This window comes from Lotus japonicus, chromosome 6 (genome assembly GCF_012489685.1).
Source record: "Lotus japonicus ecotype B-129 chromosome 6, LjGifu_v1.2".
Classification (NCBI taxonomy): domain Eukaryota; kingdom Viridiplantae; phylum Streptophyta; class Magnoliopsida; order Fabales; family Fabaceae; genus Lotus; species Lotus japonicus.
In genome coordinates, this window is record NC_080046.1 from 10,603,582 (window position 1) to 10,674,255 (window position 70,674).

At 37.8% G+C, this 70,674-nt stretch overlaps 6 protein-coding genes, 2 long non-coding RNA genes and 1 pseudogene across 22 annotated transcripts in view; 6 read left to right on the forward strand and 3 right to left on the reverse strand.

The window, feature by feature from the left end:
• The window catches only part of LOC130726528 (uncharacterized), a 4,545-nt gene extending 4,514 nt beyond the window's left edge, over positions 1–31 (forward strand). Inside the window, exon 3 of the long non-coding RNA XR_009014881.1 lies at positions 1–31. This exon is cut by the window's left edge and continues 409 nt beyond it. This is a non-coding gene — a long non-coding RNA (uncharacterized LOC130726528).
• LOC130726527 (DNA-directed RNA polymerase II subunit RPB7-like) overlaps positions 1–3,126 on the reverse strand; it is a 4,864-nt pseudogene extending 1,738 nt beyond the window's left edge.
• A 17,893-nt stretch (positions 3,127–21,019) lies between these two features.
• LOC130724495 (putative F-box/LRR-repeat protein 9) lies at positions 21,020–23,648 on the forward strand. 4 transcript variants are annotated; one of them, XM_057575730.1, is made up of 6 exons: positions 21,020–21,388; positions 21,540–21,568; positions 21,749–22,054; positions 22,153–22,238; positions 22,461–22,804; positions 22,965–23,648. In XM_057575730.1, the coding sequence occupies exons 5-6, from the start codon at positions 22,464–22,466 to the stop codon at positions 23,470–23,472; spliced, it is 849 nt and encodes a 282-aa protein (XP_057431713.1). In that variant the 5' UTR covers positions 21,020–21,388; positions 21,540–21,568; positions 21,749–22,054; positions 22,153–22,238; positions 22,461–22,463; the 3' UTR covers positions 23,473–23,648. The 4 variants fall into 4 exon arrangements, with proteins under 4 accessions (XP_057431713.1, XP_057431714.1, XP_057431716.1 ...); XM_057575731.1 differs by lacking the exons at positions 21,020–21,388; positions 21,540–21,568; positions 21,749–22,054 and having other exon boundaries at positions 22,140–22,238; XM_057575733.1 differs by lacking the exons at positions 21,020–21,388; positions 21,540–21,568; positions 21,749–22,054 and having other exon boundaries at positions 22,147–22,238; positions 22,387–22,804.
• Positions 23,649–27,048: 3,400 nt separating this feature from the next.
• On the forward strand, positions 27,049–28,038 carry LOC130724884 (putative F-box/LRR-repeat protein 23). The gene is made up of 2 exons (XM_057576154.1): positions 27,049–27,386; positions 27,492–28,038. The coding sequence occupies exons 1-2, from the start codon at positions 27,049–27,051 to the stop codon at positions 27,994–27,996; spliced, it is 843 nt and encodes a 280-aa protein (XP_057432137.1). The 3' UTR covers positions 27,997–28,038.
• A 1,046-nt stretch (positions 28,039–29,084) lies between these two features.
• On the forward strand, positions 29,085–29,584 carry LOC130724885 (F-box protein SKIP19). Its single transcript, XM_057576155.1, has 2 exons — positions 29,085–29,419; positions 29,569–29,584. Exons 1-2 carry the CDS (start codon positions 29,085–29,087, stop codon positions 29,582–29,584), a joined length of 351 nt encoding a protein of 116 aa, XP_057432138.1.
• Positions 29,443–30,880, forward strand: LOC130723883 (F-box protein SKIP19-like). Its single transcript, XM_057575029.1, has 2 exons — positions 29,443–30,062; positions 30,199–30,880. The coding sequence occupies exons 1-2, from the start codon at positions 30,034–30,036 to the stop codon at positions 30,641–30,643; spliced, it is 474 nt and encodes a 157-aa protein (XP_057431012.1). The 5' UTR covers positions 29,443–30,033; the 3' UTR covers positions 30,644–30,880.
• Positions 30,881–31,707: 827 nt separating this feature from the next.
• Positions 31,708–36,159, reverse strand: LOC130723881 (glutathione S-transferase DHAR3, chloroplastic). 5 transcript variants are annotated; one of them, XM_057575028.1, is made up of 7 exons: positions 35,879–36,159; positions 34,912–35,002; positions 34,618–34,761; positions 34,254–34,371; positions 32,830–32,970; positions 31,945–32,080; positions 31,708–31,774 (listed from the first exon to the last, which is right to left on the reverse strand). In XM_057575028.1, the coding sequence occupies exons 1-6, from the start codon at positions 36,081–36,083 to the stop codon at positions 31,994–31,996; spliced, it is 786 nt and encodes a 261-aa protein (XP_057431011.1). In that variant the 5' UTR covers positions 36,084–36,159; the 3' UTR covers positions 31,708–31,774; positions 31,945–31,993. The 5 variants fall into 5 exon arrangements, with proteins under 5 accessions (XP_057431011.1, XP_057431010.1, XP_057431009.1 ...); XM_057575027.1 differs by having other exon boundaries at positions 31,708–31,782; XM_057575026.1 differs by having other exon boundaries at positions 31,708–31,800.
• A 29,567-nt stretch (positions 36,160–65,726) lies between these two features.
• Positions 65,727–68,158, forward strand: LOC130726797 (uncharacterized). 8 transcript variants are annotated; one of them, XR_009015007.1, is made up of 9 exons: positions 65,727–66,016; positions 66,070–66,173; positions 66,571–66,629; positions 66,707–66,774; positions 66,866–66,975; positions 67,065–67,156; positions 67,302–67,400; positions 67,509–67,569; positions 67,685–68,158. It is a non-coding gene; the product is annotated as an uncharacterized LOC130726797 (long non-coding RNA). The 8 variants fall into 8 exon arrangements; XR_009015009.1 differs by having other exon boundaries at positions 66,571–66,774; positions 67,065–67,121; XR_009015002.1 differs by having other exon boundaries at positions 66,571–66,774; positions 67,685–68,157.
• A 1,812-nt stretch (positions 68,159–69,970) lies between these two features.
• LOC130724886 (protein MAINTENANCE OF MERISTEMS-like) overlaps positions 69,971–70,674 on the reverse strand; it is a 2,420-nt gene continuing 1,716 nt past the window's right edge. Inside the window, exons 3-4 of the mRNA XM_057576156.1 lie at positions 70,289–70,674; positions 69,971–70,201 (exon numbers count right to left, since the gene is read on the reverse strand). The exon at positions 70,289–70,674 is cut by the window's right edge and continues 361 nt beyond it. Of these exons, the coding sequence (XP_057432139.1) occupies positions 69,971–70,201; positions 70,289–70,674 (617 nt within the window). The remainder of the gene's footprint in view (positions 70,202–70,288) is intronic.

Below are 70,674 nucleotides of genomic sequence, written 5' to 3' on the forward strand. Positions count from 1 at the left end.
ATCAGTGTGAAAAATCCAAGATTGCTGTTTATTTACTTTTTCCAGTTTGACGGTTGCACTTAATGATCTGTTTAATTTCCACTTGATCTGTAGAGACAAAATACTACTAATGGGTCATTAAGTGCAGCCGTCAAACTGGAAAAAGTAAATAAACAGCAATCTTGGACTTTTCACACTGATCTGACGGAGAAAAATCACATTTCATTGATGTGTGAAGGAAGAAGATGGGATGGGACATACAAACACTAAAGGAAAAAAAAAGGGGGCCCTTAAAACATGCTCATGGGTGATTCCTAAGACAGCAGCGGCCAACTTTTGACGATGGGGTACGAGATCTCCCCTTTGCCGTCAATCGTGATCCTCATGAGTAATTGGCCGCCGTTGATCAGCTCGAAATGCATTCGAACAGGACGGTTAATTTGGTAGCGGCGAATCACCTTCATTGCGAAGTCCACCCAGAAATATGCCCCATCAACCGTTCGTTTGATTACGCACTCGAAGCAGTTTCCGGCAGGGTCTGATATAACAACTTCAGGACGAATCTCGTCACCCCATTGATTCCAAAAGTTGTTCGGGATGAAGAAAATGGTTTGCTGAAAATGCAGAAAACATCACCGTTCGTCAGAATAGCGAAAAATAATGAAGAGAAGCACACAAAAGAAATCAAAGTCATGGGTTTATACCTCTTCTCTTTTCCACACGATAGCGAATTGCCTGTCGTTGTATGCCCAGACTGAGCCACTTTGCATGGTGTTTCAAGTGGTGTATTTTACACAGTAATGAGAAAGATAAGGTTTAGGGTTTGTTGTGAATGTGGTTACCTTTTTTGGCTGAAAGAGGTCTTTTTATAGTCAAAATGAAGACAACTATGATTGATGACCCTTGGACTGAAAGTGTGTTTCCGTTTTCAACACACATGGGCGTGATTTTTCATGCCAAGCCTTTTCAAATTGAAAATAATGTATTAATTCGATATATTAATTCGAATCACTTAATGAATAATTTTGGAAATCGTTCTGTTTTAATGATTTTTGGTAAATATCTATCTATTTTTTATTTGTTTTTAATTGCATCTATCTTCTATAAATAAATCTATCTATCTGCCATCTACAGAAGTATCTTCTATACATGTAAAACACACATGCTAAACTCAAGTGTCAACTTTTGACTTACATATTAAAAATATTTTATCAATTTTTTGAGTTTGTAATAAACATTAATTGTATTGTCAAAAAATATTTTTTTAATAATTTTTCATTTATCGAAATACATAATTTTATAATTTATATATATATATATATATTCATTTGCTATTAACAGCTTTCATATCCTATTAATTTGAAGTTTCAAAGCAGTATTTAGCATAAACCTAATTGGGCTTAACAGCATTCATGAAGACAAAGTAAAAGATGTAATATATAGATTCATAAAAACAAAGTAAAAGGTGTAAAGTATATGGGCATACAATTTCAGTAGCATCTACTCGAGTCCCAATTATCTTAAGTCTCACTTCACTATCTTTCTGAATCTTAACCTGCAAAAGACCAATTGATTAATACAAATACCAACAATACGAAAGAAGAAAAAAACAAGATAATGAATCCACACAAGAAAAAATTAATCTTGCTCTCTTCTTTCAAAAGAGAATTATAAATGATTCGTACTGATGCATCTGAAGTAGTGTAATTTTGGCAGGTCTCCAGACTGGAACTCCATATCATCTGGAATCAACTGAGAGAAGAAAAAGGTCTTAACAGACAGAAATATTTAATTTAAAGGTACGAGTTCAAACATATATCATCTTGCAAAGTAATGACATAAACTACTAAAGAAAGTAGAATATAAAACTTGGCAATTCTGAAATTCATTGGATGCATCATATCTTAAACTTTGAAAGGTCTAAAATTTATGCAAAAATAAAGATCCCATTGTGATTTAGAATTAAACTGTGTACGTGCATCAGTCACCACTATATAAATTAACCTAGTTTGTACTAGCATTAGCTAATAGTAAGATATGAAGGCAGGTCAGAAATTGCAACCTTTTAGATACCAGTGTATAACATTAAGGTTATAGAGACCATTTCTCAAAGGTTAAAAAAGAAAAAAACTTTACATGGTTTGAAACGAAGATTTGAACAGGTCCAGCTTCAGCAAAAAATCCCATCTGTACAGACAGAGCTCAATAATTAAAACCCAGTATATCCACATGTTATTGTTAGATAGCTAAATTACTCTACAGACAGAGGAACTGTATAAACCTTGTTCACCATGGTAACCACAGCTTCTAAGATCTCTCCCTTAAATGGTCTGAAGACAACACATCGGTATTTAACCGGAAATGTTACAGACCCAGTACCATCAAGAATTAACCCTTTTCCAATGTCTTCTATCCCTGTAACTGCCACCACAAATCCATGTCGACCGCTACATAATAGTTGAAAATCAAAATGTTACATACATCCAATGTCCCAGAAATAAATACTTTACGCTGAATCAAATTATATATCAGTCACGGAAGGAGTTACCATTATAAACATATGTAACTGGGGAGGGCATGTTGATAATTGTTTCATTATCCCCCAACCCCCAAAAAATATCCCCCAACTCCCAAACATATGCAAATGTTTCTATCTTCAGGTTACATTCAAAATGTGCTTCTGATTTAGTTTTCATCTTTGATAGATAACAAAATTGACAAAGACAATTGAGCATTTATTCAATTATTCTTCAAGTTGTAGTCTGTTAACTTACTCATCTTTAAGAAGTAAGAACCCAGAAAAGCTTATCATTGGTACTAAATATAAAGAAAAAGGACTAAAGGGCGTGTCAAAGAGAAACAACAAGTTTACATTCCAAAATTATAGTTTCTTAATGAATGAAAACCTTCAATCTAATGTTCCCTGATTATGGAATAGATAAAAATCCTAAATGTCCTGTTCTTTTCCAGTTTTCACCTCTCATTTACTAGGAAGAAGAAAAATACTGAGATAATCACCTGCAAGTGCCTTCCACATCTTTCATTAGCTTGGCAACAAGATTATCACGAAGATTACGACCAAAGTAGCGTGGGTGCAGCTGCATATTTCGTTCCAGCACTATGTGGAAAAACATTTTCTTGAGTCTCCTTTTTGCCCAAACCTGAACAATTATTCCTGGCCTGAAAACAAAAAATAAGAATATTGTACTGTACCAATAGCAATACACTAGAAACAATATACAATACAATTAAAATTCAGTATAACAAATTGTACTCATAGTAGTCAATCCCGGATCGCGGCGCGTAGCGGCCGACCCCAAAAGTGGGATAGCGGGATAGCGGATAGCGGGATGACCGCTATTTTGATTTTTCACATATAATATTATATAACTAATATATACATATAATTACTAAAAGAAAGGAAAAAAAAAATAGAGGAAAAGAAGAAAAAAACAGAGCAACTCAGAACAGAATAAAGGCCCAAGGGTAAACAGGGGTGGTGGTTGCCGGAGCCTGGACGGTGCTTGTCAGATTGCGCCGCGGCCATGGGTTCTGGACTTCTGGTCGAAGGTGGCTGAGGGGAAGCAAGTCGCGCCGGAGAAACGCGTTGAAGAAGGTTGCAAGTTGCAGAGGAAACGCGTAAAGAAAGAAGAAACGCGTGAAGAAGACGAGTGAAACGGTGCGTTTCACTTATTAAGAGCGAAATTCCAAAAGTACCCTCAAATTTTAACCTAATTTTACAATTTTGAGGGCAATTTGGGGATTTTCCTTGAACCCGACCCATCTTCAACCTGGAGCACCGCGATTGAACGCGATCGAACGCGATTTGGACGCGATTTGGCCGCGATTCGCGGCGCGACAGCCGCGACGGCGTTCCGCGACGCGATCGATTCAAAATCGCGGGGAAGGGCCGCGACGCGACGCGACGGCGCTATCGCGCCGCTATTTGCCGCGATCGATAACTATGATTGTACTGTACTCTAACAATCAGTAAATGAACAATCTAAAATGCCTAATATGCATATTTAGTGTGCAAAGTAAGCAGATTAAGCTTGATTGGCTAAAAGATAACAGAGTATTGAGAGAATTGTGAAGCAACTTTTGACAAAGTGATTATCGACACGGTACTTTTATTTTCAAACTGGTTGGGACTGCTACAATAATATTGTTAGGAACCCCAAAAGTTAGAGTTGAGAGAATCTATTATTATTGAAAGAAAAGAATAGGAGAATAATGTCCCCCAAGCGTTTCCCCTTACAACTGAGCCAACGCTTAGTTTTCCCAAATCTAAAAAACTGAATAGATGCCCCCTCCAATCTCACATCCCCCTATTTATATATTTAACTAATCCCCTCCTAGTAACTACTAACTAACTACTACAACAACCCTATGTCAGACAAACTAGCAGGCCCGTTCGCCCATTAACATTTAACTGTCAGATTACATCCAAACAGATATAAACAGATCAGGAACTCTAATGATTTTACAGCCAGTATATAAGTGCATCTTATACTCCCCGTCCCTGATAGGCTAAAAATAACCAGTCTGTCTCATTCTCTCTGTCTCTACTTATTGGTGCTGGGATTGCTACAGTATATATAAACCACACGAGGACTTCATATTCTCTAACTACTTATTTATTTTGAAATGGTGTGTTATGTTATAATGTTAATATTGGTCTCACATTTTATCTCTTCTTGATTGATTGATGATGGTTTCAAAATATATGAATTTCATCATAACTGTAAAATTCTTTTTGCTTGACATAAAATGCCACTTTTGTCTTCTTAGTGAAATTTAATGATAAAAACAAATTCAAAAGCTTAATACTTAATACTTATGCAGGCATTTCGCAACTTGGTAACAGGCAACACCAAGCAAAATGTGTAACAGAAGAACCAAGAATGAAAAAATTGAATAAGAGGAAAATCATTTTTATTATTCAAGAAAGGAAATCTCCCTTCCAAGGAAAATTCCCTTTTGCAAATTCTCGGAATGAGTTCCAGAGAACAACCAAACTGTAATATGAAAACCTCATCCTAACATAAAGAGTAGTTTACTATATAGCGGTAAACTAAGAAGGCACCAAATCCTAAAGCCATGGTGATTAGAAAGGATATTTCTCATGAACCCAGATCACCAAGTCATCAATCACAAGGTGTTAGAGAAAGAATCAAGGAATTATATTGGAAACCTCGATTATGAAAATCCAGTTAATTGCATAAAAACAATAAGAGCCAAGAAGGGTTATTAGAATTTGGGAGGCATAACTCAACCCAAAAGCTAGCTGAAGAGTTGAGGGTTGCTCGACCCTTTATCTATGTCATATCTCTAGCCAATGTGAGACTTCTAACAAGGGTTAATAAATAATGCATTGTAGAGGTAGGTAAACTAAACGAAAGCATAAAACAAAAAAGACTAGCATCAAAATAAAATTGGCAAAGAAATCAAATGGCAAGCAACATCGGACTAACAGAAGCAATTGAAAGGCACTATATGAGAACATACTAAGCTCAATGCAACATACTAAGCTATATATTCTCTGAATTTGATTTCACTCTCCCTTATTGTGTTTACAATGAATTGGAATGAAATTAAACAGTGAACAGACGAGATTTGTCAAATTAAACTTACTACTTAGGTTGGAAATGTGCACGCCCTTGTTTGGAGAACGCGTTCAGAGAGATCGTGTGGGTGAGTACGGAGAAGAGGGCTATCAAAAAGTATTGAAGACCAAAATGGAGAGAAAGATCATTCACGGAACCAAAAACCCTAATCAATGTTCAAAACGCCGTCGTCACTTTCCAACCTTTGCTGTGTTTCGAACGAACCGCGGGAGATATGATTTTTTCCAGAATATAATCAATCATATATTTAAATAATTTTAGGGGGAGTGGATAGTGTTTGGTCGGGTTTTGGTCGGTATGAGATTGTCGTGTTCCACTAGAACAACCCCCCTTAAGATCAAATATATACTTCTATAAAAATAAGCTTTTATGTTGGATTTCATTCATGAATCAACTAAAGCAATATCATCCGACGAGAGCAAACCCGTTAGGCTAGGGCCTAGGAGGAAAATCTTCAATTCAAAATTTCAAACAATCAAAAGTTTGATTGAGAAAATTTGGAGAGAAAGTATGCCACTATATTGCTCGAACAACTATCATGAACTGAACGACAACAAGGAAAACATTGTGAAAGGTACACACAGTCAGAAATGACAATTGCTAAATAAGAAAAATCACAACGATACGTCGTTTCAAGCATTGGACACAATCAAGTTGTCCGTCTCCACAATCACATCCTGAAAAACAAGATCAAATTAAGTTAGAAAAATTTTCATTCTTAAATTTCAACCATTCCCAAGTCGTAAAAATTAAAAAATGACAGAAAAAAACTCCCCTGGAGATGAAAATGTGAAAGGATAAGGGATGCCTCTTTTTTCTTTGGTACAATGGGATGCCGCTTAAAATAAAAAATTAGGGTTTCTCTAATGCGATGACTAAAAAACTGACATTAAGGTGAGTAATTAGTTTGTTTAACCTATTTTTAGCCATTGGATATGTTCCTTTAATTTCAATGGTTTGGATTCGTTACATGTAACCTAAAGAGCTTATGTGTTCCAAGTTTCAAGTGAGCTCATGTATAGGTGATTTGTTTTTCTTCTTTCATCTATGTCATGTTCTTCACTTAGAGATCTCCATCACCCAGTCTCTCATCACTGAATCACTCTCCATCACCTAGCCTTTCGAGACCTGGATCTATTCATGGTGCGAGGACGATCACAAAAATCAAGAGTGCTTCCGATGGATGGGGAATCTTAGAGCCCATAATAAGAGAATGAAGAAAACCCACAATTCTAGGGTCTAAAAGATTCAAACTTTTAAGAGAAATTGAAGGGAGAAGGAGGTAAAACCCACAACTTCCTTCATCGGTTTCAGACTCAAATTTGTGAAAGGAAATTGAAGGGAGAAGAGGTAAAACCCATTGCTTCAGCTTCTTCGTCCTTTTAAACAACCCATTTTTAGACATTAGGGACAAAAACTACATAATATAAGTGGGGACTAAAAATACAATTAAGCCAAATTTGTACATATATTTTAATTATCAAAACTACTCAACTCAATCTACTACTAAAAAGTAAGGAAAAGTTGAAATTGAATAACTAACAAACCCAACATAAATTCGGCGTTATTGCAATGAAAATTATCCTAACATATCTAAAACAATTATAAGACACAAGCAATAATAATCATAAGCAATAACAATCATAAGCAAAAACTAATAGAAATATAAATAATAATATTAAATTTTGTAATTATTTATTTTATTATAATTATTACTTTGGTCCACTACATGATCCAACAATTTTTCATCCTTATATGCATCTCTAACTTTCTTAATCCTAAAAATCATTTTTTCAAGCTTCAATATTTATTACTTAAGAGCAGAGGTAGTTTCTTATGCTTGTCTCCCACGATCTTCCCAAGCTACGGTTTCTGCCCCAGTAAAACATTTGTCTAACACAAAACAATATAGTAATATATAAATAATAAATTTATTGGTAGTACTTACTAAGGCGGTGGTGGGCGGTAGAGAAATGAGGCATAAGTAGTAGTGGGGAACACGACATTCGCACTGTTTGGTTCAAAGGAGGGGAGTGGAGGGGAGGGATTTTAATGGAGGGGAGGGGAAGGAAGGGGAGGGGAGGGGAGTGATTTTAATTAGTTATCTTGTTTGGTTCAAGGGAGGGGAGGGGAGGGGAGAGACATTAATTATTTACTTATTAAAAGAGGAGGAGTTTTATAATTAAATTACTTTTACACCCTTTGTGTATTTACTAATTATTTAAAAAATAAAAATAAATTATAAAATCTGTGTGAGAAAAAATTATATTAAAAACACAATAAATATAAAATAATGTATCAACGTTGATTATTAAAAAAATAAAGAACAGTTTTTTATCAACGTTGCCAACCCTTTAAAAAGAGGTTGCTAACGATAAAATAATAATATTGTTATCAACGTCAAGAAGATTTGAAAAAAAACGTAAAGAAAAATCACGTAAGTTACAGAAACATAAAAGAAACAAGATAAAAAGTGGAAGAAGTTAAAGAACAGAGTCCGAAGTGAGAATAACATAAATTAGAAGATAGAGAATCTGATAGGATACCAACATAATTTAAATAATTGATAAGGGTATTTTAGTCATGTAAAATATTTCCCCTCCCAATCCCCCCACTTTTGGAGGGGACACAAAATTGAGTTAGGAGGATTTTGGTCCCCTCCATTCCTCTCCCCTCCCCTCCTAAAATTTGAACCAAACAAATTCAGTTTTAAAAAACCCCTCCCCTCCCCTCCCCTTCCCTCCATTCCCCTCCAACCAAACAATAGCTTAAGTGTCATTGAAGGAATGTGGAAGTGTTGAAAAATTTCATATCTAGGTAATTTAAAATCCTATTTTATGTTAGTGATATTTTATTTTTAAAAGCTATCTATCTGATATGATTTTATTTCAAAACCCTTATCCTACTTTTAGGGATTCTGTTTTACAATTCAGTTTTTATAGTTGATAAAAACTTTCTCCACTCCCATTACACGTTCTTTATTTTTTTTTCTCACGTTGCCTATTTCTCTGGCTGCACGTTGACACAAAAGCTTTACAAAAAGGAGTCCTGATACAGCTTTCTAGACCCAGAAAAACAGGACATACTATTGCCTTCTTCTTCCCCTAATTTTCACTGGTTTTCCATTAATCAATATTCAAAGAGCACTGTTTGTTCATCTAGTTCAGGGATCTATCGCTGCACACGACAGATTCAACGGGTTGACGTATCTTGGGAGAGGAGCGCATCAAGTTCTTAATCTACCCAGTACAGTTGGGGCGTTTTCTCTCTAAGGACAGCGCCTAGCGTGCTTCAACCCAGGCTACTCTGAACTCATTCTCTTGTTATTTTAATTATAGGCTTATTTGTCTGTTATGTTGCATTGCTTGTTTCCTGCCTTGTCTGTTGTCTGCTGGTTTTCACGTGTTTAGTTTCTGTTTGTGTTTTCCACTGATCAATTATTCTAACATTCTTAGAGAGAAAATTTTTAATTCTGTCTACATCTTTTGTGTTTTGTTCTGTTCAAAATGTCTGCTATGGAAATGCTTAAGGCTATGTCTAGCAAACCTGAAAAATTTAGTGGTGAAAATTTCTATTGTTGGCAACAACAAATGAAATTTTGGCTTACTGAGTTGAGTCTGTTCTCTGTGATTTCTGGTTCTAAAACTGGAAAACAAACAACATCATCATCTAAAGAGGTTGTTGAAATTGATGGTACTAAAACCCTGCTAGTACTAAAGAGGATGCTAATGATGATGCAACAGATAAAGATATCTTGTGTCATGGTCATATTTTGAGTGCATTGTCTGATAATATTTATAAAATATTTTGTCATACCAAAACTGCAGTTGAGTTATGGGAAGCCCTTGAAAAGAAATATGGTTCAGCTGAGAAAGGGTTAAGTCGTTATTCTTGTGAAAAAATGATTGAGTTTCATATGGTTGATAAGAAGTCTGTGTCAGATCAAATCCATGAGTTTGAAAATATTGTTTATGACATGAAACTGAAAGGAATTGTTTTGCCTGATGTCATGCTTGTGACCTTCATGATTTCAAAATTGCCTCCTTCTTGGTCAGATTTTGCTAGAAGTTTGAAACATAAGCCTGAAGGTTTTACTTTTGATGAGTTGCTTATCTGTCTGCGTATTGAGGAAAAACATCGTCTTTCTCAAAAGAATTTGCAAGCTCTAATTTTCAAGCTAAAGTCCACATGGTTGAAGGCTCTAGTAAATCCTCTTCAAAGTCCTTTAATAGGCATGGGACAAACAGATATAAGTCTTTCAAAAAACCAGCTTTCTCTAAAAATAAAGACAATGCTCCTAATAACAACAATAGGCATGTGGCTAAAATTCAAGGGAGTGAGACCTTTTGCTTTATATGTGGACGAGCGAATCATGTTGCTAATAACTGTTTTCAACGTCGTCGTCAACCAATGTCTACCCATAAGCCTGAAGCCAATGTTGTCTCTGTGGGTGCTGCCTCCAATTCCCTATCTGACAGGTACCATGTCACTGGCCCAGAGTTAAACTTTGTTTTTAACTCAAATGATTGGTTTTTAGACTCTGGAGCTAATGTTCATGTGTGTACTGATAAAAAATTCTTTTCTTTATACCAGGAATCAAGTACACGAACTGTGAGCATGGGGAATGAGAGTGTAGCACATGTTGTTGGAGAAGGCCAAATTAGTTTAGAGTTCTCTTCTGGAAAGAGTCTTGTTTTAAATGGAGTTTATCATGTTTCTGATTTTAGGAGAAATTTAATAAGTTGTTCCTTGTTAGTCAAACAAGGTTACAAATTTGTACTTGAGTCAAATAGAGCTGTTATTTCTAGATTTGGTGTTTTTATTGGTAAAGGATACACTTGTGATGGTCTGTTTAAGTTGAATGTTATGCCCTTTTCATCTAATAAAAATTCTGGAAATTCTTCTTTGATTGTCTCCAATGTAGAGTGCACTAATTATTGGCATGGTAGGCTTGGACATGTTAATTTGAATTCTGTAAGAAGAATGATGCTACTTGATCTTATTCCTAAGATGTCTGTTGATGTAAAACAAAAATGTGAAATATGTGTTCAAGCGAAACAACCTAGAAAACCTTTTAATAAATGTGTTGAAAAGGAAACTAGCTTGCTTGAATTAATTCATAGTGATATATGTGATAGCAATGATGTTTTAACTCGTGGTGGCAAAAGATATTTCATCACTTTTATAGATAACTTTTCTAAATATTGCTATGTGTTCTTAATTAATCATAAAAGTGAGTTGTTTGACAGATTTAAAACATATAAAGCAGAGGTTGAAAATCAGTTAGAAAGGAAAATTAAGGTTCTTAGATCTGATAGAGGTGGAGAATATGCTTCTACTGAAATGAGTGAATATTTTGAAATGCATGGTATTGTTCATGAATTTACTCCTCCTTATGCTCCTCAATCTAATGGTGTAGCTGAAAGAAAAAATCGAACTTTACTTGACATGGTAAATTCTATGCTTATAAGTTCAGGTTTACCTAAAAATTTGTGGGGTGAAGCTTTACATTCTGCTTGTCATATACTTAATAGAATTCCTTATAAAAATTCTGATAAGACACCTTATGAGTTTTGGAAAAATAGAAAACCAAATCTGAAATATCTCAAAGTGTGGGGGTGTCTTGCAAAGGTCAATGTTCCTATTATCAAGAAAAGGAAAATAGGACCCAAAACTATTGATTGTGTCTTTGTTGGATATTCTTTGCATAGTACTACTTATAGATTTTTGGTTATAAATTCTGAGATTTCTGAAATTTCTAACAACACAATTATGGAATCACGTGATGCTGTGTTTTTTGAAAATATTTTTCCAATGAAAAGTAGCTTATCTAGACCAGTTGATGAGTGCTCTAGTTCTGGTTTGTCCTGCAGTAATGATGCTAATATAGATGTTGAACATGAACCTAGGAGAAGTAAAAGGACTAGAAAAGTTACAGATTTTGGTTCTGATTTTTGCACACTTTTACTTGAGGATGATCCTAAAAATTATAGTGAAGTTGTTAGATCCCCGGAAGCTCCTTTTTGGAAGGAAGCTATAAATGATGAAATGTACTCCCTAAGAGCTAACAAAACTTGGTTCTTAACTGATCTTCCCCCTGGTTGTAAGAGTATTCGTTGCAAGTGGATCTTTCGTAAAAAACTAAGGACAGATGGTTCCATTGAGAAATATAAAGCTAGGCTAGTTGTTCTTGGGTGTAGCCAAGTAGAGGGTGTTGATTTCTTTGATACTTATTCTCCTGTTTCTTCTAAGATCACTACCATTAGAGTTTTAATTGCTCTTGCTTGTGTTTTTAATTTGAAGATTCATCAAATGGATGTTAAAACTGCCTTTTTGAATGGTGATTTAGAAGAAGAGATTTATATGAATCAACTGAAGGTTTTGAAGAACCTGGAAAAGAGAATAAAGTTTGCAAACTTGTTAAATCTTTATATGGCTTGAAACAAGCTCCAAAACAGTGGCATGAAAAATTTGATCAAGTTATTCTTTCATATGGTTTTCAAATTAACAATAGTGATAAATGTGTGTATGTGAAAACACTTGATGATGGTGAATGTGTTATTTTGTGCTTGTATGTGGATGACATATTGATCTTTGGGAGCAACTTGCATGTTATTGAAGATGTAAAATCTTTCTTGTCTAGAAATTTTGATATGAAGGACCTTGGTCCTGTAGATGTTATTTTGGGCATTAAATTGATAAAGAAAGATGATGGCATTGTTTTAACACAATCACATTATGTTGAAAAACTGTTAAAGAAGTTTGATTATTTTAATGTCAAACCTGTTTCTACACCTTATGATCCTGCTGTAAAATTAAAGAAAAATACAAAAGAAGGTGTTTCACAACTTAAATATGCTCAAATTATTGGTTCCTTGTTGCATTTGACAAATTTCTCTAGACCTGATATTGCATATGCTGTTGGTAGATTAGGGAGATATACTCATAATCCTGATGAATCTCATTGGACTGCATTAGAAAGAGTTTTTAAATACCTCAAGGGAACCATTGATTATGGCATTCATTACACTAGTTTTCCCGGTGTTTTTTTTTTTTTGAAAGATGAAGGAATATCTATTAATGACCACAAAAAACCCCTAAGGACAACACCCTCAGGGAGAGAAGATAACCCAAAAAAACGAGTTATCTCAACGATCAAAAGAGAACCCAACTAGGCCGAAAAAAGGAACAAAACCGGGTTAAAAACCAAACCGTACAGCAATGGAAAAACCAACAACACACCCAAAGAAAACCCAAAATATAGCCCGGAAAACTACACAAATCAAGCATTGGAGTGATCCTCGTACACCTTTTCCAACCCCCGGATAGCCTCTAGGTCGGTTCCCTCAAAATCAAGCCCCAAGACTTTGCCGAGAAGCCACGACTTTTTCGACCGCGTAAAGTACGGGCCACCGCACGCCGGAAGAGATGCCGACGCTGCCAAGGGAGAAAAGCCCTCAACATCATCCTGCACCTCCACGCAAGCCAGAGGCTGAGCAGCACTCACGCAGGAAGGGGGAAACTTTTTGGGACGGCCACGCCGACGAGGCTGGAGAGCAGGCTCCACAGCAGACAAGACCTCGACAGACACAGAGCCAGCGCCTTCCACCCCCCTAGCAAAGGGCACCGCCGAGGAAGGAAGAGGCCCTGGCAGAGCCAGCATGTTCTCCAGAAGTGAAGAGGTCCCAACTGCGACTGAACCAGCATCTGAGGAGGCGGAAACGACAGGCTTGGAGCAAACCCAACATCCACCACTCCAACGAGCCGGAGGTAGATGCAAGAGAGGGAGAGACCTCACAGCCGCCAAACTCCAAGAAGCCAAGGACACCGACAGAAGAGAGGGAGCAGGAGGAACTCTAAAGCGAAGACCAGAAGAGAGGATTCGATTCCATCTCCCAACCGAGAGGCCAAGGAGAAGAAAAGACAAGCCATTCTCCCAGAAACCACGCACGTCTGAAAGATTTGCACCACCCCACTGTGCTACATCCTCATCAAGCGCCTCATCAACATCTAAACCGTCCCTGTGCCACCACTCCTCCCGAGCCACATCCAACGCCAACCTACCAACAACGGCATCAGACAACCCTTCACCTACCTTCGCATCACCACCCAAATCGGAGCTCAGGCAAGAAATCTCTGGGAAGAGTAATTTATCCGGAAGCCTCGACAACCCTTCAGTCTTCCAACCAACGCCACCAAGCATCCTAACCTCGTCCTCTGGAAAAGGAAGCAGACCACTAAGCTTCCTCTGCCCCAAGACCGCATCTCGCCAAGAGAGAGCAGAAGCAGGGGACCTCTGTTCCTGACCAGGAGCAACCTGATTCCCCAGCCCACGAACGAGTTTTCCCGGTGTTATAGAAGGATTTAGTGATGCAAATTGGATTTCTGATTCTGATGAAACTAAATCAACAAGTGGTTATGTTTTTACTTTGGCTGGAGGTGCAGTATCTTGGAAATCTGCAAAGCAAACTATTATTTCACGTTCTACTATGGAAGCTGAAATTATTAGTTTAGATACTGCTACTAATGAGGCTGAGTTTCTAAAAAATCTGTTATGTGATTTGCCTTTGTTAAATAAGCCTATAGCTCCAATTTCAATGCATTGTGATAGCCAATCTGCTATAGCTAAGGTTAATAGCAAAAATTTCAATGAAAAGAGAAGACATCTTAGAGTGAGACATAAATCTATTAGAAATTTGATATCTCATGGTGTTATTTCTCTTGATTTTGTCAGGTCAGAAAACAATCTTGCGGATCCGCTTACAAAAGGCCTGACACGTCAACAAGTACTTGAAATGTCGAGGGGAATGGGACTAAAGCCCATAAATTAGTCGCAACAACGGACACCCGTCTCCAAATTAATGGCGATCCCATGAAAGGAGTTCAACGGGTAAGAACGAAGTTGTTTGCTGATTATGGTACACCAAAATATTTATATGACGGAGCTGTTCCGTGTCCCATTCCTATGGCATGGTGTACTTTGAATTTTAAACTGTGGCAATTTCAAGGTTGAGGTTGGAATTACCTCTTAATGGACCCAATGACAATGGTTTGTAGGGGTGATGGTCACGGATCACCCTTTGAGGGTTCACCTAGTGAGTGTGGAGGTGGGGCCGCCTTTGTGAGATTTTGGGCTTATCTCTAAGTGACACTCACGAAACAAGATACATGCGCAAGGCCGTAACGCGCAACCACTGATGAGAACTTTGAATGAACAACTATATTGTATGTGCTGTGTTCTTAAGTTTGGTTTTAGTGGATATGGCTCAAGACAATCAAGTCTCCATATCTACTCAAGCGGAGGTACATATGCACTAGGTGTGGGGCTCAAACCCGGAAGGTTCCTCATGCTGAATATACAATGTCATGTGCTCTTTGAATGTTGAAAAATATTTCTGGATTTTAAATTATGTGGGGGATTGTTGGAAAATTTCATATCTAGGTAATTTAAAATCCTATTTTATGTTAGTGATATTTTATTTTTAAAAGCTATCTATCTGATATGATTTTATTTCAAAACCCTTATCCTACTTTTAGGGATTCTGTTTTACAATTCAGTTTTTATAGCTGATAAAAACTTTCTCCACTCCCATTACACGTTCTTTATTTTTTTTCCTCACGTTGCCTATTTCTCTGGCTGCACGTTGGCACAAAAGCTTTACAAAAAGGAGTCCTGATACAGCTTTCTAGACCCAGAAAAACAGGACATACTATTGCCTTCTTCTTCCCCTAATTTTCACTGGTTTTCCATTAATCAATATTCAAAGAGCACTGTTTGTTCATCTAGTTCAGGGATCTATCGCTGCACACGACAGATTCAACGGGTTGACGTATCTTGGGAGAGGAGCGCATCAAGTTCTTAATCTACCCAGTGCAGTTGGGGCATTTTCTCTCTAAGGACAGCGCCTAGCGTGCTTCAACCCAGGCTACTCTGAACTCATTCTCTTGTTATTTTAATTATATGCTTATTTGTCTGTTATGTTGCATTGCTTTGCCTTGTCTGTTGTCTGCTGGTTTTCACGTGTTTAGTTTCTGTTTGTGTTTTCCACTGATCAATTATTCTAACAGGAAGGGCCTGAGAGGGATGAGGAGGGAGGGACCGAGGGAGAGGTAGACGATGATGGAGAAGGACAAGGGATAGGGTAAGGGAGAAGAAGACAGTGATGGTGGCAGAGGATGAGGAGGGATGGGCCAAGGGAGAAGAAGAGAGTGACAGAAGCAGAGAAGTAATATGTTGACGGTGAGGATGGCGGGGGAGATGGAAGAAGTTGACGGTGAGGGTGATAAAGGAAAAGGGAGTGGACCGATGGTGAGAGTGGCAGAGGAGAATGGAGGGGGCAGACAATGAGGGTGGCGCAGTGGAGAAGGGATGAGGATGAAGGAGACAATGTGGAAGTTAGAATCTAGAGAGTGAAGGATAGAGAGACATATATAGAAAGCAAGACGGAGTAATCAATTTCGCATAGACTTGGTCGACGCTACACTTCTTATCCTGTAAAATGACCCACACTGGCAACTTAGAGTCTTGCACCTTCAACCAACGCTAAACATGTGAGTGCATTCGCTACTTTTGTCGATGATTTTAGCATCTGCTGAAGGAGACTCTAATTTGTAAAAAGTCAATGCAAACTTGCATCAGCTTACCATATGCTATGTTTAAACGAGTTTTATATGTTTTTGATGATTTGTGTCGGCTAAGCTATGGCTATCAATTCGAATTTGGTGTTGGAGTCGTGGCTGATGCTAATTTCGGACTCTAAATCAAACAATCCTTGTAACATTTCCGCCTTCGTGCTTTCTCAAAGCTTCCCCTTCCCCCTCTAGCAACGGAATTGACATTATGAAATGACCATTGAGAAGACATAATTGAAATTCCAACAATTTGGTTTGCCTTATTGTTTGCATCTGACCAGTTGAAATAAAAACGCCTTCAGATGGTCGTTGTTACATGGTAAATCATTAAATGAACCAAAATGAAAAGTTGTTCATGTTTTTAATTGAATAAGGAAGTAAGAACTTGAACCCGAACAAAGCATCTCCTCTTAACAAGAAAGGGAAATGCTCTACAAGCTAACTAGCTTGAAGAACCTAACACTATATTCTATATATGTCATGAAATATGTCCTTGTGTTCTACATGATCTTCTACTCCAAAAAATTTCAAGGTCGTGTTGATCTAACAAGCCTAGTGATAATGTTAAGGCATGAATATCTTCAGAGAAAGGAAAGCAAATGCTCCCTGTGAATTGGAAAGAGTATGCATGGTGAACTCTTTCTATCGAGTTGTTGGATTTTCTTTCCCATTTCGATGGGAATTGATCGGGGAAACCGACCAGGGGGTGTTGATAGAGGAGGAACGACGAAACTTCGGTGAGGGGTGGCGAGATGATGGTCTTGACGGTGCTCCATTGTTTGTTGTGTCCGGGAGGGGTCCCAGCAATGACACTCTGACGCTCAAGTTAGAACGTGGGTTAAAGGGAGTGAGAAATAGGGATAGATGAATGTGTACCTTAAGTTCTCCATGACTTGGCTTTTATAGAGTTTGGGATTGCGTGGTTCGAGGCAGTCATGAGTGCCTAGTACATCCTCGAGCTCTGTGTCTTTGTCTATGTTGCTGGTCCATAATTACTTAGTTGGTCGGTCGGAGTTGGCCATCCCTAGTCTTGGACGGCTGAGGAGACAGCACGATCGACCCGGGGGAGGCTACGCATGCTCCATTTGGGAAGCCAAATGATTTTACACCTCTATTAAGAAACCGTTTGTATGAGTTAGGTGCCAGTGTCACTGATTATAAATAAATGTATGAGCACATAAGACACAACTCAAACAAGACCGCATAGAAGTTTCTTTTGCATTGCAATTGCAAGATGGGCTCATCTTTTTCAAAGGCACCAGAGCGCAAGTCATGTGTGCTATGTGTGGTAGAACGACTTTTGCAAGGCCCTTTTTTTATGTGGCGCACGCCTCAGGGTCACACTACATTGAGTAACACTGATGATGATTATCCTTCTTCCACTGATTATGATTACGATGATGATTATGACTATGACTATGTTTATGATTATGATTATGATAATGATGTTTATGAAGGTTATTATGAATTCTGTTAAGACGTTGAGCCATGGACTGAATTTGATGAATGTTATCTCTAGCATTGATGTAGTACTAATGGATGCTGTTGGAATTTGATTACGATGATTTTTAGTTCATATGTTCTTCTCTAAGGAAATGTCCAATGTTGAATGATCCATGTTCGATGTTATCTTCAGGAGACTCAAAATGTAATGATGCTATTCTAAAGGGATTATTTTGTTAGAACACATTGGATTGGACCCCTCCTATTTTATCTTTTTTACTGTAGTATATATAATTCCAAACAGTTGGCGTGTTTAATTATTTGAAAATGACTTATGCCTTTTTTTTTTCTTCTTCAATTAATAGTTTCATGTTTTCTCGTAGTTAATTTTCTTATTTTCTTTGTATATTCATATTGTATAAGTTCGCCTCTAATTAGCATATTTGCTATTTCTCATTTGTTAGGCATATTCCTCACTGCGTGCTTCAGTGCTTAATTGGTTAACATTAATTTTGTGCGCTGTAATCGATCATGGTTATATCAACATCATGGTTACCATTTACCTGCAGGTTTATTCTAAAGGAAAAAATAAGCAAATTAACCCTGTAAAATTTGGTTCGTGTGCAATTTAATCTCTTTTTTTTTCGAAAAAAGAAGAATAACATATCATAAATAAAGAGTCAGTACAACCACAAGCTTAAAAAGGCAAACACTACAAAAGGGCAAAGATGAAAAAGAACAACTACAGGAGTCTAAAGAAAAGATAAAAAAGGCAAACACTACAAAAGGGCAAAATACATAAAAGAGCATCAGCTACTCGTCTAGAGGAATAAAAGAACAAAACATAACAGCAACTAGGGGTGTACAAGACCCGGCCCTACCCGCCAACCCGTCCCGGCCCAAGCCTTTAGGGCCGGGTTGAACCCGACCCGATCATTAAAAGAGATCGGGTTCGGGTTGATCTTTGAGTTACCCAACTTCGGGTAGGGTCGGGTTCGGGTTGACACTCGGGTCACCCGGCCCGTCCCACATATATATTTTATAAAATTTTAATTTGTTATAATGATTAAAATGTGATACATGGTGCTCAAATTTATCTTACCATGTAGATGAAATTAAAATGTTTAACATTTACCTTATGAATTAAATAAACGTTGGTCAAACTATTGACACTTTCATGCTCTAACAAGAGAAAATCATGTGTGTGTATTATGCATATGTGAGACAAGTAAAGAAATGATCAAATAAAATGTAAACCTCTCAAGTGCAATAGATTATGAAAGAATTGGATTCTTTCAAGTTATTTCTTCTAAAAAATAGTTCCAACTTATAACTCTTTTAGTATGTTATTATCTTTAAATTTTACAATTAGTATCAAATAGTCTTAAACTTATTGTCCCTCGGGCCAACCCGGTCTCGTCCTACATAGACCCGTCCTAAATTGGACCCGCATAATGTCGGGTTGCTTCGGGTCTAGGGACGGGTTAGGGTCTATGAATTGACCCGATCAATATTTAGGGCCGGGTTAGGGTTAACCAAAACCCGTCCCAACCCGTCCCTTGTACACCCCTAACAGCAACTGGCAGCAATTTAATCTCTTACATTAAATTAAGTATATATGTATATTATTGACCACTTTTTTCGCCACTTCCTTAATTTCTCTCTCTAAGATCCTCTCAACCCTCTCTCTATCACCGTCCAGTTTTAGAGCTTCTTGGGTGGCTGTCGCGCCGCCTCATGCACGGCGGCAACCCCAACCCCTTCTAAATGTATATTTAATTAGCTCATAAACTTTTCCAAATGGGTAAAATAATATCCATTTTTATATTTCTGTTAATATTTACATAATTTGTTAATTACTATTATTGTTAATTCTTATACTCCTTATGTTTTTGGTACATTGAAAAAACTTTTTATTTTACAGTCAAACCAAACATATATCATTCATCATAAAAAGAGGGGGAAACTCAATCGACTAATAAATTTGATCTAGACCAGAAAGATCCTCCTCAAACCATACATTATCTACGGAAGAAGAAAAACATGTTTGAACATAAAATGAGCAGCTATGGTACATTGACGTCTCACATAAACAAGATAGTAGACATCCAAACTCTCCAAACTCTGTATGAACAACCTACATTCATCCATAATATTATGCAAAGGTGATGTAATCTGTTTCAAAGATAATCTTTGTCGACAAAGATAATATTTGTCGATCAAATTCGTGGCTCACGAAATAGTGATAGACCATTTTCGACACCATTTTTGTGGCAGTTCTACATTTTTGTGGCAGTTCATATTTTCTCTTCATTTCCTACTTTATGGAAGTCCTAATTAAACCACCACAAAAATAGGTCTCCTAAGTGGTCCAATATTATACCGTGGTACGTGCATCAGAATTGTTTGTCAATCCCCAAATTATACACAATTGAACTGTCCACTTGGAACACACGCACTATGGTGGGGCTAATTTGATTAAAGGGTTGATGACAAGCAGCAAGTAGGCATCCCTAATCGACTCTCTTGTTTCTATTTATTTTACGTCATGCAATTTTTTCTGTAATATATTCCTTTTAATGATACTATTTTTTTATGCATCAGGAAATTCTTCTAGTGATACTATTGCAGATATCAAATAAAATTTCCTTTTATTTATTATCGCCACAAAAATATGTAGCTTGCTGGACCGGTGACCATATGGGAATTGGACTGCTGACCGGTTCAACCAGACTACTAACCGGTTCAACCAGGAACTGGACTTTCGACCAATTCAACTGAAAACCAGACTACAGACCGGTTCAATCGAGAATCGAACTACTATCCGGTTCGATCAAGGTCTTGAACCGGATACTCACAGAACCGGTTATTGAACCGGAGATTCAAAAGTTTAGAGTTTTGGAGAAAAATAAATGAATTTTTTATGGGAAATGAATTGATCATGTGACCTTGAGGAAGCAAAAAGCAACCTTTACCACTATGCCAACAACATCTTGGTTCAAAAATGTGTGTACTTTTATATATATATTTGTTGTAAATTTTACACGATATAATAGCTTGTGCAGCAATATTCACCAAGAATATTCTATAGCAATGAGCTTTTTCATGAATGTCACATCTATCTATCTATATCTATCTATCTATCTTTCTATTTATCTATATCTATCTATTTATATCTATCTATCTATCTATCTATCTATCTATACTATATATAAAGGGAGAGTTTTTGCAGTCTTGAGGATAAACCAGTCATTCAACAATTCATTGCCCATCAAATTAATTTTTAATATGGGTATTTTAGTAAAGAAGCACATTATTCTACAAAGATTGTTGATAAGGGTTGCAACGCTTCAGATCTGCACATCATCTTTCTTCCACCGTTTACTCTTCTGAGTTTCTCATTTTGTAACGCTTCTTGATGCTTTTCTTTCTTCCACTGTTTTGCTCTTTTCCATTTCTTATTTGGCTTAGAAATCAAATGGATAAAAGGAACAATCTTCAAGAGAAATTTCGTTACCTCTTCTCCCCCCTTACCCTAGCAGCGCCGCTGCTCACATGGGAGAGAATTGAACTCGATGGTGGCTCTGCGGTCCGGGGCGGTAGCCCGTTCCTGACCTGAGGCAATAGCGATTTAAATTTTAAACCATAGAGGTTGCAGGGCTCGGCGATATGAACACGGAGGCTGGGGAGCTCTGATCTTCAATCCGGTAAGAACAATCTTCTCCTCCCTTCGTTGCTTTGGAATTTTTCATTGTGGGATTTCATTTCTGTCCATCCATTTTCTATTCATTGTGTTCTTCTCCCCCGTGCCCCTTTCTTTTATTGTATCTAATCTTTTTTGGTATGTAAATGTTTCAGGTCCACTTTGTTCATGCTTTCAGTAGTAGGTAAGGGTTTTGATCTTAACTTCATCGCAAGTTTCTTCCTTTAATTTTCCCAATTTACTCTTCCTTAACTTCATAAATTTGTTTATGGCTTAATTGCAACTTTGGTCCTCGACGTTTACCAATGTCACGATTTTGGTCTCCCACCTAATTTAATTACGTGGATGGTCCCTGATGTTGTAGGTCGTGTGTAACGTTAGTCCTACCGTTTATTTCTTAATAGAGGAGACTTACGTAGACGTCCAGTTAGAGAGAGAAATGAGGTATGAGGAGGGAGGGAATCACGTGACCTTTATAAGCGACACAGAAGTTTCCAAAAAAGAAAACTAAACCTATATTCAAATTCAAAGCTCTGTCATACGCAAGAACACAGAACACTGCGTGAGAACAGTGGTTCAATCTCTCCCTTTGGCTCTGCCACCCTCTTGCTTCAACCTCTCCCTTTGCCACCATCGCCTCAACTTCATCTCTCTCCTTCGATTTCTGAAGGCGAGTTTCCTTTTCTCATCTTTGATTTCGAATCTGAAAATCTCTACGTTAGGGTTTTGTTCAGTCTGATTTTTTCTAATTTTAGTTTTCAATTGCAGAATATGGAATCTGAAGTTCAAAGTGGCAATGCTTAGCGGTTACCCTAGCTCCGAACGATTCAATCTAAAGTTGCCTCTTCAATCTGGTACTTCCAATTTTTTTTTACACTGTTGGTTGATTACTTGATTTGATGCATGTTATGCTGAACCTTGATTCAAAGTGTTAATGTATGTACCAAAAAAAACAAGTATTATTGTGTAGCATTATCATAGTCTCTTTTTCATAAATTGAAGATTTATCAGAAACTGTGTGACTATTGTTATCATCTGGTGTTCATAAAACAATCAACGGCGGTTCTGTCTGTTAGCATATGATGGCATCGTGTTTGAGATCAGGGAAGAAAGCAAAGCGTGAGAGCGCAACGGGGCCTAATTGGCTTGAACTTCCAAAAGAGCTAACAACAATCATACTTCAAAAGCTTAATACCATAGAAATTGTGACAAGTGCAAGCCCAGTGTGCTCTTTGTGGTGGAACATTTGTAAGGATCCACTCATGTGGTGCACTATTGACATGATCGAAGACTCCGACCATCCTAACCATAAATTGGAGAAGATTTGTCGCTATGCCATTGATCGAAGCTGCGGTCATCTGGAAGACATTAGTATTGGAAATTTTGCCACTAATGATCTTCTCAAATACATAGCTGATAGGTATTATTGTTTTATTTTCCATTTGCTTGTGCATGTTGTGTTATATATATTATGTTTTTGTTTTTTTAGTCATTAGGCATGTTGGTGCATCCATTTGGTGTGAATATCTACTAATTCTATTTCATTTATGTATTTTTCTTTATTTTTTGAAATTTTGCAGCACAAACCACCTCTATCGCTTGCGACTTCGAGAATGCAGGGCTATTTCAGATAAAGGATTGATTGAAGTTGCTAACAAGTTTCCAGTGTTAGAAGAGCTTGACATTTCATATAGCAATCTAACTAAGGATTCTCTGAAAGCTATTTGCCGATGTTGCCCTCATTTGAAAGCATTAAAATTTAACTCAACCGGAAACCTCTATGATGAGGTTGCGTTTGCTATTGCAGGAACCATGCCTAAGCTACGCCATCTACATGTTGCGCTAAACCGTTTCAGTAATGAAGGCTTGGATGCCATTCTTGATGGTTGTCCTCTTCTTGAATATCTTGACCTGGGATTTTGTTTTAATAAAACCTGTGTGACTAAAAGTTTGAGGAAAAGGTGTCCTGATCTCATATCGAAGAGACCTGGCTTTCACTTTACTTCCAAGATAATGATTTCTTCCAAGAAGATTATTGGTTGGACTCTGGTAAATGAAGAAAATATTTCTCAATTTAATTATGTATAATTGGCAGAGATTATTGGATGGGAAATGATTATTTTGGTTTTAGGACTGTTCTTTTTGGAAATGTTGATCACACTGAGTACTATTTTGAAAGGCATGGTTCTGTTGAAGATACTCCAATATCAATAGGGATTATTTTGTGGGAAGACATGAGTTCAGAAATGGTGTTATTTTATCAATCAGGTTGTGTATGCTTTCGATTCTTCTAGCTTATATATTCCTGCAAACGAAATCTTGGTTGCCATTTTTATTTGGTGTGGTCATTTTGGAATTTTTAATTAGCGCTGAACTTTTTTATGGCGTTTTGCAATTCACTTTGACGATTATTCATGAAAAATTTTCAAGGATAGGGCGAGAAGACATAAAAATGTCAGTGTTCATTTCTTTATCTCACTTTGATGGCAACTGTTTACAATGATTTTTGGTCTAGATAAGATAAACAAATGGAATAACAGGCACTACAAAAATTCGCTATTGCGGTTTTATATGTATGTTACGTCGGTCATTTCAACTGCCACAATCTTCTAAAATAATATGACCGTCATTTCTTATTAATGTCGCTTTAAAATGACATATAAATTTTTTATTTTACAAAGTAACTAAAATTTCATTTAGGGTTCTCTCGGTCTTCTAAATCTCAACCTCGAGCTCTCTCTCTTCTACCACCGCCGTCGAGCTCTCTCTCTTCTACCGTCACCTTCGATCTCGATCTTTCTCAATTTCAGTTTCCACTAGGGTTTCAGAATCTCACCATCATATCATCTTTGATCTCTCTTCTTCACTGCGTCCCGGTCTTCGATATCGCTTCTTCACCGCATTGTGGTCTTCGATCTTTCTTCTTCACCTTCATACGTGTATGGTTTTGTTCTTGTTATTTATTTTGATTCCAGCTTCGTTTGGATCTGGTTTTCTTACACTCCTTAAAGATTTTGATTCTAATTTCAGTGTCATTTTGATTTCCTCCAGATTCCACATCAAAACTTTTGTGGTGCGGCTCAAACCACGAAGGATGAGCTGAGTGAAGATCCATCAGATTCGCATAGATCCGTCAGATTCACTGAGTTAAGGTAATTTAAGTTTCTAGATCGAGCAGATTGTGTTTCTCTTTGAATGCATGAGTTTCTGGTGATATACAATATTTAAGGTGAATTTGTAACTTGCTTTGCTTTCTTTTTAGGAATCTTCTTTATAATTAAGTAGTAATTCATCCTGAAAGTTTGCATTGCTTTCTCAATTGATCTAAATCAGAAAATAACCAGGACTAGTGTCATACAAAACTAAAGATCTTTGTTCCAATTCAGTCATCATGATGATGGAAAGGGGACTGAATTTGGTTGAGGTGTTTTTTCACTGGGCTGAGAATTTTATACCAGGGGAACAATGTTTTCTATTGAAAAAATTGTGTCAAAATGGTAGATTAGTGGTGAGAAGCATGAAATTATTTTTATGAAGCTTGGTAGTTGGTAGTGTAAACTGTAAATTAAGTTGATTCTATAAGCAGTGTTAAAGGTAGTTCCATTTTTTCTAATATTCCTGAATGGAGACTGATGGGAGATCTTATTATTTAAGGGTAGTTCCATACTTAAAATTTGATGAATGTATTGAGCACAGGTTTCATTTGAATTGACAACTGAGGTGGACTTTGTACTGATTGACTTAATTTGCATGTATATATTACCTGGTATCATGATAGAATATTGGGTGGACTATGATCATCTATCAACTGTTGAGTCATTGTAAATATGACAAACTCCGTTCAATTTATGGTTTTTGTACATGTTTTGACTTATTTTCATTTTCGGTGACAAATTAATTGATGTTGGAATGAATGGATTGTAATGTAGTATTTGAAATTTTTCAAAGAACCCACATGATTTTTTTATCCAAATCTTTCTAAATTCCAATTAATGCTATTATAAGTATGTTACTATTTTCAAATTTAAATATAATCTTACTTGATTTTGCAAAATATTTTCATTCTTAAATGTTGTTGCAAGTATGTATTAGTTTCCCGTCAACAAAGTATGAATTAGTTTTACATTCAAAACGAATCCTATTCAATTATAAGAGTTTTATTTGTTGGAAGATCTTAAATTTCGATACTTTTATGTTTTAATTTGAAATATCTGTTATTATAATTATTTTATTTATTATCTTCAAATTCATATTATATATATATATATATATATATATAGAGGAGGGCTCAGTTTACACTCTTTTAAATCTTACACTCTTACACTAATTTTACACGTTGATCTAATTTTAATCTAATGGATGTGATATGTTTTAATTAGTAGGCATGTGACTTGGCCCTTACCCTCCGTCATCACCCAACAACAACTTCTTGTGGGTGGCGCCGATGGTGTTGAGAAAATGGCAACCGAGGAGAAATCATGAACCTTCTTTTACCACTTCGTCTCAAAATTTGTCTACCATGGCTGTTTATTTCCTATCTATATTGGCCATAAAGACATACTAAAATGTTCAAAATAAATCTCCATATCTGAACCTTAATATGTGTGCAGTCCAAAATTTCACAATCAAACAAATCCCACGCCGATCAAAGTATGTCCATTTCATATGAATTTAAAACATTTCAATTTTATTAGGGAAAAAACATCCAAAATCATTCAATTTTTTTCTTCTGTAACAACAAGTCATTTCAGACATTTCAGAATTGGGCAAGGAGAATGAAAGCCTATCAAACCAACCAAACTTAAACCCCCTGAGTCCCAATGCAATCACAACCCCAAATCTGCAAAATGGAAACCTCGTACATTGGAACCGATTTTAGTAATCAAGCGACGGTGGGTAGCAAGGAGCATGAGAAGGACGCTGTCTCCACCCACAACATCTTCGGCGCCGCTCACAGCAAGGCTCACGCAAGAGTCGTTGTTGGGTGATGAGGGTAAAGCCAAGTCACGTGGCTACTAATTTCACATCTGTTAGATTAAAATTAAATCAATGGTGTAAAATTAGTGTAAGAGTGTGAGATTTAGAAGGGAGTAAGCTGAGTCCTCCTCATATATATATATATATATCGTACTTGTTTTTTCTGAATGGAATCTTACTTTTTTTTTGAAACTAGGAATCTTACTTGATTTTACATATCTTATTATTAGAATACTTCATTTTCAATATGTATTTTTTTTCAATATGTCCTCGTAGGATAGCTCAAGTAGTAGGAGCTGTGGACATATGAGTTTGGTAGAAAGAGGTCCAGAAATCGATTTCTGGAGGGTGCAATTTATCTTTCGAATGTACCAAATAAGATATTTTAAATATCATTTTTATTATAATGATAATATTCCAAAACTCAATTTCTTTAAAAGAAGCTGTGCATTGCAAAAAAGTATAGCAAATCTTTCAAAAATGTATAAAAAATTCGAGTTGTTTCTCCCATATCTCTATCTCTATGAGCAAATAAAGTATCAGTTTATAAATAAAAATAAATCGATTAATTTGATATTTATTGTACATTTGGTTTCTGTAAATTGAAGTTTATCAGAAACCGTGTGACTATTGTTTTCATCTGGTTTTCAATCTTAGAATATTGAGGTCTCACTGTTGGTTAGCATGATGGCGTCGTGTTTGAGTTCAGGGAAGAAAGCAAAGCGTGAGAGCACAATGGGGCCTAATTGGCTTGAACTTCCAAAAGAGCTAACTACAAACATACTTCAAAGGCTAGGTGTTGCTGAAATTGTGACAAGTGCAAGTCAAGTGTGCTCTTTGTGGTGGAACATTTGCAAGGATCCACTCATGTGGCGCACTATTGACATGAGCGAAGACTCCAACCATCCAAACTATAAATTTGAGATGATTTGTCGCAATGCCATTGATCGAAGTTGCGGTCATCTAGAAGATATTAGTATTGGAAGATTTGCCACTAATGATCTTCTCAAATACATAGCTGATAGGTATTGTTTTATTTTCCATTTGCTTGTCCATGTTGTGTTTAACTATTATTCCTATTTCATTTATGTATTTTCTTTTTAAGCAAAGATTTTTTTGAAATTGTACAGAACAAACCGCCTACGTTGCTTCCAGCTTCAAAAATGCATGGCTATTTCAGACAAAGGATTGATTGAAGTTGCTAAGAAGCTTTCACAGTTAGAGGAGTTTGACATTTCATATACCAACCTAACTAAGGATTCTCTGAAAGCTATTGGCCGATGTTGCCCTAATTTGAAAGCATTAAAATTTAAGCCATACGGAGTTCTCTATGATGCGGATGCGGATGCGGATGCGTTTGCTATTGCAGAAACCATGCCTAAGCTACGCCATCTACAATTTGTTCAAAACCGTTTCAGCAATGAAGGCTTGGATGCCATTCTTGATGGTTGTCCTCTTCTTGAATATCTTGACCTGGGATTTTGTCATAATAAAACTTATTTGACATCCAAGAAAATCATATCAATGAGACCTGGCTTTCACTTTACTTCCAGGATAATGATTACTGATGGGTGCATGATTATTGGTTTTACTGAGGTAAATGAAGAGAATATTTCTCAATTTATCGATGTATAACTGGCAGAGATTATTGGATGGGAAATGATTATTTTGGTTGTAGGACATGTGTTCTTTTTGGAAATGTCTGTTTTGAACAGCATGGTTCTATTGAAGATACTCTAGTATTAATAGGGATTATTTTGTTGGAAGACATGAGATTAGAAAGGGTGTTATTTTGTTGCTCTCATTTTGGAATTTTTAATTAGGACGGAACTTTTTATGGCGTTTTGCAAATCACTTTGATGATAACTCATGAAATTTTGTAATTTTGTCAAGGATAGAGCGAGAAGTCGTAAACATGTCAGTGTTATTTTCACATCAATCTCAATTTAATGACGGTGTTTACTGTGATTTTTGGTTGAGACAAACAAATGGAATCCAAGGATTAATCTGAGAGCATGGTTTGGACTTTGGAGTACTTTTATCAAAGAACACAGATGAAGAAAAATGAAAATGAAAACATATCAAAAGGCAAAAGGAAGCAAATTGTATAAGGGAAAATTACAAATTGAGAGTGAATATGGGTTGCACAAATATGTGTCTATGAATTGTGAACCATAATTCAGTTTATCTAAGTCCTATGCATAGAAGAAACTACTAAGCTTTTTAAGGAGGAATTTACTATGCACAAGTAAAACTAACTTGTGCATAGTTACACCAAGCACTTTTGATCTATGGTAACAGGTTTTTTTTTTAAAAAATTACATTGATCCTAAACGTAACCTTCTAACTACATAGGTGCTTTCATCCGATAGTACTTGAATTTTTATTTTACAGAAGCCACATGACTTTCCATTCAAATCTTTTTCAATTTCAAAATAATGTTATTATAAGTTTGTTACTATTCTCAAATTTAAAGAGAATCTTACTTAACTTTACAAAATATTTTCAATTTCAATATGTTGTTACAATTTAACTTATAATTAGGGACGGATGAAGTAATTTGTAAAATAACTAGATTAATTTTAATTTTATTGCTGTACATCTCTATAAATTGAATGTTTATCCGAAACCGTGTGACTATTGTTTTCATCTGGTTTCCAACCCTAGAGTGATGAAGTCTCATCACTGTTAGTGTTCATAGCCATCAACGGTGGTTCTGCATGATGGCATCGTGTTTGAGATTGGGGAAGAATGACATGGGAGAGAGCACAATTGAACCAAACTGGCTTGAACTTCCAAGAGAATTAACAACAAACATACTTCAAAGGCTAGGTGTTGTTGAAATTGTGACAAGTGCATGTCGAGTGTGCTCGTTGTGGTGGGATATTTGCAAGGACCCTTTCATGTGGCGCACCATTGACATGAACTATTACAACTATCAAATCTATAAATTGGAGAATTGGTGTCGTTATGCCATTGATCGGAGCTGCGGTCATCTGGAAGACATTAGTATTAAATATTTTGACACGGATGACTTCCTCAATTACATAGCTGATAGGTATTGTTTTATTTTCTATTTGCATGTGTTATATATAAATTGGCTTATTGAGTCGTTAATTTTTAAATCTTTTAAATGTCATCCTTCATAATAAAAAATTTAATCAAAGTAAATCCAATTGACGATGTGTTATAAATATTGTTCAACAGTCCACAAGGTGAGTAGTCCCTGTAAAAAAAAAAATCAGAGTCCATCCTCATTCACAATCATCTTCTTCATCTTCCCATTCTTCATCTTACACCATAGCTCAAACCCAGAAATTCATATTTTTTCTATTCCACCTTCATATTTTTCCTCAACAACTCATGCATTTCTAAATAAGAATCCCGGAAACTCAATCTCCTTAATCTTCTTTGCCTACAATAATCTTCATCTCCAGAAAATCAAACCCTCAAACCCAAAATAGGAGCAATAAACCCAGAAAATCAAGAGCTGAAACAAAAAAATTCCAGGGATTTGGTGTCATTTGAAGATACAACACCAAGCTTGACCCTCATCGCCCACCCACCGTAGTTCAAGCCACCTTTAACTCTTTCCCTCTAAAAATTTCATTATCTTGACCATTAAAAGGTAACCACCTATTGCTTCGTCTCCATGTCTGAGACAATTGGTGGATGAGGCGACTACGGTTGGGGGGAAGAAGGTTGGGGAAGAGAGAGCTAGTATTTTATGCTGGGTTTGAGTGGAGCTAGTATTTCATTTATAAATTTAGTGGCTCTGATTTTTTTTTTCTTCTTTTGAAGCCTTATATATGTCATGTTTGCCTTCAAATTTTACAGCACAAGCCACCTACGTCGCTTGCGGCTTCCACAATGCGAGTCAATTTCAAATAATGGATTGGTTGAAGCTGCTAAGAAACTTCCACTGCTAGAGGAACTTCATGATATTCCATTTGGCAAACTAACTCAGGATTCTCTAAAAGCAATAGGCCGATGTTGCCCGCATTTGAAAACATTAAAATTTAGCATGAGCCAGTACGACATGTTCCTTGATGGGGATGTTTTTGCTATTGTAGAAACCATGCCAAAGCTACGCTATCTACAGATTCCAGGAAACTTTCTCACTGATAAAGGCTTCCATGATATTGTTGATGGTTGTCGGCTTCTTGAATTTCTTGACCTGGGATATTGTTATAATAATGATTTGACTGGAAGTTTGAGGAAAATGTGGAGTGATTGCAGATCAAAGAGATATGGCTTCGAATTGAAATATAAGATGTTTTAATAATTTCAGGTGAGTATCTTTCTTCTCACATTAGTCTGTCATGTTAGTTGGATTTGGGTAAATGAAGAATATGATGTATAACTTGCAGAGATTATTGGGTGTGAACGATTATTTTAGTTTTTTTTAGGACATTTGTTCTTTTTGGAAATGTTGGTCATTGGGTACTATTTTGAACGTCATGGTTTTGTTTAAGATACACAAATGTTAATTGTCATGCTATAAAGGAATTATTATTATCCGGCTTTTTCAGTATCCTCCCACTCGATAGGTAAGAGCTGACTTCCCAAGGTACTCTCGCACCAAAGGGATTACTTTTTTGGGTAGACATGAGATCAGAAAGCCTTCTCTTGATTGGTGATATTTTTTTCCTACCGTGAAGAGTTTATTGAAATCATAATAGGCCGAGATACAAGTTCTCTCGACAAAGAAGAACAAAACAGCCAAAGGAGGCAACCCTGGAGAGCGTTCGCCCACTCCTGTCAAACGAAAACAACTCAACAAAAACCTAGGAAAAACAATGAAACCAACCACGAAAACAAAAACATACCCAAACCAAAGACAATGGACACCTCAAGGGCGACCATACTTATTGTGATGGGAACGTTTGGGATGATTCACACATCCTCAATGGCCTCCTCCTCAGGCCTATCCCAAACAAGACCCCCATTTTACAGATGCTATCTTTGAATCTTCAAAGCCAATAAGAAAAAAACTGCCGGGGCAACAATGTCTCTGTAGTTGTACTAGTACATTATCTTTAAACCAAGATGGACGGTCAAAATAAAATACTTGTATAAATATCTGAAACTGCCAAAAGAGCCATGAAAATTTTCATTTTATTGCTACTTTTCTCTTTCTATAGTTACTCAATTATTTACTCCAAGAAAGAGGATAACAATTATTGGTCCATTGTAAGTAAGTTGTGCTTCTATTGAGATTCACTCATGTCCCTTCATCTTCTTTTATTGTTAATTCTCTTTGATCAGTGCAGTTTTCTCCATTATATACCGAATTTGTAGATGACTACCGATCATAATTTATTTCTTAGACAGTGCACCACTTCCTCAAGGAATTGAATCCATATTTCTTTCTCTTCAGGAAATGCAATTATTACCATCTACATGCTGTCTTCTGGCCTCCTACCAAACATGTGTAATCTGAGACCAACTATTCTTAAAATATAAATATACATTAGTCCATGGTGAATTATATACTACAAAATTATTTTGGTCTTGAACTCTTTGAAGGAGATTGCTACACAATATATATACTCAACTAGAGACAAGTGGAGTAGTCCTGACCTTAGAGTCTAATGGAAATGAAAGCGCCGCATGAGTGCTAGAGTGGATATCAGCCTTCCACTTTGGGACGCCAACCTTCAACGACATCCTGTGGTTGTGCACGTGTTTTAATGAATGATTCCCTTGAGAAAATAGCCTGTACATTCAGCATTATTAGCCATGGCTAAGAGTGAGTTAAACAAGAGAATTTTCAATGCTTTGTTAGCTACAGCAAACAAAATAATTTATGAGGCTTCATGGTTCAACTACCTAAAATCTAGCTAACTTCATTTCAGAAACTAACCCCCAGAACTTTTAGGGTAAAGGAAGAAGGTTGTGTTAGGACCTGCGGCAGCCAACGTAAAACTGGCTGTATCTTTAATCTGAATCAAGTGATCTATATAGCCAGTCTCGCTTAGTCGGATAAGGCTTTTGTTGTTGTTGTTGCCGTTGTTTTTGTCGTTAGTTTTAGCAAAAACATTTTATTAGTATGATACTTCAAGTTTTGACTTATGAAATTGTGTCACTATGTTTAAATTTTAGACTCCTACAGTAATTAGCAGATATTCAACTAGAATAAATTTTAGGTATGCAGAAGCCTAAGCATCTTAAAGAAAACATTTGAATTTAGACCTCTGAAGAAGTTCGGAATTCAAGTCCTTCTTCTTATTGATAAACATTTTCACTCATTAGCCTGTGTTTTTCTCAACATAGACGATGCAGAATATCTTCGGACATGATTTCCACAAATTTAATAAACTGTTGATGTTTATTAAAATTTGTCAGTATAAATATGTATCTCGAAGTAGCCTGGACCTGGAGTCTATTCTACATTTGAAAACTACCTTAAAAAATACAAGAATATGAAATGAAGATGTTAAGTGTGGAGACTTGTATTGAACATACCTTCATATAAGATTTCAGAAAGGTAAGTGAATCTGGTACAGTCCATTTCTTATAATGCCCCAAAGCAATTTCCAAATGGTATAGCTTTGGTCCAAGTGACAAGTCTGCTGCAGATATGTCTTTCCCATTGACAAAAGGACCCTGTAAAGAAGGGGGAAAATAGATGTACAGACTTTAGATTAATGAGCCCCCATCTGAGAAAAAAGAAAAAAGCTCGGGCAAAATCCAGAAGGATCAGCACAACAAGAAAGCTGTGTTCTACAGGTAGTAAACATATAAACTTCTGAAATCAAGTTCTTCATAACCATTAATAGATAACTTGAATGATATGGGAGTTCTTGGGTCTCTTTGATTTAGTCAAAGAGCTAGTTTCTCCTAATGCTCATCTACATCATGGACATATTAAGTAGAGTTTTCCACTGAAAATGGGAGAGACATTAGTTCATATATCCACCTACTAGGCTGGAATCAGAAAACCGTGCCATGTTCAGGAGGTTTAAGTTCAGGCCAGCGCACTATAAATAGGGTCAATTCAATAGTTCTGGGCTACATGGCCCCTAAATTCTTATTTAGGTAATGTAATTAGAAATAACACAATCAATGAATTGAGCTCATTTTCAAAGAGAACCCTTACTATCAAAAGAAGATTTCAAAGACACCACATCAACCGATACCAAGTCATCCATTGAGGACAAAATTATGGAATTTGAGTAGCTTAAATTCATAGTTTACAAAATAGCTTATACACAATTATACGTAGATTTTAGCAGCCTTGGCCTGACAAAATGACACTCAATTATATCAAGTATCAACAATATAGAATGCACCTGTTAGTTGATCCCCATTTAACATGTACCATCTTATGTAGATAGAATATAAAGAGGATCAAGTTTAGAGATGCATGCTGTAGGAAAAGTCTACAAAAGTATACATAGAATAGACATTAGCATTGCATGAACAGGTCAGTAAGCTCTCATAATAAAATCATGAAATATAAATGATAAGCACAGATAGAAAGAAAATAAAGAGGGAGAAAGCCAGAAAGGCTACATAAAGCATAATGATATCCCAAGTTTACGGCTGTCCTTGTGATTTAGGACATCCCAGTTCTAAAGGTGTATGCAGAACAAATTGATGAAATATCCTTTTATTATAAATACACCACTGGTGTGTGTGTGTGTGTGTGTGTGTGGGTGGGTGGGTGGGTTGGGGGGTATTCACATTTCACAATTGACTGTTTAGCTTAAACATTCGTACTAGGATTGAAGTAAAAATAATTGTTCAGGACTGAACCATTTAAGTAAGGATAGATAATGTTTTGTGGGTAAGACTTCCACAGTATAAAGAGGTCTAGTCACCAAATCAACAACCTAACGAAAATTTCTATCGAATAGCATAAATACAAAAGCAGAAAAAAGTCATACATTGTCCTTGAGGTAATCATTGAAGGAGCTTAGTTCACTTAGTAATGCTTGCTCTGTTCCGTCATTGGGATCTTTGCTCTTGAGAAATCCGATAAATGTAGAAAAAATCTTTGATCCACTACACACAAAAACACATGGATTTAGATACATCAGATAATTGAAGTACATTTGATATAGCCATGTAAACATTACAGAACAAGAAGCAGACCTAGAGGGAATAAATTAAAAGAAACTGTGTAAAAGCTTGCATAATTGCAGTACTATGCATTTTTCTTACAATTCAAAGCCATATATACAAGACAACTATATTCATAGATTCAAGGTATTTTTAATGATGAGGAAATCTACAAAGCTAGAAGCATACACTGTAGACTTTTCAGGCGGGGTCACCAATGGTGGGCTAGGATACTTCTCTTCCAATGTTTGTGTGATAATATCTGAATCTGGAACCCACTTCTCATCAAACTTTATCACAGGAACTTTACCTTCGGGGCTGATTTGAAGGAACCTAAACCAGCAAAACAAACTATAAGGAAAAGAACTACTAAGGTAGTAAGAGGACAGACACGTTATGGTCTATGAATGATTCAGTTTTACAAAAATGGCAATTCTGAACGACAGGTAAAACATAGACCAGAAAAATTGGCCAGAAGATCACCATTCTGGCTTGTTGCTTAAATCCACAAACTTCGCCTCATAAGGTAGATGTTTTTCCTCCAGTGTCAACAATACCCTTTGGGAAAAGGGGCCTGAAAATACAATTCAAAGAAGAGGAACTAATTGATCATAGACATAGATACTTCAAGTTTAAGGTTCAAATACAAACAAAAAACTTCTTTCTTTCTTAAATAGAGCATATGCATAATTATTAACTCTATGATCGACAGAGGCTGTTTTGCCATCATTACCTACACATCCTAGAACCAAAATAAAATACAAGAAATGTCAATTCTCAATTTCCAGGCATAATGAAAACTTACTGAATCTCTTTTGTGTATCATATGAGATCATATCTAATCTTAACCATTCAACCATAAACATGTCACATGGGCAAAATATTGATTTTACTTGAAAGTTGAAACTAATATCAACCATAAGGTTATAAAAAGACCAAAACAATATCTTCACAATTCATATAAATAAGGAGTACAAGTGTGTAAGAAGAGCTAAGATTAACTATATAATTACACATTGTCAATATTGGTTGGTATAATTAAAAATTAAAATTATTCCTGACCATCTATCTAAGATTAAAATGCCAATATTTGATTTAAAATTATCAAGAGTATTATCATAAGAGTATACTAGAATTTTTAGGAAAATAGGAAGTGACATATGGAATGCAAATTGAGAATGCATGTGGACAACACATAAGTCTAAATACATCACAATGTTTGTATACCCCTATCAACCTTTCTTCACTCCCTAGTCCTAACCATAGCAATGCATGCAAAGTCATGAATATCCTTCATACACACACACCACATTTCACTAGTTCTTCTATCCAAAGTCATCACTTCCTCAAAAATGTTAATTTCATTTCAACTCAATTTCCACAATTATACAAAGAAAAGCTTCACAATAAAAAGGGAAAAGAGAGAAAGAGTAAAAGATGAGTTCTTTACAGTCGCCGAGGGTGTTGGGTGTGGTGAGAGAAGCTTTAACGGCGATTTCGACGGGTTCCGAAGGAGGAACTGAAGACATGGACACCCTGAGAGGCTTCCTGGAATGGGTGTTGAAGCAGTTGGGTGAAACGGCGGTGGTTGGGCGGAGGCGGAGGTGGTTGACGGTGGCGGAGAGCGCCGACACGTGAACTCTGGCTGTGGACATTGCCACCGTCTACGTTTGAATGGAGCAGAAAGCTGATGAGGTTGCGTTATGTTTCTCCAAATGTTTGCGTGTCACTAAGAAAATGGATAATTCATAATTTTCTACATAAATAAAAAAAATAAATAGTCAATTTATAAAAAAATTAAAACAGAATAATTTTTATACGCTTACGTTGTAAAGTTTTTTTTTTACATAATCAATCAAATTGAATGAATAAATAAGTTAAGACTTATGTGCCCTACATTTTTTTTTACATTTGGAATATAGAAAACACTTATGTTATGTGTACTAATTATTTTTCTTTAACACTTGGGATACTGAGAAGACTTATGTGCACTGCCTAGGTTTTTCTTTTGATATTTAGTTTTAAAAATTTGACTATTTTGTAAATTTACAATAGTTGCAATTGTCGTAAAATATCTTCTACCAACATTACCACTATTTGGTATGATATAGACTACATAGTGGTGGAGTGAGTGGAGAGTGTTGGGTGGTTGTGGGTGTGCATGTGGTTGAGTATCATATTTTTAGCTTCACCATCCTAAAACCTTCCTCGAATTCACCTCGTTTTTTAGTCTTTGAAGTTTGTAGCGAGAGCTGTTAGAAAAGTTACCTTAAGATAACTGACTCATGGTAGCTGGCTAGCAACATTCATAGTAACGTACTAACGTTGCTTTTTTATCGTTTGATGTTGGCTCTTCCTATCATTGCTAAGTAGAATTCACTAAGTACTGGATTTCTCACCCACAAATAACAAACAAGAGTTGAGACCGTCATAAGATGTTAGTTTTACCTTATTGATGATAGTGTCGCAATAGTAATTCAACCTACTACGAGAGGAATCGTTGATTCCAAGGGCGGAGCCTCTTGGAGACTAGAGGGGGTCACAACCCCCCAACATTTTCAAAACAATTAAATCACTTGGTGATGTCTCGCAGAGGATGAGGTAGTTTGGGAGGACCTTGTCTGAGTCACCTCCTTGTCACAACCCAAACCCCAGTCGAATAGCCTCAACCAGTCCTCTTCCTCCTCCGCTATCAAGGTTTCCCTGTTGCAACCTTCTCCCTCAATCATAACCACAAGAACGTAACAACACAACAAAAAGGGGAGACCCTCCGTTCGAGTATCATCAAGGCTCAATAAAAAATCATCGAGAACCTCCCACAAACGTCATTGTGTTACCATGAAGCGGGCTAGAGGCCACCATCTCATTCCCACTAGTAATCTCGTTCTCCTCCCTACTAGCATCGCTCCAGTGTCACGATCTCTCTTTTTCTCTTCTCCCTCAAGCATTTTTTTTTCTCCCTCAAGCGTTCTTTCACCTCCCTTGGCTTACCTTCCCTCACTGTTTTGCAACATTTGGGTGTTATGTCTTCCAGTTACATAAACAAAAACACAGTCATGGTAAAGACTAGCATGATCATGAAAGACTTCATAAGAACCACTCCCATCACATGGAAACAACACGATTTCAAGGAAATCGCAAAGCACAGTTATGATACTTAGTACCCACGGGCGTGCTGACTTATACAGCCCACTTGTGTTAAGACTCAAGATTTTTTTTCCGAGACTTGAGCTTTCCCTAAACTAGGCTTGTATAAGTCTCATATTGTTCTTATAGGCTTAAGCCCTTGTTGAGAAGGTTATATTGGAGTTAATTGTAATTCAGAAATATTTGTTTCTTTTATAGTTTGGTCCCTAGGATCTGATGTTAGTGGACTTAGGTCCTCAGACTGAGTAATAAATACTCAAAGTTAACACATTGTACTTTAGTGCAATTCAATAAAGTTTTCCTTCCCTCTGATCATTATTCTCTCTTGTTCTCATCGTGTTCAGTTCTGGTATCAGAATCAAGAGTGATTCTTGATTCTCGTTCTTTCCTACTGATTGCATTCCAATCCTACAATTGTTTGTGATAATCAATTGCCACTTGGTGATTTCTGAGACTGAAATCCAACAGGTTATTCAATGTTTAATTCCGCTTTGACAAATAATAACTGTTTAGCTTGGCAAACAACATTTGCTGCCTTTTGCCAGAAATTCTCAAACAAAGCCCACCAGACGTTGTAACTTTATTGTGAGATGTCTTATATTTTGATAACTAATAGGGCAAAAGCCCAAAAACAAAATCTACTAAAACACGATAGGCCAAGAATTGACCCAAAAGAAAAAAGAAAGAGTCGTGCAGTTCATTATTATCGTGTTTACTTGTTTTTTTTTTTTAAAAGTCTAAAGAAACCAAAAACAAAATTAAAACTTATGAGGAATTAACTATCATTTCACTTTCAAAAAAGAAAACTATAATTTCAAAATTAAATAACTAAGCATTTCCCCCACATGTTTCACACTGAACAATTAGTCAACGCAATACATTATTGTAATTAAAACCAAAAGAATTATTTTCAGAAAACTCTTTATAATACTACTTTTTTTTTCAACAACCTTTCATAAATTAGTGTGATATACATAAATTTCAAAAAAAATAAAAATATTAAAGAAGAATGTTTCTAACACTCTGATGATGAAACCAAAATTACCTGAACAACAAAGTTTGGAGGATTTCATGTGGCTGATGAAACTTTCAAACTCAATAGATCCACCCACATGCTAGGTTAACAATTTATCATGGAAAATGCCATATCTTCATGTCGACAAAGTTCTACTAGCTATCCAAGCCACAAGAAATGATTCTAATTAACATAAACATTATGCTATGCAAGGTGATATTATCCGAGTGCTGATGGAGTTCCATAAACATGATTATTTACCAAAGCGTCTTAATGTTTCATTTGTCGCCTTCGTGCAGAAAGGGGTGTCCCAACATGGTAATTATCAAGGATTTTATAGTAATTTTATTGATTGGATGTTTATATAAAATTATTGTGAAAGTGTTAGCAGAAAGATTTAAGGCAATGGGTAAATTAATTTTGCATAATCAATTTGTTTTTGTGCGAAGAGGGAATGTGTTGGATGATGTACTTATCATGAATGAAGTGGTGGATGAAGCATATCGTAATAAGCAACCCTGTATTATTTTTAAGGATGATTTTGAAAAAAGTCTCTCATTCAATGTGCTGAAATTTTTTATTTTTTATGATGAGAATAATCAGGTTAGAGGAGAAGAGGTGCAATGGATACAAACGTGTTTAGAAACTACTACAATTTCTGTTTCAGTGAATTAAAGCGCAGTAGAAGAATTAAAGATGTGTAAAGATTGAGGTAGGGGAATTCAGTGGCGTCTTTTCCTTATCTTTTGATTATGGAGGGCTTGAGTGATGATGCATAAGGCTCTGAGAAATGGAAGGAAAAAAAAAATTCCCAGGTGTGAGGGTGGCTGGTGGTGATGTATCGACATCTCATTTGCAGTTTGTATATGATATATATTGTTATATTGTTCATGGGATAGTACTATGTATACAATTTTTTAGTGGTGAAAAGTGCGCTCATAAATTTTGATTTGGCATCAGGACTCGGAGATTAATTTTCATAAGAGTAAATTAGGAGATGTGGTGTAGGAGGGACTGAACAATGAGGTTATACATAGACTTGCAGCACTATTCATTGTACACTTATGGATATATATAGCCCAAATAGATGTTAGTCCAATAAGGAGGCAACATAGGAGCATGTGTTGATCATGGTGAAGACTAAATTATATTGTCCTTATGAAGTAAACACAACCTTTCCTTTGATGGTCGTATTTGTTTGATCAAGTCGGTAATTTCTTATTTACCTTTATTTTTCTTCTTAAAAAGCAACTTCATTTGTGATAAACTGCATTGTCTTCAAAGAAAATTTGTATGGGCAAGGGGGGAATGAGGAGTAAAATAAAATAGTATGTGTTGTGTTGGATATTGTTCGTAGGGTTAAATTAAAGAATATATAAAGGGTTTGGTATTATTGACTTCGAGAAATTTAATAATGCTTTGCTTCATTGCTTGGAAAATGATGTTAGAGGTTATTGTTAGAGAAAAGGAGAGTTTAAAGGAAAATATTTTACGTGCGATATATGGTGACATGGAGCTATATGCTAAGGAAGAGATTATTATAGAGGGTCTTTATGGTGGATGGATATTGCAAGGGCATCAATTATCTCTATTGGGGTCTATTGTTTTCAAAACATTTTTGTGTTGGTTTGGGGAGTGGAGTTAGGTCTTAGTTGGACATGTAGGTTGAGGAGGAGGTGTTGTGTGAATAGTTTCTCAGATTATCTATTGTTTATGTACAAAAAGAAGGGTTTCTAAGATCTCACCATAGCCATTTAGAACATAGCTTGATGGATTTCCGTTTCGAGTGAGAACCGTATCTCCTAAATAGAATTTGTAAGTTCAACATAAGAGGTTTGGGAAAGTTTTACTAATCTTCAAGGTGGACGATAGATGTTCATGAAAAACACATGCAAAAAACTTGGTTTGTCAGACACCATAATCTACCTCATGAAACCTAAGTGTACACATCCTTATTACAGATGTCTTCTATATATCCACTCACACTGTATTTGTTACAGTTGAGAAAGTGAAGAAAGAGATGTGTGAGAGATTGTAAAGAGGAGAAGATGGTCTATTTTGTAAGAATGAGAGAAATAAAGGAGGGTGATAAAATGGTGGCCTACCATTTTTCACTATTCAAAATTTGAAGAGAAATACTTTTTTATACTCAATTTCTTATTTTATCTCTCTATCATTATCAAACGGGTGGGGTGGAGCATTCGTCTTGTAACCAAAAAAATGGGTGGGGTGGGTAGCTCACATGGTTGAGCTAAGGGTAATTGCAGGTGAAAAATCAGGGTTCAAATTCTGAGGGGGGTTGATTTGTACTAAATTACTAACAACTAACCCTTGCTTATAAAAATATTCATTTATAGATATTAATATATTCAGGGTAAAAATAGCATGTTCCATTAATGTAATCTCTCTTTCCATTTTCTACACAATCAAATGAGAGATAAAATGTCTACATCATTCTTTTTCTTCTATTTCTATTATATCAAAGAACATTAAGAGCATGTTTGTTTCCTGTTTTCAAAACAGTTTTCAGTTTTTAAAAACTGAAAACCTGTTTGGTATGACCTGTTCTTTTTTAAAACAGTTCTCATTTTCAGTTTTTAAAATTAAAAAACCAAAACAACTAAAAGATGTTTTCAGTTTTTATTTTTAGTTTTCAGATATCAGTTTTCTAAATGTTTGAAAACATATCATTCAACCTGTTTTCTTCTTCTGAAAACTGTTTTTAAAAATTATTTCTGAAAATTATTTTAAAAACTGAAAACAAAACTTCAACCAAACATGCCCTTAATCTACTATATTTATTTTCTCATATGTTTCTCTCTACTCTTCTTTCTTTTCTCTTTCTCTATTCTCTCATTATCTCTAAGCCCCACAAATTGAAGTCTTAGGACGGGTTATTTGATTTATGCTTGGGTAAGTTAGATAATCCCATCATAAAACCATTATGATTAGTCTTGAGGGCTACACATGAACTTTTTACGGACATCATTAGGAACAGGGACCCAAACATGTCCAAAATCACATGGAAGGGGCATGCATGTGGGGATTGGTTTACAATAGGCAATGAGCCTGCTCTAAAAAAGTGGACCTTACTACTTGCCCATCATTCTATTTCACTTTCTATAATGTAAAGTTGCTTCAACAATAGTGTCCATGAATGAATGCACATCGATCCTTCACTTGTTTTGGGACCCAAAAATCACAACTTCAAGATATGAGGGAGGGCCTCCTTTGCTGGTTAATTGGTTCGTACAGCTAGAGAAGTGAATCCTGATCCAGGGGAATGTATAAATGGAACATGTGACTCACTGCTTGCTGCACATGGGAGAGAGATCATGTCCCCCAACCTCTTATGGTCCCAATTAGGGGACAATGTTGGAAATGTTTCCATGTTGCTATGGGTGAAATATTAATCCCAAACTTTGAAGTATTACATCAGAATATTGAAAGACATGAGTAAGGACACTCAAAGATTTTAGTAATCTTTACTTTTTCCCTTTAGAGATTTTGTTTTAACTTTGATATTAATACAATAATACTTCACCCTTAAACTCGGAGCATTAGTTTTTTAGATTGTCTAAATGACTCATGAGAAAGTTTGGGTAAAATAACTCATCATCCAATCATATTTGAGATAAGCGAGTTGGAAATAAATTAATAAATAAAATATACAAATTTTAACTCACTTATCTTCAATGTAATTGGACGATGAGTTATTTAACCCAAACTTTCCTATGGATCATTTAGACAATCTCTTAATTTTTACATAAACTTTTAACTATTGCAGTTTTGTAAGACAAAAGTTACATATTTGACTATCAATTCATTGAGACACAAATGTGACAAACGTGCAATTTTTATGTCTCAATAATTAACTAGAAATTGGAGGCCTATTTTAATTCTTTATTTTGTTTCTGAAGGGGGTTGAAATCCCCCCTGCATCAGACACGGTTTGGTTTGTACTTCTACCTTATTTTGTTTGTTTTAAATTATAGTTGTTAATGATAGATCTTGAAATTAATTTTATATTGTGGAGGCAATATATAATTATAGGTATAAATTTGTAACTAGACTAACTCCAAAATGATTTAATGTTGTTTTTTTTTGTATTTTTTATTACCTCAATGTACCATAAAAAACAATAGAACAAAAAAAAAAAAACCACAAGCACAATGAGGTGGAAAGCTAGAGAATGGAGATGTATTTTGAGAGAAAAAATTACTATATCACAAAGGAACGATGTTTTTCTTTATACTGTTATTCAGAAATATGAAACAATATGTTGGAAAAATACATTATACAAAAATATATTGATTAAATCTCTAATATGATGAATTTTAAGAGTTAGAGATTTTATTTATTCTGCTTTGTTAACACTTTGTTCCATTTACAAAATGAAAAAGGTATATACTTCTCTCTCTCACACTTTTAAGATGAGGAGTCTAGATTTACCTTTATCTTCTTTTTTGAAATTTTTGTAATTCATTGCTCGAAATTAAATGACCCGTATTGGTAAGAAGAACTACTCTAGTAGTAAAAAAAATTGATTGATATATTCATACATACATTCATTTTCATCTCATTTCCACATTATTTTCATATCTCTTTTCTTTTTTTATAACATCACACAGACACACATCACACCTCTCATTTATTGTTTTCCTTATTATACCCTCAAATTGGAGTTGCTAAACCACCGGCAAATGAAAAAGAATCAATAAACATTATTGGCCCACGAAACAGTGCAGCCCACTATCGACACCCATTTTTTGTGGTGGTTTAGAATCGCCACAAAAGTGGTAAAGTTGTTTTTTGTTCCATTTCCCACTTTGTGACCATCCAAACCGCCACAAAAGTGGGTGTCCTAACGTGATCCACCATTGTACCGTGGTCCTTGTATCAGATTGAAAAAGAATTGTTTGTATATTAAAGTGTATTTTTAATGTAAAAAACAACTTTCTTTCTCTTCTTCATCTCTTTTTTTTCTTTTCTATCTTTATTATACTAAATAAATAACCTACAAAATCTATTATATTTCTCATATCTTTCTCTCTATTAGGGATGCATATGGATCGGGTAGATTCAATGGATCTGTCCGATCCAACCCAATCCAATGAAAAAAATGCGGGTTGGATTGGACAAACGGGTCAATCAGACAGACTTTATTACAATCCAATTAAAGTAATGTAGTTAAATTTAGGGACTCAACTGATAGACATTTATTTGGGCCAATGTTTACTACCCATGATAAGCCAAGATTGTTATATTTATGTTGGGAATTGTTATTCAGACCCCCCCCCACCCCTATTTAGACCGGAGGAAATTTCTGAAACCCGAAATTACCCCTTTCGAACGCACCTTTAACTTGCGTGATGGTCGCAGTTTGGATCTTATTTTCCGAGTGCGAAACAGACGCACACTGAGGGTGCGATTGTGACGCACTTTGAGAGTGCGTTTAAAACGCACCGGCCATTGACCATGAGTCAACAACCGGTAAAACTCATTAAATGAGTCATTAAGTGCGTCGTTACTGTAACACCCCGATTTCGGTGGCGTCACTTTAGTAACCAAAAAGAAATACTTAAGCGGAAAAACGTGAATTATTTTTTTCGATAATGTAAGTAAAGACAGAAAGAGATGAAACTCTAAAACGAAGATAACAGAACTAATATACAATATGATTACAGCCCCCACTGTAAGTTGTAAACCACGTCACGAGTAAACCTCCAGTGGCGGAAAGTAAAAGAGAGTAACGCCCGTAGGCAAAAGTACAAACCAAAAGAAAAGTCAAGTGTCCGCAACACTATCCATCAAAATGAGAATGAGTTAGCCCAGATGGCCTAAAACAAGACCTCTTAGCCCAACCAACCCTCTGTGATCCCCGTAGAGGAACCACACAAAAAGCTATAGGCGGGAAACTACCCTGTCCCCAAAGAAACAATGACGGTCAGAGCTAAGACTCTACTCCTACACTAATCCCATCTCGAGTAAGTCGCTCGGTGGCCAGCGGGGTCGACCACCCCTGAACCGTAGTCCTCCTGATCAAGCTTCTTCAACCTAGTTTCCCCTGAAGGGTGAACCATCGTGAACCGGTCCGCCATGGACATCTGACAAAGGCGTAGTCCGCCCAAACACACACAGAAGACGCGAGGGTCAACTCCAAAGAATTATATAAATATTAAAGCCAGATATATATATATGGGATAATAATTATTAGCCTCTCAGGCTTAGAGTTTAGGGATAACATCCTAGGGTTGCATGTATCGCAAAAAAATATAAAAGATCATAATAACAATTAGCATGCCTCAAATAGGGTAAACAAGTACCAATCACACTCAGCAAACAAGTCAGAATGTATGTTGCATGAAATGCAATGCTGGTTAACAAAATGCATTCCGGAAGAAGGATGGACACCAACGAGTCAGCCCTAACACCGGCCATAGTGGGACCATTCCGCTCGGGCGTCTCTTACACCACACAAAAGTAGTCAGATCAGCAGTGAACCCGTAGGTCTGCCATTCCGTCTGCTACTGAGGACCACCGTAGTGTCCTAAATATGGAAATCCGGGTCTTATGACCATTTTGGAATCCACCGAGGTCCGGTATCACGCCGTGTATTAACCTCAAAATGAGTGCATGAATGCAAGTGATTAGCCAAACAACGTCTCCGACCTCACCCGACACGTCGCCACATGTTCTAAATAACTTAAAGTCTCTAAAAAGAATACCCTAAGGCAAATGTCGATTCTGCGACAAAATGAATTAATCAAAAGAAGAAGAATGTACTTTGGAACTCATGGTTCCCGGCTAAACTTTAGATAGCCAAACAATAAACTGCTCATCGAGCGAAAGAGTACGATTGTACTTGGAAACTCATAGTTTCCGGCTAAACTTTAGATAGCCAAACATTAACCTGCTCATCGAGCAAAAGAGTATCAACATACTCGAAAACTTGTAAGTTCCTCAAAACTTGGACTCGACGACACTTCTCATATCTTCAAGACTAATATTCAGGCTCTAAGCTCTTATCTAAAGTTGTTATCATTGTTCAAGGGGTTTAGAGATTGATTAATGTCTTATGAATTTTCTTTGAGAAAATAGATTTCGTTTAGTCTTATGATACTTCCTATGAGTTTCAGGGATCCCATAATCCCAATTAATTTCTGAGAAGGTCTCGATCCATTAAAATATAACAAGGTCCGAACTTCGTTCGTCCTTTCAAACTCTCTCAAAATCTCATCAAAATTCGGCATGACTTGCCCGTAATCCTCACTTTCCAGAAACATAGGCACGAGTGGAATAGCATCAATGAAACAGCTCAACCAATAGGCATAAACAGCATATTCCAACACATCCTAAGTTAACCATGTAGCACATAGCATGTGAATCATTTAGCACACAATATCATGGCATCAAGTACTCAACAAGTTCGGCCGAAGCCTCAGAAATCATTTCAGACATTTAGCAATTAGGTGCATAACACATAATCAAGTCGAATTTCATCGACACCTAAAGCATTATCTAGTAATTCAGAGAGTAGCCCTCACCTGTAACTCCTCCAGCGTTTTCCTCACAACCTCCTTCACGTTCCTCGCCTTGATCTCCAGGAAACTCCTCAAAAGAACCTTAAGCCAAAATCACAGAAATCAACACATTGAGTCAGAAACTCAGCAAGCAATAAGTCCTAGGGTTACACGGTACATTACAAACTCTGTGGTACGACAATCTAACGCGTTAAGACAAGTTTTCGAAAAAGTCGGATTTCCTCCCCCCTTGGTATAGCTCTCGGCCACTTTCCTTAATTGGGAGGGTTGATTTTTCTTCGATCAAACTTGGTTCCTAGGTTAACATACGCCGTAACTAAGACGGTTCTAAGCTCGGAAAAATTTTCGGATCGAAAACTGATATAGGGGTAGTTTGGTCATTATTTTAAACTCAGAATTTCAAAACTGGATTTTTGAAAAACAAATTGGATGGGGACGTCAACAACGACGTTTATGACGATTAATCCTACTAGCACTAAGCCAAGTCGATAGTTTTCAGCTTAAAGGTTGCGACTTTGCCTAAAAATGGGTATTTGATGCAAAAATTGATCCCGGCGGCATTTCGTCGACATCTGACAAAATCTAATCCGCAGAACACGCTCAGGAGCATGCAGGGAATAAGTTTAGACACTGAAATCAGCTTATTTGAACAGTTTTACAAAAAGCTCAAAACTTTGAGCACAGAAAGACATAGAAGAAGTCGACAGATCTGACGATCAGAAGTGAGATATAGTTTACCTACCTCAAGGTCTTCGATTGGCAACGATCGGTGAAGCAAACGGGCAAGAAACGACGAAGATCCGGATCTCTCTCTCTCTCTAGGTGCTCGCGGGTTTGGGGAGGGGAAATGGGTATTTTTTTGCAAAAAATCTAATTTTCAAGCTATTTATAGGTTTTGGAAAAAGCGGAAAAAAGATTTTTTTTGCGATTCCGATTTTTCCTGCGCGTTCCTCTGCGCATTCTAAGATAGGTTCTGGCGACAGAATTCCAGAACTCAAAACAGGATTCTTGGAATTAAACCAAAAGATCCAAAATCGGCATAAGTCGGTGTAAGTCGGATTATCCCGAAAAACTACAATTTGCAGTGATCGTCGGATGAGAAAACTTCCTTCTGAAGAAAGATTAGGAATGATGAGAGAAATAGGAGAACACGGGTGGAATCTTCTTTTGCAGCTCCGAATAGAAAAAGTCTTCATCGTCTGTCGATCTTAGGTTTTCTCGAACTATCAGGGATTCCGTTTCGGCAAACTTCCGAGAATTGGAATTTGACGTTCGTACTTTCCAGGATTTCGCATCGAAATGGTTGTTTAAGGACGGAAAAGAGAAGTTCTAACATTTCTCTGAGGATTTTTGGAATTAGTTTCCATCGTGTCCTAAAGCGTAAATTAACTATTCACTAATACCTTTGACCTAGGATTAAGCGTATGTTAGTCGTGCTATAACTCTTTCGGTTTTTCGATAAATTCTTGGACTTTTCCTGAACCTTTTTCCTTCCCAAATTTATCTTAATCAAATAAACTCTTTTATTTTATTCACTTATCCAAAGCTTTAAAACTTGGGCCTTACATTACTACCCTCCAAAAAGAAAGTTTCGACCTCGAAACTTAAGGGTCAGTAAAAAGTTCTGGATACTGTTCCTTGATCTTTTCCTTCAGCTCCCACGTCGCATCGCCGGTGTCCTTGTTCAAAATAACCTTCACTAACTCGATCTCTTTTCCCCTCAACTGCTTTATCCTTGTGTCACCAATGCTGATTGGCGGTGTCTCGAAAGACAAGTTATCCTTCAACTCAATGTCATCCAGCTCGATGACGTGCGTCGGATCAGCAATATACTTCCGCAGTTGTGACACATGGAATACATCGTGAACGTTTGATAGAAAAGGCGGTAGTGCGATCTGATAAGCTACCGGTCCTACACGACGAGTAATCTGATAAGGTCCAATGAACTTTGGCGTCAGCTTTCTTGACTTGATTGCTCGACCAACTCCTGTAGTCTGGGTAACTCGCAGAAACACATGATCTCCTTCTTCGAATTCCAGGGTTCTGCGCCTTTGATCTGCATAGCTCTTCTGTCTACTCTGAGAAGCCTTCATCTTCTCTATGATCTGTTGGATCTTCTCAGTTGTCTGTTGCAGAAGTTCCGGTCCTACTAACAAATTCTCTCCATCTTGATACCAACATAAAGGTGTTCTACACTTGCAGCCATACAAAGCCTCATACGGTGCCATGCCTATGGTCGTATGAAAACTGTTGTTGTATGTGAACTCAATCAGTGGCAATAGGGTATCCCAACTGCCCTTGTTGTCTAACACGCAAGCTCGTAGCAAATCCTCCAATGATCGGATAGTTCTCTCAGTTTGCCCATCAGTCTGTGGATGATAAGCAGAACTTAATCTCAGCCTCGTTCCCAAAGCCTCATGAAGAGCTCCCCACAAATGTGAAGTAAACTTCGGGTCTCTATCGGAAACGATACTTGTTGGCACTCCATGAAGTCGCACAATCTCAGCTATATAAATCTCTGATAGCTTATCCACGTTGTACGTAGTTCTCACAGGTATGAAATGAGCCGACTTAGTCAATCGGTCCACGATTACCCAAATCGAATCATATCCTTTTTGAGTTCTTGGCAACGCCACGACAAAATCCATCGATATGCTATCCCATTTCCATTGAGGTACATCCAAACTTTGTAGCATACCCGAAGATTTCTGATGTTCCACCTTCGCCTTTTGACAGATTAAACATGCAGCTACATATTCTGCCACTTGTCTCTTCATCCCTGGCCACCAAAAATTCACCTTCAAGTCCTGATACATCTTTTTCATTCCAGGGTGAATGCTCAACTTGCTTTTGTGACCTTCGTCCATAATCAACCTCCTTAAGTCAGGGTTGTTAGGTACGCACACTCTATCCTTGCATCGCAGGATATTGTCACTCCCTACCTTGAATTCCGGGTCCTTACCCTGAATTACTAAATTCTTATTTTCCGAGTAAAAATTCATCTTGTAACTGTTGGTCCCGGATTTCTTCCATCAATCCATTGGTGATCTTGATCATCCCAAACTTCAGTTCTCCCTGTAATTCAGGTTCCCTCTGATACGATTGTCCTACACGATGCTGGGACAAGAGGTTCGACAATCGCTTAACAATAAACAAAACTTAACAACAAAACAATAACACTCAGAAGTTGTTAACCCAGTTCAGTGAAAACTTTCACCTACGTCTGGAGGGTTTGCACCCAAAGAAAGGAAATCCACTATCTCAAGATTCAGGAATTACAGACACTCATGAACACCTCAGTTCATAGTTCACTTCCTAATCTACCCAGTGTATTTCTACTTAGAATCTCAACCTAAGTATGAGAGCCCCTCTCACTTTCTCTCAATCACTGCCACAGTGATTGGTAAACACAATGAACAATCAGAGTTTGAATGTAATCAAACAACACAGAACCCTTTTTTGCTTTATAGAATCAGTGAGCAAAGAGGATTCACAAATAACAAAGAACGAAGCACACTAACAAATCCTAAAACACACGATCTCTCTCTCTATCAGCTTCGGTAGACTTCACGTTTTAGGTCTTCATCCTTTTATAGACTTCAGCAGCGGTAGCATGGGCTTTAGGGTTAGCACGGGCTGAAGAAACAGATTCCAATAACAGCAATTTGAAAACGCAATCTTGATAGATTCGGTTTCTTACTGCACAAGTAAAGATAGAAATCAATCTTTTAACAAAGATTGTTTCAACAAATAACAACCCAACAACTAAAACCCTTCTGAGATAGTTACTTGCTCCTCAAGTAACTCAAAACATATCTTCAACAAATCTTCAGAAGGCCCATAACAGAAACACAAGCTGAGGACTGATGTCCTAGCCTCACGAGGTCAGATGCCACGACATCTGCTTCGACAATCAGTTGTTTTGACAAAATGCAAAGCAACATGTTCCAACAATCTCCCCCTTTGTCAAATTTTGTCTAAAACAACTCACAATCAGAGAGGATAAAAAACTAGAGAGACAATTCTCCCCCTTAGTCAGAGCTCCTCCTCAAACTGATGCATCTACACAACCAACTACCATACTTCAGAAGACATAGTCGGAACAACCACTTAGCAGCACAAACACAAAACCAAAGGTACAATCAGCCTTAGCACATGATGACACCAAAATAGATTAGCTTGAACATCATCGTATCAGAAATACTACCATCTGAAGCTGGCAGCACATACCCAGAAGTACAGCTAACAGAAATACTGCTCATCAGAAGCACCGTCAGAAATACCGCTCATCAGAAGTAACATTTCAGAAAACAAACATAGCCATCGTCTTGAACTTGTCTTCAGACCAGAGCTAACACTTTCAGAACACACATAGCACAGTAGAAACAGAAGCAACTTCACCTAACTTCTGAGAACATGAACATTTGAACCAAAACAAACTTCTGGAGAGTTGTAATCTGCGAACATTTGAACAGAAACAACTTCCACTAACTTCTGAACATAAACAACTTCTGAACCACAAACTTCTGAACATAAACAACTTCTGAACCACAAACTTCTGAAAATAAACAACTTCTGAACCACAAACTTCTGAAAACTCAAACATCTGAAAACATTGTTCACACACTTCTGAAACTTCAAAAACAGCTGAAAACATCTGTCACTTAAACATCTGAACAAAACACATGCATACTAGCAACTACTCCCCCTTTTTAGCACAAATTTGCAAAGGGTGCACGAATACAGCAGAAACAAAACAAACTAGTCTTCAGAACTGGAGTCCTTTCCTGCACTACACTCTTCAGATCCTTCCTCCTCTTCATTACTCACATTCGGAGCAGCAGCACGGTGTTCACCATCTTGACGTTCTTCTTCCTGTAGCTTGAGTAGCAACGCATCAACTCTGAGCTTCCTGGCAGTTCTCACCCTGATTGTCTCCTGCAAAGCCTTGGAAACCTTCAGTAATTCAGCAATGATGGCCTTAGCGTCAGATTCAGTCACAGGAGGAGCAGATGTCCTGCTGGTTGGTAAGGCAATGTCTAGAACATGTGACTCCATAAACAAACGGTGATCCAAAGTGATTGGAACTCCACGAGACATAGCCACATCATCTGCCCTCAGAATCTGAGGATGTTGCTTTAAGATTATCTCAGTAAGAAGTGAAGGAAATGAAACAGGCAGCTTCACAGCACAAGTATCAGCATGCTTCAATGTCTGCTCAAACACAAAAGTTCCAAAGTCAAAAGCCATAGACTTGCCAATCCTATAGATCAATTTGGCAAGCGTTGCAGAAACACCAGAAGTATGTTGAGTAGGAACCCAATTCACAGCACCAATCCGGTTAAGAATAGCATACTTCACACTCAGATTTCCAGTAGACAACAACTTTTTGCTGGGCCACTTCTTCACATGACCGGCAGTAAGCTCCTTGGCAACATCATCCATGGACACTTCTTCATCAACAAATTCAATAGCACTCCGTCCAAGTGCTTGATTGATCACAGCAGGGGAAAACAATACACATTCAGCCCGTACATAGACTTTTCTAAACTTTGCACTATCAGGAAGTCCCACATCAACAGAGAGATTCACCAGGAACTCTCTCACAAGCTTCTCATAGCACCTTCCAACATTCTGAATAGTCTTCATCAGACCTGCTTTCTCAATAAGTGCAATAACATCTCTGCATTCAAGAACATCAGAACCAACATCCCTTTCCTTGGCCATTCTTCTCTTGCAAACAAACTTCCACTTCTGAACATTCTCTTCTAAGTGGAAGGACACTCTATCAATAGGGACAGCAGGAACATTCTGAGGAACACGCTTACCAAAAAACTTCTTTTTATCAGAAGATCGAATGTCCTGAACACCGACTTCAACATCTGACTCAGAGTCTTCAACTTCAACTGGAATCTTCCTCTGCTTCTTCTCAGTGGGAGCCTTTGCTTCCTTTTGCTTCCCCTTACTCTTCACACTGGCCTGTCTGGATTTCTTTGATGGAGTAGGTGTGATCTAAGGAGAAGAAATCCTTCTTTTCTTCTTCATTCTCGCAGCAACACTATCAGCAAAAGTCTCAGTCAGAGGAACATCATCAGAAGCATCATCAGAGATGTTCTGAACAGAGGCTGGATTAGCATCCTTCGACGAGGATGAAACAGAGATATTAGGCGTGGTAGCATCGCCTGAATTTTCATGAGAAGTGGAATCCTTTCCAGGAGTTTCTTGAGCAGAACTTCCCTTAGACCCAGTTGTCTCAACATCAGCCACAACATCAGGAGGCGATTTCACTGGAGAATCTTCATCATTGATTTCTTCTTCGTCAGGAACATCCTCAAGGATAGGAACATTCGGAGCTTTGCTATTCTTGACCTGTGATTTGTAGACCTTACACGTTGGGTTTCTTGATCGCATCTTCTTGGAGGCTTTCTTGGACACAGAAGACGGTTGAGAAGGATCACTCTTCAAACCCATACACTTGACTCCTTTAGCAGTTCTTTCAATCTTGGCCTTGACAGATTCCTTCTTTCCTGAACTTTGAGACATGACGAATCGAGAGGAAATACAAGCAAAGTACAGAACAATGAAACAGATTTGCAAATCAGAGATGATGAGTCTTGAAGAAGATAGATGCACAAGCGGTTGAGAGAACACAATTTGCCCGTTGGAGGTAGTTATAGGAAATGTGAACCATGAAGTAACTTTCTCTCTGCTGATGTCACAACGGCTGTTAATGATGACCAAGAATAAACTAGCCGTTGACACACTAGGGCACGCTAATTGCTATGCATCAGAAAGACAAATCCCTAGACTTCCTCTTAATTTTTCAAAAGTGATAGCATCAAGGGGTTTTGTGAAAATATCAGCCAACTGCTTGTCAGTTGTCACATGCTCCAAGTTGACAATTTTATCCTCCACCAAGTCTCTAATGAAATGATGTCTAATATCAATATGCTTGGTCCTGCTATGCTGTATGGGATTCTTGGAAATATTGATTGCACTGAGATTGTCGCAGTACAATGTCATGACATCCTGTTCAACATCATACTCTTTCAACATTTGCTTCATCCACATGAGTTGAGTACAACTACTTCCGGCTGCAATATACTCTGCTTCAGCTGTAGACAATGAGACATAGTTCTGCTTCTTGCTAAACCATGAAATCAAATTATTCCCTAGGAAGAAACATCCACCAGATGTGCTCTTTCTATCATCTGCACTACCGGCCCAATCTGCATCACAGAAACCAACTAAAGAAGAATTTGTATCATGAGTATAGAGAATACCATAGTCACTCGTGCCATTGATGTACTTGATAATTCTCTTGACTTGTAGCAGATGACTAGCCTTAGGAGCTGCTTGAAATCTTGCACATACACCAACTGCAAAGGTGATATCTGGTCTGCTAGCAGTGAGATACAACAAGCTTCCAATCATGCTTCTATAGAGACTTTGATCAACATCTTCTCCTTGCTCATCTTTGGACATCTTGATGTGTGTAGCAGCAGGAGTTCTCTTGTGACCAGCCTTTTCAAGACCAAATTTCTTGACTAGGCCTTTAGCATACTTACTCTGAGATATGAACATAGAATCCTCCATTTGTTTGACTTGTAGTCCTAGAAAATAGTTCAATTCACCAACTAGGCTCATCTCAAATTCAGATTTCATTTGTCGGACGAAATGCTCCACCATTGAGTTTGACATTCCTCCAAAGACAATGTCATCCACATAAATCTGTGCTATCATGAGCTTACCTCTGTCATTCTTCACAAACAGAGTTTTATCAATTCCACCCTTGTTGTACCCATTGCTTACAAGAAATTCAGTTAACCTTTCATACCAAGCCCTAGGTGCTTGCTTCAAACCATACAAGGCCTTCCTCAACTTGTACACATGATCTGGATGATGCGGATCTGTAAATCCTTTAGGTTGTTCAACATAGACTTCTTCATTCAAATAACCATTCAGAAAAGCACTCTTCACATCCATCTGATAAAGTCTGAACTTCAAAAGACAAGCAACACCTAACAAGAGTCTTATAGATTCCAGTCTAGCTACTGGAGCAAAGGTCTCATCAAAATCAACTCCTTCTATCTGAGTATATCCTTGAGCAACAAGCCTTGCTTTATTCCTTGTGACTGTTCCAGCTTCATCTGATTTGTTCTTGAAGATCCACTTAGTGCCAATGATGTTTACTTCTTCAGGTCTAGGCACTAACTCCCACACTTCATTTCTTCTGAACTGCTCTAGCTCTTCTTGCATAGCATTTATCCAGTATTCATCAGTGAGAGCTTCATTAACATTCTTGGGTTCTATCTTAGAGATGAAACAACTGTGAGCAATTATACTTCTGGATCTGGTAGTCACCCCTTCTTGAAGATTACCAATAATGTTTTCTTGAGGATGATTCTTCTGAACCCTGATTGATGGAGCTTTGTTTGTTGTGATATCTTTGTCTTCCTTTTCATCAGCACTTGTTTCTGACTCATTGTCGAGGGCGGTTGCTGGAGCATTAGCTGGAACATCAGCACCATCATCATCTTCATTCAGAACTGCTTCTTCCTTCTTGCTTGGTTCATCATCCACAGTCACATTCACAGATTCCATCATGGTCCTTGTGCGAGAGTTAAAAACTCTATAAGCTTTGCTGTTCATAGAATACCCCATGAAAATTCCTTCATCACTTCTAGGATCAAGCTTCCTCTTAGGATCACGATCTGCAAGAATATAACATTTACTTCCAAATATGTGAAAGTATTTTACAGACGGCTTTCTACCTTTCCATAGCTCATATTGTGTAGAGGATGTCCCTGCCCTGATGGTGACTCTATTATGTATGTAACAAGCAGTACTCATGGCTTCAGCCCAGAATTGGTGTGGAATCTTCTTAGCATGTAACATTACTCTAGCTGATTCCTGGAGAGTTCTATTTTTCCTTTCAACAATTTCATTCTGCTGTGGAGTGATAGGGGCAGAAAATTCATGGCTAATACCTTCAGTTCCACAGAACTCCAAGAATTTTGAATTCTCAAACTCTCTTCCATGATCACTTCTGATTCTTACAATCACACAGTCCTTCTCATTCTGAAGTCTCAAACATAAATTCTTGCATATTTCAAAAGTCTCTGATTTTTCTCTCATAAATTCAACCCATGTATACCTTGAAAAATCATCTACACAGACAAACACATACCTTTTTCCTCCCAAGCTTTCAACCTGCATGGGACCCATGAGATCCATGTGAAGCAATTCCAGAACCTTCGTCGTGGTCTGATGCTGGAGCATCTTGTGTGGCACCTTGGTTTGCTTACCAATCTGACATTCTCCACATAGCTTTCCTTCTCCCAAGCTCAAATTGGGAAATCCCCTTATTGCTTCATCAGCAATGATCTTTTGCATGCTCCTGTAGTTGAGATGTCCTAGTCTTTGATGCCATACATTCACCTCATCTTCTTTAGTTAACAAACATCTGGAAACATGAGCTTTTTCTTCTGATGTCCACATGTAACAGTTGTCCTTTGATCTGACTCCTCTCATCACAACTCTCTCATCGTCAGTGGTCACAACAAATTCTATCTTATTGAACTTCACATCATACCCTTGATCACACAGTTGACTTATGCTGATTAGGTTGGCAGTTAAGCCATTTACAAGTAACACATTGTTCAAGTTAGGAGATTCTGTGCTAACAAGCTTTCCTACTCCCTTGATCTTTCCTTTAGCTCCATCTCCAAAAGTGACATAGTTGGTGGAGTGACTTCTGATATCTTGCAAGAAGCTCTTGTTTCCTGTCATGTGCTTTGAGCAGCCACTATCAAAATACCAATCTTCCTTTGATGATGCTCTGAAGGACGTGTAAGCTACCTGACATCTGACTTCACCCTTGGGCTTCCATTCCTTCCTCATCTGAACAGGTTTTTTATCGTGCATCTGAGGATAACCATATAACCTGTAACAGTAGGGCTTTATGTGACCATTCTTACCACAGTAGTGACACTTCCAAGGTACAATCTTCTCAAGCTTGAGCTGAGATTTCACATGTTGAGGTACATGTCTGAGCAATGAATCTGACAACTGATAATTTCTAGGCTTCTTGAATTCAGTTTGTTTCGCAGCAGACACAAATTTCTTTGAACCTTTCTGATTTTCTTTGTTTGCAGTTCTATAGTCAAAGCCAATTCCCTTCAAACTCCCTCCTTGCTTGCTAGTTTCCTTCAGAATTTCATCAAGCATATCAGAACCACTGTTCAACATTCTAACAGATTTGTGAGTAGCTTCAAGCTTTCTTGTCAGAGTTGCCACTTCCTCTTGAAGTCCTGCATTAATCAACACTAGATTAGCCTTTTCCATAACATCAGCATTATTAAACTTACTTTGCCATTCCTCCAGATCTTCCTTCAGCTTTGTGCTGAGCTCTTTCAGCCTTTCATTCTGAGAGACAAGTTGTTCTATCTCACTTTGCTTTTCTCTCACAAGTTTACATGCTTCTTCCCACTTGATGTGTAGCAGCTTGTAAGTCTCAGCCAGTTCCTCATCTGTAATGTCCTCATCACTTGTATCAGACTCATAGACAGTTCCAGAGAAAGCATTGACTTTGTTTGCAGATATCTCCTCCTCATCTTCAGTGTCTTCATCTGACCAAGTTACCATCATACCTTTCTTCTGCTTCTTTAGATAAGTGGCGCATTCAGATCTGATGTGACCATATCCTTCACATTCATGACACTGCACTCCTTTATTCTGACCAGATTTTTCGTCTTCTTTGGTCTTCCTCTGTGAATTAGTAAATTTGGGTTTGTTATCGAACTTCATGTCCTGGACATTAGGCCTGGTTCTTTTATCAATCTTTCTCAATGCTCTGTTGAATTTTCTTGCTAGCATGGCCAGAGCCTCAGTCATATTTTCACCCTCACAATCTTCATCATCACCTTCATCAGTGTTTGACACAAAAGCAATACTCTTATTCTTCTTCTCAGATTTTCCACTCAGTTTCAACTCAAATGTCTGCAAAGAGCCAATAAGTTCATCAACCTTCATGTTCTCAATGTCTTGAGCCTCCTCAATTGCAGTGACTTTCATAGCAAACTTCTGAGGAAGAGATCTCAGGATCTTCCTTACAAGCTTCTCATCTGACATAGGTTCTCCCAAAGCAAATGAAGCATTAGACAAGTCACGGACACGCATGTGGAATTCTGAAATAGTCTCTTCTTCAGTCATCATCAGATTTTCAAATTGAGTAGTAAGCATCTGAAGCCTTGACATCCTCACTCGAGTAGTTCCTTCATGTGCAGTTTTCAGAATTTCCCAAGCATCCTTTGCCACAGTACACGTATTGATCAGCCTAAACATATTCTTGTCAACTCCATTAAAAATAGCATTCAGAGCCTTTGAATTTCCAAGTGCAGCTTCATCTTCAACACTGGTCCATTCTTCTTCAGGTTTTTCAACAACAGTAGTAGAGGTGCCTTCAACCTCAGCCTTAGTGGGGTGCTTCCAACCCTTGACAATAGCTTTCCAAGTCTTGTTGTCAATCGATTTGAGAAAGGCTGTCATGCGAACCTTCCAGTAGTCATAGTTAGTACCATCCAGAGTGGGTGGCCTATTGACTGATCCTCCCTCCTTGTTATCCATGAGAACTTGAATAAACTCCCTGGAGCTCACCCAACCAGAACAGGGTGCCTGCTCTGATACCAATTGTAATTCAGGTTCCCTCTGATACGATTGTCCTACACGATGCTGGGACAAGAGGTTCGACAATCGCTTAACAATAAACAAAACTTAACAACAAAACAATAACACTCAGAAGTTGTTAACCCAGTTCAGTGAAAACTTTCACCTACGTCTGGAGGGTTTGCACCCAAAGAAAGGAAATCCACTATCTCAAGATTCAGGAATTACAGACACTCATGAACACCTCAGTTCATAGTTCACTTCCTAATCTACCCAGTGTATTTCTACTTAGAATCTCAACCTAAGTATGAGAGCCCCTCTCACTTTCTCTCAATCACTGCCACAGTGATTGGTAAACACAATGAACAATCAGAGTTTGAATGTAATCAAACAACACAGAACCCTTCTTTGCTTTATAGAATCAGTGAGCAAAGAGGATTCACAAATAACAAAGAACGAAGCACACTAACAAATCCTAAAACACACGATCTCTCTCTATCAGCTTCGGTAGACTTCACGTTTTAGGTCTTCATCCTTTTATAGACTTCAGCAGCGGTAGCATGGGCTTTAGGATTAGCACGGGCTGAAGAAACAGATTCCAATAACAGCAATTTGAAAACGCAATCTTGATAGATTCGGTTTCTTACTGCACAAGTAAAGATAGAAATCAATCTTTTAACAAAGATTGTTTCAACAAATAACAACCCAACAACTAAAACCCTTCTGAGATAGTTACTTGCTCCTCAAGTAACTCAGAACATATCTTCAACAAATCTTCAGAAGGCCCATAACAGAAACACAAGCTGAGGACTGATGTCCTAGCCTCACGAGGTCAGATGCCACGACATCTGCTTCGACAATCAGTTGTTTTGACAAAATGCAAGGCAACATGTTCCAACACTCCCTCAGATGCTCTCACATCTAAGCTCAAATCTCAAAATTGTTCCAGCAGTTGCAGCTCCTTAACCATCATTGATGAGATATGCATCTTCCTGCTCAATGCATCAGCAACGACATTAGCCTTTCCAGGATGGTATTGTAAGGTAAAATCGTAATCCTTGAGAAATTCCATCCAGCGTCGTTGTCTCATGTTCAACTCCTTCTAGTCAAACAAGTACTTTAAGCTCTATGTCGTCCTGCTCGACCACTCGTGTCGGTTCTATGTTGGAAATAACATTGGTTGACGCTACGTGCAATTGCACAACCTTAACCACTTGATCCTTTACTTTTGTTCGTCCAAAAATTCTGCTTAAAATCAGTACACCTCTGGCATTCCAGAGTGAATGTTCAACCTGTCCTCGTGATCTCCACTCATGATTCAAAACTTAACTCGATCGCTCTATAACTCATAGACGAACTATTCCCTTGGAATCTACTAGTCCATTAACGTCGATTCCAACTTCGTAACTATCCTCATTCGCACCATGAAATCAATCTTCTACTTAGTCATCACTCAAAGTAAAACTCGACGTGAGTCTTAATACCTTGTGCATCGCTAGACCCAGTCCCTTTTAACCTCCATTCATCAGCAACTTATAAGCTAATCATCATCTTAATATCTTACAATCCATCATTGTCATCTCCCCTTTTTCGAGACTTCCCTTACTCGAACCATAAAACCAACCTTCACTTATTCACAACCCACTTTACAATTACCTAAAATCCTTAACACTTCCCCCAAATCCGAACTTATTCCCTAGAAGATCAAACCATAGCTGTACCTCAGGAAACTTAACTAGTCATTTTATCATCCAATCCCTCAACATTCGGAGGTTTAACTACAATCATTAATGCCAACACCACTAAATCTCTGATTCGAACATGATTTTCACCTCCCAAGGTCAATCTTAACCCTTAAATCCTCACTTAACTTAGTGAAATTCACTTGCTAACCCCAGCATGCAATATCGGAATCCATAACCAAGTTCCATTCACTCTTAGACTCTAAGAAATTTGTCCACATATAACAACCTCAAGTATTCATCTTAATACTAACTCTTTATTTCCGTAACTAGATCGTCCTCCAATCAATCTGATACTTAGTCTCTCGATCAAAACCTGACAAACCTTGAGTCCTACGCACTTGAGACAAGAATTCATAGACTTAAAACCTAAACTTTCACCAAGTTTGGACCTCAAATGTCCTTTAATTCTTCAATACTTCTTAAATGAATATCCATTTCTTAAACTATAACTCCTCCCCAAAGGAGATCAATTACTTAACAAGAACTTTACTTCCCAACTCAACTAATCATCGATCCAATCAAATTAATCTTACCAATCCATCTATCAAAGTCCATTGCCAGTTCTGATTCCGAATATCACCCCCTCAATATTAAGTTGATCAGGCCTAATACATCGAAGGTGAAGATTTAGAAAAACCCACTGGAACAGTCAATGAGTTCCTAACATCCAGCAGTCACAAAGATCTTGATATTAAATCCTCAATGATGCCGCTACGGAACTACACGCTCTCGACATCATACATATACTATCCATACGGAATCTCCCTGAGATTCATCTTTCAGCTTCTAGCTTCTTGTTAAACGCATCGGTGCAAAACTACTTTCTAGGCTTAACGTGTTATTCTAAATCTCGTGTAACTTCTATAGTTTAAACACGAGCAACGGTCAAATAAAGTATTATTAGGCGTAATAACTATAAAGTCAATGCTTAAACAATTTAAGTAAAATTGGTGCGTCGCATGTGCTACGAGAGTAATGGAGTGTATTATACTAGAATGAGAAGGAATAGTTAGAAGGTTACCATCGTTCTTGCGCTCTCCTCTGGCTAGTCCGTCAGCTCCCTCGCCGCACGAGACATAGACTCCTCCCCGTGCAGCAGGATGTCTTCCTCTTACCCTAGGCACAGATGGCTCAATCCTGGTTACATTGCAATCCTTGGCTTGATGCCCCGGGCGATTGCAGTTGAAACATAGAGGTCTCCCGTCTGGACACTTGTTAGAGTGGTGCCCCACCTTCTTGCATCTGTAACACGTTACTTGCTTCCTCGCCCCTTTAGATTTGGCAGGAAGTTTACCCTTCATCTTGTTGTCAGACGGTCCCGCCTGAAACGTCTTACAGATCACGGCCAAATGCCCTATCTGGTTGCAATTGAAACATCGAGGCCCTTGGTCCAGACATGCATTAGCATAGTGTCCATTCTTTCCACACCTGAAACATGTCACCTCTGGGTGTGCTGATTGGCTTCTTGCCCCTGGAGTGGCAGTAGTCGAAGACTTAAAAGATCTTGGGGTAAAACCCCTCTCCTTCGGATGCTGATACGGCCCCAACTGACGGTACTCCTGAGAACCTGACCTCACTGGTCCTCCAGTTCCAGCTCGGTCCAACCTACTTTGCTGGTACTGGGACGCCTCGATTAGCGGTTGAGGTTGCTCACGTGCCGCCTCCTCAACGCGTCTGTAAGCATCCTCAGCAGCCTGATTCATCATTGCCTCAATCATGGTAGCTATCGCCTTCGCCATACGGTCAGGGCTTACCATCCTATGCTTAGTCAAACAAACAGTTAGTACTCATCATCGGATAGCATCTAACATACTATACAATATGATTAAGCAATAACTTCAATCAATTCTAAGCGACAAATCGCATGGCAGACAATCAATTTTTACTCTTTGCAGAGTCACACAACCTAGCACAGAAGACCTATTCCCCAAAGACTCCCGAAAGACTCGACTAGGCTCTGATACCACAATGTAACACCCCGATTTCGGTGGCGTCACTTTAGTAACCAAAAAGAAATACTTAAGCGGAAAAACGTGAATTATTTTTTTCGATAATGTAAGTAAAGACAGAAAGAGATGAAACTCTAAAACGAAGATAACAGAACTAATATACAATATGATTACAGCCCCCACTGTAAGTTGTAAACCACGTCACGAGTAAACCTCCAGTGACGGAAAGTAAAAGAGAGTAACGCCCGCAGGCAAAAGTACAAACCAAAAGAAAAGTCAAGTGTCCGCAACACTATCCCTCAAAATGAGAATGAGTTAGCCCAGATGGCCTAAAACAAGACCTCTTAGCCCAACAAACCCTTTGTGATCCCCGTAGAGGAACCACACAAAAAGCTATAGGCGGGAAACTACCCTGTCCCCAAAGAAACAATGACGGTCAAAGCTAAGACTCTACTCCTACACTAATCCCATCTCGAGTAAGTCGCTCGGTGGCCAGCGGGGTCGACCACCCCTGAACCGTAGTCCTCCTGATCAAGCTTCTTCAACCTAGTTTCCCCTGAAGGGTGAACCATCGTGAACCGGTCCGCCATGGACATCTGACAAAGGCGTAGTCCGCCCAAACACACACAGAAGACGCGAGGGTCAACTCCAAAGAATTATATAAATATTAAAGCCAGATATATATATATATATGGGATAATAATTATTAGCCTCTCAGGCTTAGAGTTTAGGGATAACATCCTAGGGTTGCATGTATCGCAAAAAAATATAAAAGATCATAATAACAATTAGCATGCCTCAAATAGGGTAAACAAGTACCAATCACACTCAGCAAACAAGTCAGAATGTATGTTGCATGAAATGCAATGCTGGTTAACAAAATGCATTCCGGAAGAAGGATGGACACCAATGAGTCAGCCCTAACACCGGCCATAGTGGGACCATTCCGCTCGGGCGTCTCTTACACCACACAAAAGTAGTCAGATCAGCAGTGAACCCGTAGGTCTGCCATTCCGTCTGCTACTGAGGACCACCGTAGTGTCCTAAATATGGAAATCCGGGTCTTATGACCATTTTGGAATCCACCGAGGTCCGGTATCACGCCGTGTATTAACCTCAAAATGAGTGCATGAATGCAAGTGATTAGCCAAACAACGTCTCCGACCTCACCCGACACGTCGCCACGTGTTCTAAATAACTTAAAGTCTCTAAAAAGAATACCCTAAGGCAAATGTCGATTCTGCGACAAAATGAATTAATCAAAAGAAGAAGAATGTACTTTGGAACTCATGGTTCCCGGCTAAACTTTAGATAGCCAAACAATAAACTGCTCATCGAGCGAAAGAGTACGATTGTACTTGGAAACTCATAGTTTCCGGCTAAACTTTAGATAGCCAAACATTAACCTGCTCATCGAGCAAAAGAGTATCAACATACTCGAAAACTTGTAAGTTCCTCAAAACTTGGACTCGACGACACTTCTCATATCTTCAAGACTAATATTCAGGCTCTAAGCTCTTATCTAAAGTTGTTATCATTGTTCAAGGGGTTTAGAGATTGATTAATGTCTTATGAATTTTCTTTGGGAAAATAGATTTCGTTTAGTCTTATGATACTTCCTATGAGTTTCAGGGATCCCATAATCCCAATTAATTTCTGAGAAGGTCTCGATCCATTAAAATATAACAAGGTCCGAACTTCGTTCGTCCTTTCAAACTCTCTCAAAATCTCATAAAAATTCGGCATGACTTTCCCGTAATCCTCACTTTCCAGAAACATAGGCACGAGTGGAATAGCATCAATGAAACAACTCAACCAATAGGCATAAACAGCATATTCCAACACATCCTAAGTTAACCATGCAGCACATAGCATGTGAATCATTTAGCACACAATATCATGGCATCAAGTACTCAACAAGTTCGGCCGAAGCCTCAGAAATCATTTCAGACATTTAGCAATTAGGTGCATAACACATAATCAAGTCGAATTTCATCGACACCTAAAGCATTATCTAGTAATTCAGAGAGTAGCCCTCACCTGTAACTCCTCCAGCGTTTTCCTCACAACCTCCTTCACGTTCCTCGCCTTGATCTCCAGGAAACTCCTCAAAAGAACCTTAAGCCAAAATCACAGAAATCAACACATTGAGTCAGAAACTCAGCAAGCAATAAGTCCTAGGGTTACACGGTACATTACAAACTCTGTGGTACGACAATCTAACGCGTTAAGACAAGTTTTCGAAAAAGTCGGATTTCCTCCCCCCTTAGTATAGCTCTCGGCCACTTTCCTTAATTGGGAGGGTTGATTTTTCTTCGATCAAACTTGGTTCCTAGGTTAACATACGCCGTAACTAAGACGGTTCTAAGCTCGGAAAAATTTTCGGATCGAAAACTGATATAGGGGTAGTTTGGTCATTATTTTAAACTCATAATTTCAAAACTGGATTTTTGAAAAACAAATTGGATGGGGACGTCAACAACGACGTTTATGACGATTAATCCTACTAGCACTAAGCCAAGTCGATAGTTTTCAGCTTAAAGGTTGCGACTTTGCCTAAAAATGGGTATTTGATGCAAAAATTGATCCCGGCGGCATTTCGTCGACATCTGACAAAATCTAATCCGCAGAACACGCTCAGGAGCATGCAGGGAATAAGTTTAGACACTGAAATCAGCTTATTTGAACAGTTTTACAAAAAGCTCAAAACTTTGAGCACAGAAAGACATAGAAGAAGTCGACAGATCTGACGATCAGAAGTGAGATATAGTTTACCTACCTCAAGGTCTTCGATTAGCAACGATCGGTGAAGCAAACGGGCAAGAACGACGAAGATCCGGATCTCTCTCTCTCTCTCTAGGTGCTCGCGGGTTTGGGGAGGGGAAATGGGTATTTTTTTGCAAAAAATCTAATTTTCAAGCTATTTATAGGTTTTGGAAAAAGCGGAAAAAAGATTTTTTTTGCGATTCCGATTTTTCCTGCGCGTTCCTCTGCGCATTCTAAGATAGGTTCTGGCGACATAATTCCAGAACTCAAAACAGGATTCTTGGAATTAAACCAAAAGATCCAAAATCGGCATAAGTCGGTGTAAGTCGGATTATCCCGAAAAACTACTTTTTGCAGTGATCGTCGGATGAGAAAACTTCCTTCTGAAGAAAGATTAGGAATGATGAGAGAAATAGGAGAACACGGGTGGAATCTTCTTTTGCAGCTCCGAATAGAAAAAGTCTTCATCGTCTGTCGATCTTAGGTTTTCTCGAACTATCAGGGATTCCGTTTCGGCAAACTTCCGAGAATTGGAATTTGACGTTCGTACTTTCCAGGATTTCGCATCGAAATGGTTGTTTAAGGACGGAAAAGAGAAGTTCTAACATTTCTCTGAGGATTTTTGGAATTAGTTTCCATCGTGTCCTAAAGCGTAAATTAACTATTCACTAATACCTTTGACCTAGGATTAAGCGTATGTTAGTCGTGCTATAACTCTTTCGGTTTTTCGATAAATTCTTGGACTTTTCCTGAACCTTTTTCCTTCCCAAATTTATCTTAATCAAATAAACTCTTTTATTTTATTCACTTATCCAAAGCTTTAAAACTTGGGCCTTACAGTTACAACCTAGGTCATCGCAGCTCTATAAAAAAAGGCTTTCCAATCCTTCATTTTCCACACAACACCTCTCTTCTTCCTCTCCTCCTCTTCTATGCTTTTCTTATGTCTTCTTTTTAATGTTATTCTTTTGGTTTAGGGGGTTTTGAGTGGTTGGAGTTATGTGGATGTTATCCCCAACATTAGCAACTTTGAGTACTTTGAAAGTGAAATTTCAAATTCAGAGTGCCAAAGTTGCTAATGTAGGGGTGACCATCCTTGCTCATGTGCTTGTTCAAAGTACTCAAAGTTGCTAAATAGAATAGGTCTACGCTCCCGTGGAAAAGGTCCTCCTCCGGTGTGGTATTGTGATGGAAACATCAAGGCTCACCCAGGCTCAGGTGGCTGCACTAGATCTATCCGGGATGCTGAGGAGGAGAAGACAAGGAAAATGAGCTCACACTACAAAAAAAGCGGAATTTAGCGGCGGTTGGGGTAGCCGCCGCTAACGCACCAAGTTAACTTAAAGGTTTGTATTTTAGCGGCGGTTTAAACCGCCGCTATTTTTTAATATTAGAATTTTCTCAAAATTTCGCTCCAAGCAGCGGTCACGATTTTAAATCCCCGCCATCCTCAAATGAACAATTGAAACCCTATTCCCCCAAATTTCCCAATCCACGTTCCCTATTTCCTTGAAACCGCTCCACTGCTTCACATATCGTTGTTGACGAGCAGGAGGAGGAACCACCAGCTTCACCGCGTCCCCAGCTCCTCCACAGCTTCGTCGAGTCTTCATCGCTTCAAAGCCTCCTCAGTTCCTCATCGCTACCCTCGGATCTCTTCCTTCATCGATGTCCTCGAGCTCCATCTTTGTTCGTCGTTCCAGCTCGCTTTCTACTCGCCAAAAATCTCCATTTGCACTGGGTTTTCTTCCTCAGGTAATATCACTTCTGGACATTAAGGTAATACTTAGAAACAAAGTGACTTTCAGGGAAGGGGATCTTGATTTCTCTACGGCTCTGGACTTGATTCAATACCGATCTTGGATTTGGCTTAAGGCAAAGGTTAAAGGTCCTTTCTTCTCGCTGTTGAATGGTAAAAAAACCCACCTTATGTTTGGGTTCTTTGTAAATTTAGTCAGCTATGTTGCCCTCTCTGTTAATTACAAAGTCTGGAATGTTGGGGTTGTGCTGTTTTGCTTCTGAAGAGAGACTCGTGGTGTTGTTATCCTATTTTTTCTTGTGGATCTTTTGCTGGTTTTCCCCTTGTGCTGTAAAGATTGGTACCTTTTTAGCATTGGTCTTGTTAAGGCCTCTTAATGATTAACGAGATTCTGGAATGTTTTTTGGCTTTTGAGGCTGTGTTGCTGGTGTTTATATGTTTGCAAGGGCTCTTAATCTTACTGGTCTCCTGAGTATGTGGGGTTTTTTTTTGAAAGGGATGGTGTTTTGCTTGGTTTGATTGGAATGGCTTTGTTGCCTTATTTTTGTAGGTAGCAATAGGAAGCAAAAAGCTCCTCTTTTCTTTGCGTTGCTAGGTTCTGGACCTCTGGTAGTTCTTAGTTTTTTGTTCTGTTTGAGTATCAGATTCTGTTTGAGTATCAGATTATTGATTATTTACTGGTTTAGAATTAGAGCAGCACATTTCAACAAAGGTCCCTCATGGTGTAAGACAAGGAATTAAAGCATGAATTGAAGTCAGTGATATATATTGACGCCTTTTGATCTCACATTCTTTTTGAATCTCTTTAAGTATGAGTGGCCTCGTTTTTGTTTTTTATGACACAGGGTTATTACTTGAATAACATTATGCTTCAACAAGTGACTCTTTTGATACAGGAGGTATGTGAAGGGAAGGGTTAGGTATCTCTAAGAGAACCTTAAGAAGTAAAGGCTTGGTAAAACAAATTTTTGTTACCTTATTTCTCACCAGGATGTAAAATGGCTTTTGTGGAAGTCTGATGGTATTTTGTTTGGTCATTTCTAGGATTTCTGCAAAGGCAGTTGCATGTTGCATGGAAATTGATAATATCACGTACAGAAGGTGAACCATACTTCTTTACATTTGGAAAATCAGAGGTAGTTAATCCATATATATGTAGATATGCTTCCTGTTTAATGAAAACTTATGAAAGAAGTAACAATTGCTTCTCATGCTGAACAACTATCAAATGCAAAGGGCCTCTTTTTTTAATATTTTCAGTTTGTTTCTTTTTCTCATAAGGGGGACTCACTCCTTGCTGCTCTTCCAATGACAGTTTCTCTTTTATGTTCTTAATTTTCTGATGTTGGAAAGGCTTATATGAGCAAATTGGCATGACAGGTTAGCTATAAGAATCTCTTTGGTTTCTCATGCTGCAATTTTAAAAACATGTATGAAGTCACTTTGTGAAAATTGATCTATCAATATCTAAGACTGGCTAATTTTCAGGTTTTTGGTGCTCTTATCATTGAAAAGCTTCTTTCTGTTCCTACCATGCCCATGTACCAGTGTAAGTTACTATTTACTCAAATTTTGTGAGAATAACATGAAATTTCTGTTTGAGTCAAAGTCACTATTTACTCAAATTTTGCTCTTATTCTACTAATACCATTTTTTATTTCCAGAGTATAGAACATTTGAGCCAAAGTCTATGAGGTCTCATCACCAATTTCTATATGTTTTCCAATTTCTATATGTTTTCTTTTGTTTATATCGATGTTGATTCTCACCTCTTCATCATCCTCTCATCCTCTCAAGCATTCAAATTAATTGTTGGAGGTAAAGATGGCTAGGTGGTGAAGCTTTCAGAAGAATACATGCTTTGGGCTCAAAAAATTCTGTTTCAATTCAATTACACCCTCTGTGAGTCCAATTAAAGTCTCCTGTAGAAACAACGTCTTTTTACTTTTATGAACCTTGTGCATTTCAGTTTTTCTTTTGATCTACTCCATGTCAGAATCATATGTAACAATTACAAGTAGTCTTGTTTACAATAAAAATTCATCTTTGATTGTTTTACCAAATTCATTACATAACGGAACGTAGTCTGCAACCTTTTCTTTGATGTTCATCTTTGATGGTTTCCTTTGCTTGACATAGGCACATAGCTATATATATATATCGGGAGAGTGAGAGGTATGATTAGATTAAAAATGAATTTTTTTATCAGGTACTGGCAACAGTGCTTAAATGATACCTATATATATATATATATATATATATATATATACATATATATATATATATACATATATATATATATATATGTTGCCATATAAATTTAATTTACAATTAAAAAGTGTTGTCTTATTTACAATTTTATCATATATGATGTCTATAAATATTTGATTTTTTATGTACTGGTAGAAAAAGAAATCAGATAAAAAAAAACGTGCCTAAAATCCGCAAAAAAAAGTTAGGCTTTAGTGGCGCTTCCAACCGCCACTAAATGACGAAAATAAAAAAGCACTACTCTATATATAGCGGCGGTTGTAACCGACGCCAAAACACAACGTAAAATATAGCGGCGGTTTTAGGCGATGCTATCACAACCGCCACCAAATATTTAGTGTCGCCAAATTTAACGTCGCTTTTTTAGCCGACGCTAACTGTTTTAAGCGAGATTTAGCGGCGGTTAGAACCACCGCTAAAGACAAAAATAACCGCCGCTAAAACCCGGATTTTTTGTAGTGTCAGAAGCCAAGGAAGAGGACCTGAAGAAGAGGAAGACTCCCTCCTGATTGTATCCCATATGTGGAGGGGTCATTGTACTTGTATATGTCAAGTACTAGGGTTAGGACTTAGGGTCTAGGGGTCATTGTACTTGTATGTTCGAAAATTTTGTAATTTATCATCAAAAAATTACGAATAAAGTACTTATTTGTTTCACCATGTTTCTGTTTCTGTTTCATATCTGGTTCTGGTTTCGATTTGCAAATCGCACTCTCAGGGTGCGTCGTCGACGCTGCTCCAAGGAGCGTCTGCGTCGCACCATGTAGAAGCATCTAACACGCACCCTGGGAGTGCGATTAATTCAGAACTTGTGTCGTGTACAGGGACCCTGGCATGGAACATTGTTTGGGTGTTACATGTCACACTCTCATGGTGCGTCTTAGACGCATCTTAAGGATGCGATTAAGATGCACTCTGAGTGTGCGATGAGAACAGTAAATGTTACATGTTACCAAAATAGAACAATTGGAGACTAAATTAATGGAAAATTAATCACATCACAACATAACTTGTCTTTAAAACACAACCTACGTGAAAAGTAATTTGTCTTCAATACAGTCATCCTTTAGTTAATCCTAAACACTAGACCTAACTAGTCTTCGAGGTAGATGCTTTTGCTTTTTCTTTCTTCTTTCTGTCAGGGCCACCACCACCATGAGGTACAACTCCATTGCCACTGCCACTGCCACTGTCATCATCATCACCTCCATACTCCAAGTGATGCATTATGATATTCCGCATACGCTGGTTTGCCTCGAGGATCCGCTGAGGGGTCTCACTGGGGTCAACTGTGATATCACTCAACTCCCGTAATTGTTCGAGAACATCCTACAAGCAACAATGAATCAGAATCATAAATTGTAACATAAAAAAAAAATCAAACTAGTCATTAAATTATTGATCCTTACCACAAGAATTACTGCCACAGGACATCTTGTTTCAGGAGGGACCACAAAGCAGTGTGAGATTGTCTTGTACCACTCAAAGTAGCGAGGCGTTGTCGTTGGAGTGTCAGTATGTTGAGCAGCCACGCAATGAGACATGTTCTCAAACCTCTCATCAATATCCTCAATAGGGGGAATGTTTGCCGGTGGTAAATTGGGTTGATCCTGGAGCATATGGAACTGCCTCAACACACGCTCTGGAAGATATGGCCGGATGATGCCTGAATGCCGAATTCACCCACTGTAAATACACTCCTGCTGAAAGGGCCAATCCACTCTATGCCCGTCATATGGAGTCCATATAACATTGTTATCCCTAAGGTCATCTAGGATTAGCCTCTTCGCATGCAGGTCCACAGTCCCCCTCTTGGTGACCCATTTGCAAGCTCGCGGGTCTTTCTCACTGTATTTCCTGTTCAGGTTTCTATCAAACAATGAAGCAGGGAAGTGCTCAAATATCCATGCCTGTAATCAAATAATCATACATCAAGATGAGATACCTTAAATTACGTTAATTACAATTTAACTAAAATAAGAGTTGTAGAATCATACCTGAAACAAATTTAAGTATCTTCCAAGACTAGTGGTGCAGACCTTGGTGGTGTCCTTCAGCTGGTCATAAAGGAAAGTCAATGCCATGGCGCCCCATGCATACTCCCCAACCTTTTCCAAATCCATGAACATCCCAAAATATGCAACATCCACCTTGTTTGTCTTACCACAGAAAATCGTCATGCCCACCAAATGCAGCAAGAAGGCTCTAGCAGCTTTCTTGGTCTTCCCTTCCTTAGCCATGTCCTCAGCCACCTTCAACAACCATGTATAACGAGCATAAGGTCCTAAGGACTTCCGGATCTCCTCTTCAGCATCTGCTTGTGTAACACCAAGTTGTTTATGCAATGCACTGGCTGCATCCTCACGAGTCAAGACTGGGAGAG

Excerpts from the sequence above, each read along its gene's own strand:
- LOC130724885 (XM_057576155.1), top strand. The coding sequence starts at position 29,085 with ATGGCATCGTGTTTGAGATTGGGGAAGAATGACATGGGAGAGAGCACA.
- LOC130724884 (XM_057576154.1), top strand. The coding sequence starts at position 27,049 with ATGGCGTCGTGTTTGAGTTCAGGGAAGAAAGCAAAGCGTGAGAGCACA. Across the intron at positions 27,387-27,491 it reads CTCAAATACATAGCTGATAG|AACAAACCGCCTACGTTGCT; the intron begins GTATTGTTTTAT and ends GAAATTGTACAG.
- LOC130724495 (XM_057575730.1), top strand. The coding sequence starts at position 22,464 with ATGATGGCATCGTGTTTGAGATCAGGGAAGAAAGCAAAGCGTGAGAGC. Across the intron at positions 22,805-22,964 it reads CTCAAATACATAGCTGATAG|CACAAACCACCTCTATCGCT; the intron begins GTATTATTGTTT and ends GAAATTTTGCAG.
- LOC130723881 (XM_057575028.1), bottom strand. The coding sequence starts at position 36,083 with ATGTCCACAGCCAGAGTTCACGTGTCGGCGCTCTCCGCCACCGTCAAC. Across the intron at positions 34,372-34,617 it reads CCGCCTGAAAAGTCTACAGT|TGGATCAAAGATTTTTTCTA; the intron begins GTATGCTTCTAG and ends TTTTGTGTGTAG. Across the intron at positions 32,081-32,829 it reads TTCTGAAATCTTATATGAAG|GCTATTTTCTCAAGGGAATC; the intron begins GTATGTTCAATA and ends CTGAATGTACAG.
- LOC130723883 (XM_057575029.1), top strand. The coding sequence starts at position 30,034 with ATGAGGCGACTACGGTTGGGGGGAAGAAG. Across the intron at positions 30,063-30,198 it reads CTACGGTTGGGGGGAAGAAG|CACAAGCCACCTACGTCGCT; the intron begins GTTGGGGAAGAG and ends CAAATTTTACAG.